The sequence below is a fragment of the Odocoileus virginianus genome, unplaced genomic scaffold (assembly GCF_023699985.2).
Source record: "Odocoileus virginianus isolate 20LAN1187 ecotype Illinois unplaced genomic scaffold, Ovbor_1.2 Unplaced_Scaffold_20, whole genome shotgun sequence".
NCBI lineage: Eukaryota > Metazoa > Chordata > Mammalia > Artiodactyla > Cervidae > Odocoileus > Odocoileus virginianus.
Genome location: NW_027224282.1, coordinates 509788 through 580569, shown reverse-complemented (window position 1 = coordinate 580569; position 70782 = coordinate 509788). Strand labels below are relative to the sequence as shown.

General features: G+C 42.6%; 2 protein-coding genes, 1 long non-coding RNA gene and 2 pseudogenes across 3 annotated transcripts; 4 read left to right on the top strand and 1 right to left on the bottom strand.

The window, feature by feature from the left end:
• The first annotated feature begins 17944 nt into the window (after nt 1-17944).
• On the top strand, nt 17945-21091 carry LOC110133875 (rhox homeobox family member 1-like). The gene is made up of 3 exons (XM_020888106.2): nt 17945-19445; nt 19635-19983; nt 20731-21091. Exons 1-3 carry the CDS (start codon nt 19367-19369, stop codon nt 20810-20812), a joined length of 510 nt encoding a protein of 169 aa, XP_020743765.1. The 5' UTR covers nt 17945-19366; the 3' UTR covers nt 20813-21091.
• Nucleotides 21092-24267: 3176 nt separating this feature from the next.
• Nucleotides 24268-24568, top strand: LOC110133861 (non-histone chromosomal protein HMG-14 pseudogene; annotated as a pseudogene).
• An 11128-nt stretch (nt 24569-35696) lies between these two features.
• LOC139033593 (uncharacterized) lies at nt 35697-51935 on the bottom strand. Its single transcript, XR_011486131.1, has 2 exons — nt 51695-51935; nt 35697-37730 (listed from the first exon to the last, which is right to left on the bottom strand). It is a non-coding gene; the product is annotated as an uncharacterized lncRNA (long non-coding RNA).
• Nucleotides 51936-52087: 152 nt separating this feature from the next.
• On the top strand, nt 52088-69086 carry NKAP (NFKB activating protein). Its single transcript, XM_020888090.2, has 9 exons — nt 52088-52473; nt 55084-55164; nt 57138-57208; nt 57509-57649; nt 59421-59484; nt 60890-60999; nt 61098-61173; nt 62260-62409; nt 68040-69086. The coding sequence occupies exons 1-9, from the start codon at nt 52088-52090 to the stop codon at nt 68212-68214; spliced, it is 1254 nt and encodes a 417-aa protein (XP_020743749.2). The 3' UTR covers nt 68215-69086.
• On the top strand, nt 64359-64825 carry LOC110133860 (large ribosomal subunit protein uL23 pseudogene; annotated as a pseudogene).
• Nucleotides 69087-70782: the final 1696 nt, after the last annotated feature.

Here is a 70782-nt window from a genome sequence, read left to right as displayed (position 1 = left end):
TATTCTTCACACCAGCATATTTTTCACTTTTCCAACTCCGTTCAGTTCAGTCGCTCAGTCGTGTTCAACTCTGCAACCCCATGAACTGCAGCACTCCAGGCCTTCTGTCCATCACCAACTCCCAGAGTCCACCCAAACCCATGTCCATTGAGTCGGTGATGCCATCCAACCATCTCACCCTCTGTCGTCCCCTTCTCCTGCCCTCAATCTTTCCTAGCATCAGGGTCTTTTCAAATGAGTCAGCTCTTCACATCAGGTGGCCAAAGTATTGCAGTTTCAGCTTCAACATGAGTCCTTGAATGTCATCACCCTTGATCATCACCCAGGACTGATCTCCTTTAGGATGGACTGGTTGGATCTCCTCACAGTCCAAGGGACTCTCAAGAGTCTTCTCCAACACCACAGTTCAAAAGCATCAATTCTTCAGCACTCAGCTTTCTTTATAGTCCAACTCTCACATCCATACATGACTACTGGAAAAACCATAGCCTTGACTAGACAGACCTTTGTTGACAAAGTAATGTCTCTGCTTTTTAATATGCTGTCTAGGTTGGTCATAACTTTCCTTCCAAGGAGTAAGTGTCTTAATTTCATGGCTGCAATCACCATCTGCAGTGATTTTGGAGCCCCCAAAAATAAAATCAGCCACTGTTTCCACTGTTTCCTCATCTATTTGCCATGAAGTGATGGGACCGGATGCCATGATCTTAGTTTTCTGAATGTTGAGCTTTAAGCCAACTTTTTTGCTTTCCTCTTTCACTTTAATCAAAAGGCTCTTTAGTTCTTCACTTTCTGGCATAAGGGTGGTGTCATCTACATATCTGAGGTTACTGATATTTCTCCCAGAAATCTTGATTCTAGCTTGTGCTTCCTCCAGCCCAGCGTTTCTCATGATGTATTATCACAACTTCAAATTTATTTTGTCACCTTCAACATCCAATTTCTGCTCTTAACCAGTAAAAGGGAACCTCTTGGTTTAATGGTGCTCCAAGCAAAAATAACCAGATGTTTTTCCAAGCAGTGCTCCAGAATAATCACTCTTTGCAAACAGTCATGCCTTTGCTTTATTCGTATTGTTTCCTATGTGTGAAATGACCAGGGTAAGAAAAAAAGTAAATTTAGGAGAGTGAAAACCAGGCCTACTTTTCAAAAAGCATTTATTTCCTCTCAACTGAACCCTTCTTGTTTAATAATCTTTCATAATGTGAGGCTCCTTAAATGAAGTTTGATATTAAAAGTGATTAAAAATTGCAGTGACTACAGATAAGATGCTGTAGTTACATGAGATTTCTTTTCATGGAAGTTAATCAAAGACCAGTTTTACAGCACTTCTATGCACACACACCAAGGAGACAGTTTTCTCAGGAAACCGTACACTCTTTGCCACAGTGTTCACTAATTTCGGGGGCTTCCCAGGTGGCTCAGTGGTAAAGAATCCACCTGCCAATGCAGGAGATGCAAGAGAGAGGGGTTCGATCCCTGGGTCGGGAAGATCCCCTGGAGAAGGAAATGGCAACCCATTCCAGTATTCTTGCCTGGAGAATCCCGGGGACAGGCTGGTGGGCTCCAGTTCATGACTGAGCTGTAAGGACATGAGCTCTACAGGACATAACTGAGTGACTAAACAAGCACTAAGTTTTATTCTGTCTTACCACTTCTCTTACTTGTGAGTGTCAAATGTCACAAAGTGGTTGTCATGTCAGGCTTCCACAGAGAGAAGGATGTTACTGCTACCCAGAGACACCAGGACTTGTTGGCAGTGGGAGAAATTTGAGAATGTTCCCATGTATGCCCACTGTCATTCTCACCAGATGATTTTGAAAGAAACAATTCTTATTTCCTAGTATGGACCACTATCCTTTTTAAAATTTTTGTTAATATTTATATTTATTTGGCTGCACCAGGTCTTAGTTGCAGCATGCTGGATCTTGGTTCCCTGACCAGGGATCGAACCCCAGCTCCCCGCACTGGGAGTGTGGCGTCTTAGTCACCAGACTGCCAGGGAAGTGCCACCACTGTCCTTTTTGAAACATTAGGTTTCCCAGTACTTTAAGGACCCTCAAACTACAGGGCCTGTACCAGAAAGCTTCAGGACACTGTCAGACCCACTCCTAAGCCCTTCTCCACTCTGGCTACAGTGCAAAGGACCACATTCAGCCTTTCCAACCTGCGACTGAAAGCCAGAGAATACTCAGCACAAATCCTCCAGTCAACCCTCACAGCAAGTCTGGTACACACTAACAAAGAACTTTTTTTTTTTTAATGCTCAGGCTGCCTGGGAGAAACAAACAAAAAAAGGGAATATCTATCCTGTAAGTGCTGGCATCTTCATTATACACTTTTACTAATTTTTTGGGGGGCAGTGGAGCACACAGGATCTTAGTTCCACCACCAGGGATCGAATCCATGACCCCTATAGTTTTTTTTTTTTTTTTTTTTTTTTTTTTTTTTTTTTTTTTTTTTTTTTTTTTTTTTTTTTTTTTTTTTTTTTTTTTTTTTTTTTTTTTTTTTTTTTTTTTTTTTTTTTTTTTTTTTTTTTTTTTTTTTTTTTTTTTTTTTTTTTTTTTTTTTTTTTTTTTTTTTTTTTTTTTTTTTTTTTTTTTTTTTTTTTTTTTTTTTTTTTTTTTTTTTTTTTTTTTTTTTTTTTTTTTTTTTTTTTTTTTTTTTTTTTTTTTTTTTTTTTTTTTTTTTTTTTTTTTTTTTTTTTTTTTTTTTTTTTTTTTTTTTTTTTTTTTTTTTTTTTTTTTTTTTTTTTTTTTTTTTTTTTTTTTTTTTTTTTTTTTTTTTTTTTTTTTTTTTTTTTTTTTTTTTTTGTTTTTTTTTTTTTTTTTTTTTTTTTTTTTTTTTTTTTTTTTTTTTTTTTTTTTTTTTTTTTTTTTTTTTTTTTTTTTTTTTTTTTTTTTTTTTTTTTTTTTTTTTTTTTTTTTTTTTTTTTTTTTTTTTTTTTTTTTTTTAATTGTCCCAAAAAGCCAAACAATTTAAAAAAAGATAAACCCCCCCAAAGAACAACAACCCCCTTTTTTACAAAAGGGGCCCCCCTTGTACGTAAATTCCCCCGGGGAAAGGGCCCTCCCCCTTTTTCGAAAACCCCCCCCATTTTTCATACAAAAGGGTTTTAATTTAAAAAAAATTTTGCAAAAAAAACTTTAGAAAATTTTAAAAAAAAAAAAAATTTTCCCTTTTTAAAAAAATTTTTTCCCAAGAAATTTTAAAAAAAAAAATTTTAAATTTTTTTTTCCCCAGTTTATTTAAAGGACTTTTTCCCCAAACCCTTTTAAACCCCCCCCCCAAATTTTTTCCGGTTTAAAAAAAACCCCCCCCAAACCCCTTTTTTAAAGGCATATTTTTTTTAATTTTTTTAAAAATTGAAGCACCCATTTGGGAATAAACCCCAAAAAGATTTCCCCCTTTTTTCCCAAAAAAATTAAAAAACCCCCCAAAAAACAGAGTTTCCCAAAAAAAGAATTTTTTTTTTTTGGGCCCCCTTTTTTTCCCCAAAAAGTTTCCTGCTAATTTTGGGGAAAATATGGGGGATTTTAAAATTTCTTTTCCCCCCCCGAACCCCCGCCCCGGGGGGGAAAAACCCCCCGGGCCAAAGGGCCCAAAAATTTAAAAAAAATTCCAAACCCAAAAAAAGGGTTTTAAAAAAAAACGGATTAAAAACCCCCCTTTGGGGCCCAAAAAAGGTTCCGAACAAAAAAAAAAAATTTTTTTAAAATTATCTTTTTCAAAAAACCCTAAAAAGAAAATTTTTTAAAAAAATTAAAAAAAAAAGGAAAGAAAAAAAACGGGGTTTTTTAAATTTCCCCTTTATAAAAAAAAAATTCCCTTTTTTTAAAAAAAAAATTTTGGGGGGGGGGGGGGGGGGGGGGGGGGGGGAAAAATTTTAAAAAATTTGGGGGCCCCCCTTAAAATTTAGGGGGTTTCCCGGTTTTTTTAAAAAAAAAACCCCCCCTTTTTTTAGGAAAACATGGTTAATTTTTGGGGCCCCGGGGGGGTCAAAACCCCCCCGGTTCCGGAAGAAAAGGAAGGGGGGGCCCAAAAAAAGGTTTTTAAAACCCCTGCCCCCCCCGGGGGAAAAACCCCCCAAAAATTTTAAAACCCGGGGCCCGGAACCCCCAAAACCCAAGAAAAAACAAGGGGGACCTTTTTTTTCCCCCGGAACCCAAATCCCAACAAAAAAAAAACCCCTTAAAAATTTTTTTTTTTGGGGGAAACCCAGTTTAAGAAATTTCCTAACCGAGGGTAAAACCCCCCCCCCCCTTTTTTAAAAACCCCCCCCCCCCCGGGGGGGCCCGGGGCCCCTGGCCTCCTTAGGGCCCCGCCCCCCGCCCCCCCCCCGGGGCCCCAGGCCCGGGGGGGGGCCCCGGGGGGCCCCGAAAAGGGGGCCCCCCCCTCCCCCGCCCCCCCGGGGGCACGGGCCCCACCGGCCCCCCGGGGGGCGGGGTAACCCCCCCGGGGAAAACCCCCCCGGCTTCCCCCCCGGGCCTCCCCCCCGGGGCCCGGGGGGGGACGGGGGGCCCAAAAGGGGGGGGAAAAAGGGGGGGCCCCGCCCCCCCCCGCACCCCGGGGGGGCAGGGGGGGGGGCGGGGGCAATTTGGGAAAAGGGGGGCCCGGGGTTTTGGGTACATGGGGGAGGGGGGGTTAACGGTTTTGGGGGAAAATTTCCCCAAGGGGGGGTTTTTGGGGCCCGGGGGGTTTTTTTAAAAAAAAGGGGTTTCGGGGCCCCCCCGGGGGGGGGGGCCCCCCCGGGGGGGGGCCCCCCCCCTTTTTTAAAAAAGGAAAAAAACAACCCAATAAGGGGGGGGGCCCAAACAAAAAAAACCATTTTCCTTTGAAACTTTGGGGTTTTGGGGAAAGGGGGGGAAAAAGAGCCCCGAAAAGGGCCCCGGGAAAAACCCGGGCCCCCCAGGGGGGATGGGGGGGGGGGCCCGGGGGTTTTGGGGAAAGAAAAGGGGGGGGAAAGTGAAAGGGGCCCGGTTTGAAAGGGGGGGGAAAAAAAAAAGTTTTTAAAAATTTTTGGGTTTTTAATTTGGAAAAATTTAAAATTTTAAAAACCTAAAATAAAAATTTTAAAAAAAAAAAAAATTCTTCCTTTTATTAAAAATTTAAATTTTTTTAAAAATAAGGGCCCTTTTAAAATTCCCCTAATTTTTAAAATTCTTTTTGAAAGGGAAGCCCCTCAAAAACCCCTTTTTAAAAAAGGGAAAAAAACCGGGAAAAAACCCCCGCATTTAAAAAACCTTTTGGGGCCCCAAAAACCCAGGGGTGAAAAGGAAAAATTTTTTAAAAAATTAAAAATTAAAATTAAAAAATTTTTTATTTAAAAAACCCCAAAATTTAAAAAAAATTTCATTTTTTTTAAAAAAAAAACCCCCAACAAACCGGGGGGGAAAAAAAATTCGTTTTTTTCCCCCAAAAAAAACCTCCCCTTTTTTTTAAATTTTACCCCCCCCCTTACCCCTAAAAATTTCCCCCTTTTCGGGGGTTAAAAAAAGGGCCGGAAAAGGGGGGCCCAAAAAAAAGGGACCCCCCTTTTCCCCAAAAAAATGTAAATTGGGGAAATGGTTAACCCCCCAAAAAAAAATTTACCAACCCCTTTTCCCTTTGTTGGGGTCCAAAGGGAACCCAAAAAAAAAAAAAAACCTAAAATTTCGGTCCCACCCCCCCCCCCCCAAACCCCCCCCCCCCCCCCCCCCCCCCCCCCAAAAAAAAAAACCCCCCCTTTAAAGTTTAAAAAAAAAAAAAAAATTTTTTTTTTACCAAAAATCCCTTTTTAAAAAAAATAAAAAAAAAACCCTTTTTTTTTGGGTTTTGGTTTTCCCCCCCAAAACCCCCCCAAAAAACCCCGGGAAAATTTTTTTCCCTGAAGGGGGGAAAAAGGGGGGGGGGGGGGGCCGGGAAAAAAAAATAAATTTAAAAATTTGGGGCCCAAAACCCCCCCCCCCCCTTTTCTGGGGTGGGGGGGGGCCCCCAAAGGGAAAGGCCCAAAAGTTTTCCCAAAATTTAAAAAATTTTCCCAATAAAAAACCCCTTAAAAAAAATTAAAAACCCCCCTTTCCCCCGAAACCCTTCCTTTTCCCCCCAGGGATCAAAACCTTTTTTTGGAAAAAGGGGCCCCCCCCGACCCGGCCCAAAAGGCCCTGGCATCCAATTTTTTAAAAGGGACCCCCCCCTTTTTTTTCCCAAAAACTTTTTAAAAAACCCCAAAACCCCGGGGGCCCGGAAAGTTTTGGAAAAGGGGTTTCCCCCCCCAACCCAAAAAAAAATTTTGAAAACCCCATTTTTTTCCCTTTTTTAAAAAATTTTTGGGGTTTACCCGGGGCCCTCCCCCTCCCCCCCCCAAAAAGGGCCCGGTTCCCCCGGGGGAACCCCCCGGGGAAACCCCCCCAAAATTTAAAAATTTTTAAAAAAAAAAACCCCCTTTTGGAAAAAAGGCCCCCCCAAAGGGACCCCCCCCCAAACCCGGGCCCAATTTTTTTTTGGTAAAAAAAGGGGAAACCCGGTTTTGGGGGGCGGAAAAGTGAATGCAAAAAAACCAAACCCCCCCCCAAAAAAAAAAAAGGGGGGTTTTTGAAGGTTTTTTTTGGGGAAACCAGGGTAAAGGGGGGTCCCCTGGGTTTTAAAAAAAAAAAAAAAAACCCAAAATTTTTAAAATTTAAAAAAAACCCCCCAAAAAAAAAAAAAAGGGGGCCCCCGGTTATTTCCCCTTTTCCAAAACCAAGGGATTATCCCCGGAAAAAAGTTGGAAAACCTAAAATTTTCCCCAGCCCGGCCAAAATTTCCCATTTTTCCAAAAGGGGAAAAAAAAAAGTTCTAAAAATTTCTTTTTTTAAAAAACCCCCCAAAATGGGGATTGGGGGTTTTTTTTTTCCCCTTTCCAAAAATTAAAGGGTTTCCCTTTGATTTTTTAAAAAAAAAAAAAAAAAAAATTTTTTTTTTTTTGGTTTTTTTTACCCCTTAAAAGGGCCCCTTTTTGGGGTTTTTTTTTTTAAAACCCTCCCATGTTCCCAAAACCCCAAAAAAAGGGTTTGGGTCTGGGGCCCCCCCCAAAAACCCCCTAAAAAAGGGGCCCTCCCCTTTGGGGTTTTTAAAGCAAAATTTTGGTTTTTTTTGAAAAAAAACTTAACAAAAAAAACCCCCTTTTCCTGTTAATTTTTTTCCCACCTTAAAATTTTTAAATAGAAAAAAAATTTAAAAAAAATTTTTTTTTGGTGCCCCTTTTTTTTCCCAGATAGCCAAAAACCAAAATTGGGGGGAAAATTTTTTTAAAAAAAAATTTCCCTGGGTTTCCAAAAATTTAAAACCCAAAATTTACCCCGGGAAAAAAATTTTAAACCCTATTTGGGGGGAAAAAAAAACGGGGGGGGGTTTTTAAAAAGGTAGTTTTTTGGGATAAAAATAAACCAAAAAAATTTTTCCACATTTTTTTTTTAAAAATTCGGGCCAAGGGGTTGGGCCCGGGTTCACAAAAAAATTTACCTCGGAATTTTGGGGGAAAAAAAAAGTTTTGTTTCCTTTTTTTTTTAAAAAATTTTAAAAAAAATTTTTAATTTAAAAAAAATTTTTTTTTAAAAATTTTTAAAAATTTTGGGGTTCAAAAGGGATGGTTCAGAAAAAAAAAAAACCCTTTTTTGGGGGGTTTTTTTTTTTAAAATTTTTTTAAAATTTTTCCCACATTTTTTAAAAAAAATTTTTTTGCTAAGAAAAACCCAAAAACCAGGGGGGAAGCCCGGGGCCCCCAGAAACCCCAAAGGGAAAAAAAATTTTTTTTTTTTTTTTTTCCTTTTTAAAGGGGAAAAAAATCCGTAAAAACCTTTTTTTCCCCAACCCCCCCCAAGGGGGAAAACCACCCCAAAAACCCCCCCCCAAAAACCCCAAGTTTAAAAATCCGGGCCCCAAAAAAAATTTACCAAAAAAATTTTTTTTTTTTTTTTTTTTTTGGACAAAAAAAAATCTTTTCCCGGGGAAAAAAAAAAAAAAACCCCCGGGCCCAAAATTTTGGTCCCCCCTTTTTTTTTTTTTAATTTTTTTAAAAAAAAAAGGGATTAATTTTTAACAGGATCTTAGTTCCGACCAGAGATGGAACCTGAGCCCCCTGCATTGGAAGTGTGAAGTTTGAACCACAGGACCACCAGGGGAGTCCGTGGAAGTCTCATACTTTTATAAAAGCAAGATAAAAATAAAGCACGATGGAGAAGGAAATGGCAACCCACTCCAGTATTTTTGCTGCCTGGAAAATTCCTTGGACAGAGGAGCCTGGTGGGCTCCAGTTCATGACTGAGCTGTAAGGACATGAGCTCTACAGGACATAACTGAGTGACTAAACAAGCACTAAGTTTTATTCTGTCTTACCACTTCTCTTACTTGTGAGTGTCAAATGTCACAAAGTGGTTGTCATGTCAGGCTTCCACAGAGAGAAGGATGTTACTGCTACCCAGAGACACCAGGACTTGTTGGCAGTGGGAGAAATTTGAGAATGTTCCCATGTATGCCCACTGTCATTCTCACCAGATGATTTTGAAAGAAACAATTCTTATTTCCTAGTATGGACCACTATCCTTTTTAAAATTTTTGTTAATATTTATATTTATTTGGCTGCACCAGGTCTTAGTTGCAGCATGCTGGATCTTGGTTCCCTGACCAGGGATCGAACCCCAGCTCCCCGCACTGGGAGTGTGGCGTCTTAGTCACCAGACTGCCAGGGAAGTGCCACCACTGTCCTTTTTGAAACATTAGGTTTCCCAGTACTTTAAGGACCCTCAAACTACAGGGCCTGTACCAGAAAGCTTCAGGACACTGTCAGACCCACTCCTAAGCCCTTCTCCACTCTGGCTACAGTGCAAAGGACCACATTCAGCCTTTCCAACCTGCGACTGAAAGCCAGAGAATACTCAGCACAAATCCTCCAGTCAACCCTCACAGCAAGTCTGGTACACACTAACAAAGAACTTTTTTTTTTTTTTAATGCTCAGGCTGCCTGGGAGAAACAAACAAAAAAAGGGAATATCTATCCTGTAAGTGCTGGCATCTTCATTATACACTTTTACTATTATTTTGGGGGGCAGTGGAACACACAGGATCTTAGTTCCACCACCAGGGATCGAATCCATGACCCCTATAGTGGAAGTGTGGAGTCTTAACCAATGAACAACCAGTGAAGTCTCCATTCTTTTTTAAAACATGTCTCTACTTCTTTCAGATGCCAGACGAACTAAAGCGGAGAGGTGGCATGAGGCATAAGAAATCAACAAAACGGGGACTTCCCTAGTGGTCCACTGGCTAAGATTCTCAGCTCCTGGTGCAGGAGGCCCCAGGTTCGATCCTGGTTGGGGAACTAGATCCCACAAGCCCCAACTGAGAGTTTGCATGCCACCACTAAAGATTCCACATGCCAAAACTAAGACCTGGTACAGCCAAATAAGTAAATATATCTTTAAAAAGAAAAGAAATAAAAAACAAGAAAGAAAGAAAGAAGCAAAACATTGCTGTGGCTAATAATTTACCCTTAGTCTAGGTTTGCCAAGAGACAGGTCTTCTAAAATTAGTCCCCTAATTTAATTAGTGCCCCAAAGAGAATTTCTCTCAAGGTACATTTCAAATATCCCAAAGACATAGATCAGAAATCAATTATTCTGACATAAGAAATAACCTGGATTAATAAAAAAAAAATCTTGAGAACCTGGCTACCAACACCTCCAGAGAACTGAGGTAGGTTGTCTTTGCAGATGTTCATTTTGGCAAAAAGTTGTATATAAGCATCATCTTATAAGGAGTGCAGTAGATTCAGCCTATTACAATAGTAATAGTTTCTAGATGTAGTGTTGCTTTCTAAAATTTTCCACAATGAAGAATACATGCCAGTGAACGTTCAAAATAGTAAGGGTGGTGATCAAATAAAAGTGAGAGTCACTCAGTCGTGTTCAACCTTTTGCAACCCCGTGGACTGTAGCCCACAAGGCTCCCCTGTCCATGGAATTCTCCGGGCCAGAATACTGGAGCGGGTAGCTGTTCCCTTGTTCAGGGGATCTTCCCAACCCAGAGATCGAACCCAGGTCTCCCACATCGCAGGCGGACTCTTATACAGTCTGAGCCATCAAGGAAGCCCAGAAAGAAGGTGCTGTCAACTAAAAAAATGCACAACCTAAAAGTTGAGAATTATGTCTTATTTGGTGGACAAAACTGAGCACTTTAAGCCAGAAAGTCTCTCAGATAGCTCTGAGGGATGGCACCAAACAGGTCAGGGAGGAGCCAAGCTACAGAAAAAACCAGGTAGTTGGGATATCAAAAGATTACTGTTAATTCAAGAAAACCAAACATTTAGCACTTTTCTGTGTATGGGAAGATGCAAGAGTCTGGGCTTATGGAAATCGTCCCTTTGAAAGGCACCTCAGCTATCTGGGCCGGTGTCCAGCTTTTCTCAATCCTGAATCCCCTCAGGGTGCACCGTTGTGGGAGGGCCGCAGTGACTGTCAACTTGATGACTGCAACATCCTTTGTTTACTGAAATGGCAAGCGACATTTCTCATTCACATTAGGAACTATCTGGGGGCTTCCCAGGTGGCTCAGTGGTACAGAATCCACCTGCCAGCGAAGGAGACATGGTTCAATCCCTGGGTCAAGAAGATCCCCTGGAAAAGGGCACAGCAACCCACTCCAGTGTTCTTGCCTGGAGAATCCCATGGACAGAGAAGGCTGGCGGGCTACAGCCCATAGGGTCACAGAGTTGGACACAACTGAAGCGACTTAGCATGGAAACAACATGAACTGTCTGAGGGGAAAAACGGTTTGAGGGGAAAAACCCAGCAATCCCACTCCCGGGCACACACACCGAGGAAACCAGATCTGAAAGAGACACGTGTACCCCAGTGTTCATCGCAGCGCTGCTTATAATTGCCAGGACATGGAAGCAACCTAGATGCCCATCAGCAGACGAATGGATAAGGAAGCCGTGGTACACATACACCATGGAATATTCCTCAGCCGTTAGAAAGAATTCATTTGGCCGGAGAGCGAGCGGTGGGTAGGTTGCGGGCCGGGCGCCGGCGCCCCGCCTCCGCTTGCTTTCTTCTGAGGGCGCGCGCTCGCGGCCTCCGCGGCCCGCCCCGCCCGGCCGAGCGGAGGGTGCCGGGGGCGGCCGGCGCCTCGGGGTCCGGCTCATTGGGGCCACCCGGCCGCCGCCGCCCTCCTTTCGTTCCTCGGCGCGACTCAGGCCCGGCGGAGGGGCGGCCGCGGGACCCGAAGGCCCAGGATCGAGGCAGGGCCGAGCGCGCGGGGCCTGCGACGCCCACCGACGGGGGGCGCCCTGGGCCGAGTTCTCACGGGCTCCCGAGTTTCCTGTCCGACCTCCCGGGCGGCCGCATTGTCGGATCAGAGGCCGCCTTCGGAGACGCCGGCTCTGGCAATGCGGCGCCGCGACGCAGCCCTGTGCCCGCTTCCCGATGCGGGCTCCGAGCTGCGGCCCAGGGCAGGGGGTGGGGGACGCTGCGAGGCCGCGGAGCTGCGGGCGCAGGCGGGGTGGCCCGGAGCTGTGAGTGCAGGCGGAGTGGTGGCCTGGAGTTGTGGGTGTAGACGGAGTGGCCGGAGCTGTGGGTGTAGACGGAGTGGCCCGAAGTTGTGGGTGTAGACGGAGTGGCCCGGAGTTGTGGGTGTAGACGGAGTGGCCGGAGCTGTGGGTGTAGACGGAGTGGCCCGAAGTTGTGGGTGTAGATGGAGTGGCCCAGGGCTGTGGGTGTAGACGAGTGGCCCGGGGAAAAATAAATAAATAAATAAATAAAAAGAAAAAGAATTCATTTGAACCAGTTCTAATGAGATGGATGAAACTGGAGCCCATTATACACAGTGAAGTAAGCCAGAAAGATAAAGACCAATACAGTATACTAATGCATATATATGGAATTTAGAAAGATGGTAACGATGACCCTATATGCAAAACAGAAAAAGAGACACAGGTGTACAGAACAGACTTTTGGACTCTGAGGGAGAAGGCGAGGGTGGGATGTTTTGAGAGAACAGCGTCAGAACATGTATATTACCTATGGTGAAACAGATCACCAGCCCAGGTTGGATGCAGGAGACAAGTGCTCGGGGCCGGTGCTGTTTAAACAGGCTGTTTATTCTAGAGAGGAGCTAGGCAGAAATACACTCCCAGAGAGAAGGTGTGGGCGCGCCCCCAGTGAGGAGGAGTGGCATAAGCCAAAAGCTAGGCAGAAATACACATCCAAAGAGGAGTGCAGGCATCCAGAATGTGGGAGTGCAGTAAAGAGGTGATTTTCAATCACTGATACAAAACAGTTCTTCCGGGTTTTTGTTTACTTTTGGCCAATTATCTCATTTCTTTCTTCATACTTGACTGGCCCTAAGACTCTTCCCAACATGTGTGTGGAAAATTTTTCAAAAATGGATTCCACCATAGAGGCCTGAGTCTATATGTCCATACTTATTATGGGGTGGTGGCCCCTCCCTTTTCAACTCCCCAAGAAACCTTCCTGCACATGTGCAGATAGGGAAGTCTTCCTTAACCTCAGGAGTGGGCACCTTCTGTCTTCAGCAGAGCTCAGCTTTTGCCACTAGCTTTGTCCTTGGAGTGTCTGGGTGAGAACAAAGCTTGAATTTTACTCCACTTGACAAACACCAGCTGTCCAGCCCAGAGGCCCATCTATCTGCCACTTCAACAGGAATACTCTAAGAGTTCCCAAGCAGCTCAGTGCACTTTAGTTCAATAACTCTCCACAGCTCAGCCAGACAGCTGTGGGCCACAAAGGTCTGCCCCTGCTTCCTTTATTTTTTTTTTAATTTTTAATTTTTTTGGTCCAGCCAAGCAGCATGTGGGATCTTAGTTCCTCAGCCAGGGTATTGAACCTGTGCCCCCTGCATTGGAAGTGTGGAGTCTTAACCGTTGGAATGCCAGGGAAGTCCTTGCTCCTGCTTCCTTTAGAAAACAAAGGAAGAGCATACCCCCAAGAGCACATCCTCAGGGATTAAATAGTTGATAAGAGGAGTGGGTATGAGCTGTGGGGGTGGGTGAGTGTGGAGAGATGTCATTGCATAAGCACAGCCAGACCCAAACTGATTAAGCTATTCTCCTTGAGTATCTAAAAATGTGCATCTACATACATGGGATTCCCCCAGTGGCTCAGTGGTAAAGAATTGGCCTGCCAAAGCAGGAGACACAGGAGACGTGGTTTCTATCCCTGGGTTGGGAAGATCCCCTGGAGGAGGAAATGGCAACCCCCTCAGTATTCTTTCCTGGAGCATCCCATAGACATGTGTGTGTGTGTGCTCAGTCACTCAGTCATGTCTGACTCTTTGCGACCCTATGAACTGTAGCCCACCAGGCTTCTCTGTCTATGGGATTCTCCAGGCAAGAACACTGGAGTGGGTTGAGGGGAAAACATAATTATTTCATGTGTTTTGTTTCACACAAAACTACAGGAGAAGAACTCTGAGTTTTGGGGGGTCACAAAATGATCAGGGTGATATGGCACCTTGAAAACCCAAGTATTATTTAATTCTACTCCCCCCCACCCTATCCTCATGTGGAAGTTTCCTGCTGAGGATGGCAAATTACAATCCCATCTATTTGCTATGTTCTCTTAGAGCACAGGGCAGTTGCTGAGAGGGAAAACTAGCACTCAGTTCTCACAGTGACAGTAAACTGCATTTTCCTCTCTGCTTATCAAACACTTTCAGAACAATTATAGGGTCTTCATTTCACTGTAATTATTCATACTTCATTTCATTGAAATCACTGCTGTCTGTTCTCCTTCTTGGCTCTGGGGATCTTCGAGGTGCCATCACACCCTCGAACAGAAAACCTAACCACTTCTGCCATCTCCACTCAGTTTTGCAGTGGCCCTGGCGAACTGCCCAACAGCACAGTAGAACAAATGCCTTTGGGGTATTGGGTGTGGAGTGGAGAGCTGTTAAAGTACTCTCAAAGACAGCATCAAAACCTCCCACATTCAGAGTGAATTCCCTCTTCATTTTGTATAAAGTTATAAAGCACTTCATTTATAAGCTCTCCTCATTGGACCCTTGGGGAACTGAGGCTCAGGGCACTGAAGGGGCTTGCCCAAGGTCACAGAGCCGAAAGGTGGTGGATTCTCCTGATGCAAAAATCCTCACAACATTTTGTCTCCACGTTGTGTGCTCGTGTCCAACTCATTCTGACCTTACAGACTGTAGCCCACCAGGCTCCTCTGTCCTTGGGATTCTCCAGGCAAGAATACTGGAGTGGGTTGCCATTTCCTCCTCCAGGAGGATCTTCCCAACCAGGGATTGAACCTGCATCTCTTACATCTCCTGCATTGGCAGATGAGGTTCTTTACCACTATCTCTGCCTGGGAAGCCCTCTGTCACCACATGTCACATAAAATGGCAGGATAAGAAATTATTTTTTTCTTTGCTGTCTCCATCAGAGGTTCATGACAGGTGAGTGAGTTTGGATACATCCTTGGGAAAATACATGCTTAATGCTTTCAGGAAACAGATAAAGTCCTGGTTTCCAAATAAGCCAAGGGAGAATCTGACATCTGACAATCATTTAAAAAGAACCAGCACTCTCTGAAGTTGGGAGGATGGAGAAATTGCTCCAGGATCCTCCCAAGTAAGTAGGACTCCGAAACCACCATCTGATGTGTTCCTTAATGGAGATTCGGATACTGTTTCCCTTTGTGTTTTTCAGTAGATTTGTTACCAGAGAGAAAAGATGGTCTTTCCCTTGAACATGTGGCTTCATCAGTGCTCTGGCTTGAGTCATAACTCCCCTAACATTCCACCACCATGAAGGCCTAAGTTGGACATATTTCTCCATCATGAAGATCTAAGGCTCTGCCAAAAAGGTACCCATGAACAGAGTTATGTTTTTTGTTTGTTTTTAAAATTTTTTGGCCACGCTATGTGGTATGTGGGATCTTAGTTCCCCAATCAGGGATTGAACCCATATCCCCTGTATTGAAAGTGTGGTGTTTTAACTGCTGGACCACCAGGGAAGTCCCTGGAGTCATGTTTTTGGTGCTCATTTAAAGTCTCTCTTGTATTATCTGAATGTTCTTTCAGTATAAAAACTTGAGTCCAGACACTGGCTCAGTGGTAAAGAATCCAACTGCCAGTGCAGGAGACGTGGGTTCAATCCCTGGATCAGGAAGATCCCCTGGAGAAGGAATGGCTACCCACTCCAGTGTTCTTGCCTGGAGAATTCCAAGGACAGAGGAGCCTGGTGCGCTACAGTCCATGGGGTTGCAGAGAGTTAGACATGACTTAGCAACTAAACAGCAACAGTGAATGTACATATCTTGAAATCTGGACATTAAAATGTGAAAATATTTTCCCACAGGGGCAAAATGTTATCACATCACACACAAGCCAAAACCATCTTTTACAGGATGAAAAATACAAAGGAATTATTTACCTCATTTTTAGTGTTAACCTTTTTATTCCTGAATGCTTTCCTTCCCATGATCCATTGTATTATTAGATCTGACTGGATCAAAATATGACCCAAACCCCAAACTAATGTTCAGTGGAGTGGAAGTGAGAGTGGGGGTGTTGCAGAAACCAGTACTTGAGAAACCAAGCACCACACTCGGAGAGTTGGAGAACTCAGGTTTATTACACCAGCGGGCCCAGAGGAGTTAACACTCCAAGCTCTGAGCCCCGAACAAAGGGGTTACAGAGTTTTTATACACAGACAGGCATGATTAAGCAGGTTTGTGGGTTTGCAGGGGCTGGGGCGATTGCAAAGAGCAGGACAAGGGTGAGTGAGATAAGCTCCAGTTCCTAGTATTGTGAGTCCCCACTTTCTGAGACCTACATGATCCAGACTTTGCAAGGAGGAAGCTTGACTTACAGAGGCAGAAGGAGCAGGAGGTTATGTAAAATTTTAACTTTTCCTCTTCATTCCCCCCTCTTGATGCTTCTATCACTCATTGTAGAAAGCATCATCTCATGTTTTGGTAGGACATTCAGAGCTCTCCCTTGTTTAGGGCATTATATTGAGCTATTACAATTTGTAACTTTATGGATTCAATTCAGAGAGGTTATGAACTGGGTAATAGCATTGAGAATACAAGAGCCAAACAGGAGCATCACAAAGAACATGAAGAGAGGACCAGTTAAAGGGAGAAGCCATGATGCCCAGCTCCAGATATTGTTCCAATTACCCCAGGAATTTGCTAGTTCCTCTCTCCTTTTTATGATTCATTCCCTTAGCTGTTGGGCCATGTCCCTGACTATTCCTGATTGGTTTACATAAAAGCAGCATTCTTCATTCAAGAAGAGGCAGAGTCCTCCCTTTTCAGCTGTCAGTAGGTCTAGCCCTCTCCTATTCTGTAAAACCACCTCAGCCAGGGAGTCTAGTTGGTCCTGTAATGAAGAGCACAGCAATAATACCGATTAGGGATAGAGGCCAGGGTTGACAATGAAAATCCATCTGATATTTTGATAGCCAGATCCTCAAGCTTCCACCGTGTGTTGACCAGCCAGCTGCCGGAGTGTGGCTGGAGCAAGGCTGAAGAATCCTCAAGCTTCTGCCATGCATTGACTAGTCAGCTTCCAGAGTGACTAGAGCAGGGCTCAGCGTCCTTCATGGGTGAGGGCCGTTGTCTTTGGAACTGGACCTTGAGGAGGTTTTGGGGGTCCCAAACTGCTTTCCAAATGTCCTCATCACAGGAAGCTGCTGCCTTCTTGACTCTGGTGTGGTGGATCCAAGGGATGACACCTATAACTTTAACAGCAGTAGGGGTTGCCAGGACGACCGTGTGAGGACCTGTCCAAACTGGCTGAAGTTTTTTTTTTTTTCCTAATCTTTAACCCATACCTCATTTCCTGGCTGATAGGATGAACCCAATTGCCCAAAGGAATGGGTGTCCTTTCTAAGGTTTATTGGGCAATATGGTGGAAGACTTTTCCCAGGGCCTGGAGGTGTTGGGACATCTCCAGGTCAGCTAGTTGTTGGTGGTCTCCCTTGAGCTTTTCTATCACTGGGGGTGGTCTCCTCAAAGGGAGAATAGCCTGAGGACCTTGGGGTGCATTTACGGAGGGAGATGAGAGTCCACAGAATGATAAGGCAGCTTGTTCCAGCATTGTCTGGGTGTTGGCTGGGGGATATTCTTGTCGTACTACTACTTGGAGAAACAAACTTAACAAGAAAGTTAAAGATATATGGCCCAAAGATTAATAGAAGTAGGAAAGCTGTTGTGGGGCTAGCCAGGAGAACCAGGTCCAGACATTGGTTCAGTGACATTACTGATTCTCTAGAATGAGAAGATGCAAGAATTTGGACTCATAAAAATCTTTACCTGAAAACATCTGACTATCTGAAGGCCTGTTTTCTGGGTTTTTCCCAGAGCACAGAGTGCCTTATTTTTTCTCCACCCTGAACTCCTTTCAAGGGGGTGTTGAAGGTCAGCATCTTGTAGTGGTCATGATTTAATCTTTGTAGAGGCAGCTGGCAAGGGCCAACTTCCAGTCAGCAGGGCCCCTTCATAGCCACATATTTGACCATGTTTTGGGGGCATTTCATGGTCATTGTGTCCCACGGTGCTGGGAAGGCTCATTCCCAGGTCTAACAAAGATTCCATTGACAGGCCACTCAATGTGCTGTCACTAGATGAAACCTTGTAAGTAGCAAAAGCCTCTAGACCATATCTGTTTTATTTCCCTCTTGGTCCAGGAAAATATTTTCTCTTGTTGTTTCTTCCCATATCTAGAGCTACAACTTATTGATCTCATATGGAACTGCATATCAGCATTTTATCACAGGCTCAGTCACACATTTGGTAACATAAGAAATAATCTTCTGAAACAAGCTACATAGAAAATAATATAGCTAGCAGTTATTAGTAAGGTCACAAGCAAGAATTTAAGTCAAGAAGCCTGGTATACCCCAGGTCATCTGACTCAGTTAAATGATTATAGCCAAGTGTTAATCTCCTGGTTGTACCTAATGGAGCATCTGACCTTTATCCAAAGATTGGTTACTGAGATAAGCTTTAGAAACAATCTTAGAGTATCCTTTTTAATAACTTAATTAAACTTTTTAGCAATATAACATAACAAGGAACTATCTTAGAAGTGAGTCTTAGTAAGCACAGACCTTAATTAACAAAACTAGAACTTAATATTCAGTGAAACATAATTTTTTCTTTTTGTGGAGAACTCATTGTGAGGGCATTAACACTGTAGCCAAGGACAGAGGAGCCTGGCGGGCTACAGTCCATGGGGTCGCAAAGAGTCAAACACGACTGAGCGACCAAACAACAACAACCTAGTCCACACAGCCCCCAGCATAAGAAACCCGTGCACTTTTGCAGAGGGCCAGCAGCCCCAGATGCGCTAGCGGAGCATAGCAAAGCAGATGCTCTATCCTACACAACCGCATCCAGGGCCAAAGCAAGGGTCACATGCAGTGTTCTATACTTGCCCTCTGACATAGGTTAGTACAAATTTGGATTACTTGTTGCATTTGTAAGGAACAGGCTGGATTTCTTGCAATAGGCATCTGAGTACACTGTGTGCTCTGCAAATACAGCCCCGCGTTCCCGCGCCCCAGTACCCCCCAGGGAACGAGAGGAGGCGGGCTCTGCTTTTGGCGCCTTATTGCAAAACCCCAGCAAGTAGTCTCCCACCTTCCACCTAGTCTTTCCGTCTGAATCACTAGCCCGTTTCATGGACTTTGAGAGCGAATGGAACAGAATCACAGTCCCATCCATTAATTACCGACTTCCCAGAGGGAAGTCGCGCTCAGAGCCCACGCGACAAGAGGGGACGACTGTCGTCTCAGCCGGCTGGGGTTGCTGGGGCCCCACGGTTTCTCCAGTCCCACCTCTGCGTCTCCCGCTCTGGGGGTCAGGGGGTTCAGGGGGTAACTAATAGCAACAAGCCTGAGCCCATCGAGGGCCAGGCGGAGAGACGGTCTCCCAACATTTCCCCCAGGCTCCCGGGACGCCTCATTGAGGTCTCATTCCCTCCCCCCTACCCCGTCCCAAGTTAGCTCGCACAATCGGGAGAAGCCTCTAGTTCAGGACCGACCCAAGGCAGCAGCCGGGAGTATTCAGCTCAGCCACAACTGGGAGCTCGCGCGCCCCCACCCGCTCGCCCCCTGCCAGGACTCTCCCCACGCGCATCTCTCTACTCTATGGCCACGCCCAGTCAACGTGCACTGCCCAACGGCCACGCCCACCGCACGCGCCGTTACTGAGGAGTTCGCGTAGCCGACGTGGAATAGCTAGCACGTGGGCGTCGACGTGAACGGCTGCAGACCGGCTATAAAAACTCCCAACGCCGCGGACCAGACGTTGGGATCGCCGCCATCAATAGCGCAGAGTCGACTGAGGCGCACAGCTGCTTGGACAGCGCTAGCGACATGGACCGTGAGCCCGGACGCCAACACGAAGACTCCGGTTACCTCAGTCCGGGAGTCGACGAGCTCCAGGAAGAACCTGGTCAGTGCCTAGAGCGGGATAGGTACTCTGGTGAACTCGAGGGAAAGGCCCTTTCCCTGGGAGAGGCGAGTGGATGGGACGCGGCTGTGGTGCGGTCGCCGTCGCCTCTCAGGTCGCGGGCCTGCGCTTCCCGCCGCCCCGCACCCTCGGCGCTCCGACGCCCAGACTTCTTGTCTTTTTCTTTTCCAGGTACGAAGCCCCCCGAGGTCTCGGGCACCGCAACAAGTGCCTCCGTCGAGGAGAAGTCGGGATCAGAACCTGAGCCGGGAGCGGCGGCGGCGGCAGCAGCAGCAGAAGAACAGGGCCAGGCTGGGGCGGGAGCTCCCGACCCCATGGTCGACGAGATCCAGAAGGGCGGCAGCGGCGGCGGCGACGGTGACGAGGAGGAGTTCCCACAGGAGCCGATGCAGGCGGACGCCGAGAATCCGCAGCCCTCGGACAGGGGGCCTCGTCGCCGCCGCTGCTCGTTCAGGCGGCTGAAACTGACGGAGCTGAAGAGCGTTTTCCAGCGCAGCCAGTACCCCAATGTGTTCGCTCGGTAAGTGGCTTGCTCTGGAGGCGCCCAAAATTTTCTGGGACGTTAGGGCTCTTCTCCCGACACCTTTGGCGCTGTCCCTTCCCTCAGAGCCCAAACTCGGTGGGGGGCTCGAGGCCCTTGAAGGCTGCCCGCCCTTGGGCTCCCGGGTTGGGGCGGTGCGGTGAGTGAGTGAATTAACTCCGGAAACGTAGGTTTCGGTGAATAACGTTTCATTGGATCGGGGTTTAGGTCAGTGGGAGGCGAGTGAGACCCCGTTGTGCAAGTATAGGATTGAATTTTGCTTTTATTTAAAATTTTAGATAATTTGGTGGTCGTGCAATTTTTTTTTTGCGCGTTTAGTCTTTAAATATTTATTCGGTTTCACCTGGTCTTGGTGGCGGCATGCACCATCTTTAGTTGCGGCCTGTGGGATCTAGCTCCCTGACCAGGGATTGAACCGGGCCCCCTGCCTGGGGAGCGAGAAGTCAGCCACTGAACCACCAGGGAAGTCTCTGTGCATTTAATCTTTATTCTTAAATAGTGCATTAAAAACGTTTAATATTGAATACTGAGTTTTTCAGCTCTCCCATAAATTTTGCGCACAAAGGAAGATTCTCCCTAAAGAGAACCTGGAACTGGATATTACAAAACTATGTTCCCTGGGCATTTGGGAGAATATGAATGTTAAAACAAGCATAAAATATACTTCGTATATCTCATTTGGTCCACAACTCCAAATATTGAATATTTTCCATTTTCTCTCCTTAGGAAGGAGCTTGCAATTCCAATCGATGAGAGCAAAACCAAAGTGCAGGAAAGTAAGCCTGAAGAAGACGACGACGATTTGTGAGGGCAGCCATTATAAAACCTGCCTCAAGTCTTTGGACACTTCAGTCCTAGACATTCTCAAGTTTGTTTTTTCTTTTTTTGATGCCTTTTCTATGTTTAGCAAATGAGTTTTGAGCTTTGGGGGCTTTGGCAAGTGGAAATGGGATAAGTAAACACCAGTTTATGGAAATTGCCAATTATCAGAAGTAATGTGATTTCCTAAAAGAGCAAGAAAAGGAAATCACTGTTCCTATTTCCTGTGAAAAATTAAACATAATAAAGTTCAGTTTCCTTTATTGAACTGTTCTCCTTTTATTATTTATCGTTTTATTCCTGGTATCCTTTATTGAGCCCTTTGTGGAGTCATGTTGGGGCTGGGTCTGATCTGGGAAGTGCACTTTAATGCATTAAGGATCTAGGTTATGAGAGGGTTCAACTCTTAAAATATCAAAAAGTTTTTAGCTAAATGAGTGAATTTATAAATATTCAGGGACTGGAGTTAGGGGATAATTCACATACACTATATGAGTAAGTGTCTTTTAGTTAGGCTAAGACTGATATGGGGAGACAGCTTAAAAGTCCAAGTGCAGGGGACTCCTGCCATTGTTTTTAGTCTTCAGTAAAGCAGTGTAGAAAGCGACAGCCCTACATCTTTTTAAAAAATATTTATTTGGTTGTACCAGATCTTAGTTGGGGGTATGTGTGATCTAGTTCCCTAACCAGGGATTGAACCCAGGTCCCAGCATTGGGAGTGGGGAGCCTTAGCCACTGGGCCACCAGGGAAGTTCTAGCCCTACCACTTAATGTTTGGTATGTTATGATGTGTCAGCCTGAAATCATTGCTAAAATAGTGACATTATGGTGGAGGGTAGGAGCAAGGTGTACAAACTGGAAATTTGTCTAAAAATTGAAAGAAACAATTTTGAATAAAGTGGCACTGAGCTAAGAGTGAACAGTTTAAGAGAATTGCATTCAGTCAAACCATACACCTGGTGGATGGGGCTCAAATTGAACTTTATGAGTGAATATCCTCTTGAGGACTTTTTAACATCAAAAGATATATTTTTTGAGGTATTATTTTAAAGAGGTGGGTTTTGTGGAGTCTGGTGGGTGGTGGGGGTGGGAGGGGGGAAGTGTTCAGGCCAGGTTTTTTACCTGTGTTTACTTGAAATACTTTTTTGTTTGCTCAGGCAGCGATGACTGATTTGTAGGTCACGAGATTACCATTTGAGACTGTAGAAAAACCCTAGACTGTATTAAGAGAGTATTTATCCAAAAATCCCAGATGAGTTTATTAGCTTTGCTTCACAGTCCTTATGTGAGTGCAGTGATGTATACAGGCTGCCGGACTGGTGGTGGTGAGTTGTAGTGAACTTGGACCCAGGTGAGCTAAATTTTCCTCACCTCTGTAGGCTGAAATACCAAGGCAGTGTCCAGGGTGTCAGCAATTCTTATGTCCCAGTAAGATAAGCCACAAGCCCCCTGAGCCCTCCATAACCAGGCCTGCCTTGTCTATTTAACTTGAGGGAAACCTGTTTAAAAATCCAACTTGCACATACTGAATATCTCCTTCAGACGGAAGGAACTTCTATTTTAATTTTTTTTCCTTTAAAAAAATAATTTTAATTGGAGGCTAATTACTTTACAATATTGTAGTGGTTTTTGCCGTACATCAACATGAATCAGTCACGGACACACATGTGTTCCCCATCCAGGACCCCCCTCCCACCTCCCTCCCCATCCCATCCCCCAGGGTCATCCCAGTGCACCAGCCCTGAGCACCCTGTCTCATGCATCAAACCTGGACCAGCGATCCACTTCACATATGATAATATACACGTTTCAATGCTACCCTCTCAAATCATCCCACCCTCTCCTCCCACGGAGTCCAAAAGACTGTTCTTTACATCTGTGTCTCTTTTGCTGTCTCGCATATAGGGTCATCGTTACCATCTTTCTAAATTCCATATATATGTGTTAGTATACTGTATTGGTGTTTTTCTTTCTGACTTACTTCACTCTGTATAATAGGCTCCAGTTTCATCCACCTCATTAAAACTGATTCAAATGCATTCTTTTTAATGGCTGAGTAATATTCCATTGTGTATATGTACCACAACTTTCTTATCCATTCATCTGCTGATGGACATCTAGGTTGCTTCCATGTCCTAGCTATTGTAAACAGTGCTGCGATGAACATTGGGGTACACATGTCTCTTTCAATTCTGGTTTCCTCAGTGTGTATGCCCAGCAGTGGGATTGTATATGGCAGTTCTATTTCCAGTTTTTTTAAGGAATCTCCACCCTGTTCTCCATAGTGGTTGTACTAGTTTGCATTCCCACCAACAGTGTAGGAGTGTTCCTTTTTCTCCACACCCTCTCCAGCATTTATTGCTTTGTAGACTTTTGGATAGCAGCCATTCTGACTGGCATGAGATGGTACCTCATTGTGGTTTTTGATGTGTGTGGTTTTTATCTGATAATGACTGATGTTGAGCATCTTCTCATGTGTTTGTTAGCCATCTGTATGTCTTCTCTGGAGAAATTTCTGTTTAGTTCTTTGGCCCATTTTTTGATTGGGTCATTTATTTTTCTGGAATTGAGCTGCAGGAGCTGCTTGTATATTTTTGAGATTAATTGTCAGTTGCTTCGTTTGCTATTATTTTCTCCCATTCTGAGGGCTGTCTTGTCACCTTGCTTACAGTTTCCTTTGTTGTGCAAAAGGTTTTAAGTTTATTTAGGTCCCATTTGTTTATTTTTGCTTTTATTTCCATTACTCTGGAAGGTGGGTCATAGAGGATCCTGCTGTGATTTATGTCAGAGAGTGTTTTGCCTATGTTCTCCTCTAGGAGTTTTATAGTTTCTGGTCTTACGTTTAGATCTTTAATCCATTTTGAGTTTATTTTTGTGTATGGTGTTAGAAAGTGTTCTAGTTTCATTCTTTTACAAGTGAAAGGAACTTTTAGTATGCTCAGCTTCCCCCACACTCAGGGTGACGCTATCCCTGGAAGGTAGAGGGTAGAGACAGTTGGACCACTGAGGATCCACTGTCAAGATACAGACATTTCTCCATCCTGTACCAGACATAGCATTAACAGAAGGGTCTGGGTGCGATCCATCAGCTGGACTAGCATCTAAGAGCTGGAAAAACCACTAACCAGTATTCAGAGTGGGAGGAAAGAGACAAAACAAGAGATCTGGTTATCGGGAAGCTTGGCACTTAGGGCTCACTAAGGGTAAACTGAAGGGAATGGGGCTGTGGTGGAAACTTTCCTAAGATATTTTATCAATAAAGAAACAACTTCTCCCAGTGGGATTTATAAGAGCCATAGCATAAATAGTGGCATGTTGGCCGCGGGTCCCAGCAGCTCGGGCAGCGGGAAGAGCGGCAGCGGTCAGGCTACTCAGCCTCGCGGAGGCTCTATGCGCGCCGCGGCCCTCAGGCTCCCAGCTCTAGCCTGCCCAGACACCGCCGCGATGCCCAAGAGGTAGGTCAGCTCCACAGAGAGGGCGGCGAAGGAAGAGCCCAAGAGGAGATGGGCGAGGTTGTCAGCTAAACCGGCTCCTGCAAAAGTGGAAGCCAAAAAAGGCGTTGGGAAAGGATAAATCTTAAGACAAAAAAATGCAAACAAAAGGGAAAAGAGGAGCAAAGGGAAAACAGGCGGAAGTGGCCAACCAAGAGACTAAAGAAGACTTACCTGCAGAAAACGGAGAGACTAAAATCGAGGAGAACCCAACCTCTGATGAAGCAGAAGAAAAAGAAGCCAAGTCTGATTAATACCGCACACCCAGTCCGGTCAGTGGTCCCTGTTTCCCTTCTTGTACAATCCAGGGGAATATTTTTATCAAGTATTTTGTAAGTGCAAGTTTTTTAGTAGCTCTGAGACATTTTTAAAAAGGAGGAAATCCCACCTCATCCCATTTTTAAGTGTAAATGCTTTTTTTAAAGAGGTGAAATCATTTGCTAGTTTTTTTTTTGTTTTTTTTTTTTTTGGTACAACCAGAAAATAGTGGGATATTGGATATGGAAGGCTTTGATTGTCTTGGGTGTCAGCTTAACATTCCATAGATGGGGGAGCTTTTATATCCTATAATACAAAAGCATACTAAATGGCAATTTGGAGTCAGTTGTGCGTTTAATGTCTTGAACACTTTAAATTACTTCTCTTTCCATATTGTTTTGGTAGAATTATTTCCTACAGCAAGCCACTCACTCCTTGATCTTGGCTCTCCTGGTCAGAGTTTTGCGTACTCTATATCTTTGGTCGTGGTAGTTAAGTTTTCCTATAACTTGGTTAATGTGCTGTGAATGATTGACAGTTTGAGTATGTAGTGTATATGATATTAAATTGTGAATCAGTGGGACTTATGATGTAACAGAATATCAATATTTGAAGATATTGGTACTTGATATCCTGTTAAGGAAAATTTGCTCCAAATTTTAAGCTGTAAAGTCACTGGAATAACTGTTAAGAATCACAATTACATGATTTTTTCAATTTCTGGTATGTATGTGAAGAATTCTGTACAAACTGAAATGTCTGTTTAGTGATCCTCAAAACAACCAATAAAAACTCAATTATAAAAGAAGAAAACAACAGTGACATGTTGTGTGTAGGGGAGTGGTTACTATGACATAAATTGCTCAATATAGTAAACCAATCCCTTTTTTCCTCTAATTGATGGTTCGGTTTAAGAATATGAGGGTCAAGGGGAGAAGACATCAGAGAGCATTAATGTTTGGAAATATGCCCCCCCAGGCCACCCTGTGGGCATAATCTCGGATGGGCCCTGTAATCCATCCTTGTTCTGGAGCCCGATTGGAGAAGGGTTCTTCTGGAGCCACTGTCATGCAGGTGGCCTGTGCCATCCATGCCTCCTCTGCCCTTGCGTCCCTCTGGCCAGGCTGAAGTTGGCCCAGAATCATCCCCTGTCACCTGCGACCATGCTGTAGTCCCTCATGAGTAAGATGTGGTCTCTATGACAGTTTTTCTGAAGTATTTTTCTGCCAGGTTCCTATTATGCACAACACAGTACCAAGAGCACTCCATCAAATGCCTGTTAAATGAGTTGAATAAATGCAAAAAGTCAGTGCCCCCCTTTTAAAGTAGGGCACATTTTTGTATTTTTCAATAAAGAGGGGAATTCTCAGCATCTTTGTTTTCGTGTGTCAAATGGGGTTAAGTGTGAACAGATGGGAATTTCTAAGAGAATGTCATTCACACAGAATGGCAAGGAGGCCTCCTATTAGGAGGTGCCATCCCCCGGTCATTGGCAGTGGGCCTGTGTGCATAATAGAAGTTTTCCAAGTACCCAAGGTATGTTTATACTGACTCATACTTTTTTTTCCTCCACCTCCCATTATCCCATCCTCACCCTCACCCTTTGGTATTGCATGCACATGCAAGATAGGGTGGGATGAGTCCCCTGTGAGAGAACAGTTTATTTCCAGGCAGGGTAGAGTCCCACCATGGTAATTTAAACATTCAGCCCAATGCTGGAAACATGGGACGCTTCCTAAGAGGCTACATTACAGGGATTCATGGGAAGGTGGCAGCTGAGCATTCATCCCACATGCTCCAAATTCTGTTCACTGTTCCCTCTGGGGATAAGATGGGGGAATGGGAGTCCTGGCACACAGGTTCTGCTGCTTCAAAGGCAACACAGAGGAGACCCCATAAGGCCAGTGAGGTGTATTGCACCTTCCTCAAAAGCAATCACACCTTCAAATGTATTATCTTCCTTGAGATAACCTTGATTCCTGCTAATTCAACACCAAAATGGATTATTTTGGTTTAGTGCTGTGCAAAGCAAGAAGAGCAGCTTCCCAAGCAGCATCCTCAGACCCACTTTTTAAAAAGCATTAAGTTCTCAGTACAGCCTTGGCTCGGAGCAGTGCAAGTCTTCTGTAATGTTCAGTTCAGTTCAGTCACTCAGTCATGTCTGACTCTGTGACCCCATGGACTGCAGCACGCCAGGGCTTCCCTGTCCATCACCAACTCTCCAGAGCTTGCTCAAACTCATGTCCATCAAGTCAGTGATGCCATCCAACCATCTCATCCTCAGGACTGATTTCCTTTAGGATTGACTAATTTGATCTTGCAGTCCAAGGGACTCTCAAGAGTCTTCTCCAACACCACAGTTCAAAAGCATCAATTCTTTAAGGTGGTATCTGCTTTATTGACTATGCCAAAGCCTTTGACTGTGTGGTTTCTGTTAAATGTGTTTAATTGTGAACACTGAGGTCCTACTGTGAAGTGATTGCTGAGATAAAGTGCCTTGATTACATTGGAATTTCCTCTCACAAGGGTTCATCCCAGACCAGTTTCACAGCTTAGATGTTCCCAGTGGAGAGGCTCTGTTTTTGGGGAAAAAGCATGTGCTTTAGGCTGTGCTTCCACTACTTTCACTCCTCTCTTCTCTCCCTTTGCACTTGTAGCTGTGTGTCAGACATCAGCACTGTGGCTGTGTGTGATGTGGGCCTTCTGCACAGAGAGGAGGGGAGTGCACCCTGAGGGCCAGCCTCTGTTGGGAGAGAGGAACAACTGGGCCCCAGGGTGCGTATGTTGCCATCCTCACCAGATGCTTTTGAAAATAGAATTTCTTATTTCTGAGTATTGACCCCTGACGTTTTTAAACATCAGATTCCTCAAACTTCAAAAATACAACTACAGCATCTTGTACAAACAAGAGCCACTGGACACTATCAGACCCAATTCTGAACCCTGCTAGTCTTTGCTGACAGTTGAGCAGGTGGCTTTGCCATACAGAGACTGGAAGTCAGACAGTATTCAGCACAGATCCTGAAGTTAACACACACACCTAGTGTGGCACACTTGCAAAGACTCAGACTACCTGGAAGAATAGCCGATACCCTTCCCCATGACTGACGGATTTTAAAGAGACAAATATACTATTTTTAATGCATCTCTACTTCTTCTTGGTTCCAGAAGAATTAAGGCAGGATGGCAAGATGAGGCAGAGGAAATATTCGAAACATTGCTATGGAGAGTAATTTCCCCTCAGTCTAAGGTCTAAAAGGGACAAGTCTTTTAAAATGAGTCCCACACAGAAATATAGATCAATGGAACAGAATAGAAAGCCCAGAGATAAATCCACGAACCTATGGTCACCTTATCTTCGACAAAGGAGGCAAGGATATTCAATGGAAAAAAAGACAACCTCTTTAACAAGCGGTGCTGGGAAAACTGGTCAACCACCTGTAAGAGAATGAAACTACAACACTTTCTAACACCATACACAGAAATAAACTCAAAATGGATTAAAGATCTAAATGTAAGACCAGAAACTATACAACTCCTAGAGGAGAACATAGGCAAAACACTCTCCGACATAAATCACAGCAGGATCCTCTATGACCCACATCCCAGAATTTTAGAAACAAAAGCAAAAATAAACAAATGGGACCTAATGAAACTTAAAAGCTTTTGCATAACAAAGGAAACTATAAGCAAGGTGAAAAGACAGCCCTCAGATTGGGAGAAAATAATAGCAAACGAAGCAACAGACAAAGGATTAATCTCAAAAATATACAAGCAACTCCTCCAGCTCAACTCCAGAAAGATAAATGACCCAATCAAAAAATGGGCCAAAGAACTAAACAGACATTTCTCCAAGGAAGACATACAGATGGCAAAAAAACACATGAAAAGATGCTCAACATCACTCATTATCAGAGAAAGGCAAATCAAAACCACAATGAGGTACCATTACACGCCAGTCAGGATGGCTGCTATCCAAAAGTCTACAAGCAATAAATGCTGGAGAGGGTGTGGTGAAAAGGGAACCCTCTTACACTGTTGGTGGGAATGCAAATTAGTACAGCCACTATGGAAAACAGTGTGGAGATTTCTTAAAAAGCTGGAAATAGAACCGCCATATGACCCAGCAATCCCACTTCTGGGCATACACACTGAGGAAACCAGATCTGAAAGAGACACGTGCACCCCAATGTTCATTCGCAGCACTGTTTATAATAGCCAGGACGTGGAAGCAACCTAGATGCCCATCAGCAGACGAATGGATGAGGAAGCTGTGGTACATATACACCATGGAATATTACTCAGCCATTAAAAAGAATTCATTTGAATCAGTTCTAATGAGATGGATGAAACTGGAGCCCATTATACACAGTGAAGTAAGCCAGAAAGATAAAGACCATTACAGTACACTAACACATATATATGGAATTTAGAAAGATGGTAACGATAACCCTATATGCAAAACAGAAAAAGAGATTCAGATGTATTGAACAGACTTGTGGACTCTGTGGGAGAAGGCGAGGGTGGGATATTTCAAGAGAACAGCATCGAAACATGTATATCTAGGGTGAAACAGATCACCAGCCCAGGTTGGACGCATGAGACAAGTGCTCAGGCCTGGTGCACTGGGAAGACCCAGAGGGATGGGGTGGAGAGGGAGGTGGGAGGGGGGACTGGGATGGGGAATACATGTAAATCCATGGCTAATTCATTTCAATGTATGAAAAAAACCACTGCAATGTTGTAAAGTAATTAGCCTCCAACTAATAAAAATAAATGGAAAAAAAAAAAAGAGAGAGAAGGCGAGGGTGGGATGTTTCAAGAGAACAGCATCGAAACATGTATATTATCTAGGGTGAAACAGATCACCAGCCCAGGTTGGATGCATGAGACAAGTGCTCGGGCCTGGTGCACTGGGAAGACCCAGAGGGATCAGGTGGAGAGGGAGGTGGGAGGGGGGACCGGGATGGGGAATACATGTAAATCCATGGCTAATTCATTTCAATGTATGACAAAAACCACTGCAATGTTGTAAAGTAATTAGCCTCCAACTAATAAAAATAAATGGAAAAAAAATGAGTCCTACAAAAAAGCATTTCTCTTAATGTGCACTTCAAATACCACAAAGGTAAAGAAATTAATTCTTTTAATATAAGGAAATTAACACTGATTTGTAAAAACAGTCTTTAACACTGGCTACCATCAAATAGGTTTACTCAAGATCGGTGGTCTTTCTTGAGGTTACTTTTGGCTGAAAAGCTATAAACACAATCTCAGAAAGACAGGAGTAGTTTCAGCATCTTACAATAATCTAAAAATTACTTTAAAAATCTTTATATCTTGCTTTCTAAAGTTTTTAAAGTGTTTCACATCCAATAATACATCTCCTTTGAGACAGCTGTGAAAAGTGAATTTTTAAATAAAGAGTTACCTTAAATGTATACAAAGAAGGGGAATGGAGTTTGTTCTGAGGTGTTATTTCTTTTTTAAGAATAGAAGTATACTTACCTGAGTTCTGATCATGGGGTGTTTGGCTTATAATTGGGCAGCTCTGAACACATAAACTGTTCTAAACCAAACTGAGTGACACACCAGCAAAGAAAAGATTAAGGGTAGTATCATCCCCTAGCATCCTGGCTTCCCAGGTGGCTCAGTGGTAAAGAATCCACCTGCCAATCCAGGAGATGCGGGTTCAATCTCTCTGGGTCAGGAAGATCCCCTGGAGAAGGAAATGGCAACCCATTCCAGTATTCTGGCCTGGAGAATCCCATGGACAGAGGAGCCTGGCGGGGTACAGTCCATGGGGTCACAAAGAGTCAGATGCTACTGAACAACAACTGAGCACATACACGGAAGTACTGTTTTACCAGGCAGTCATTTGATGCTGACGTGATCCCTCTAGGAAATGTTGGAATCCTAGAAGTGGAGCTAAAATAGAGTTCTTCACTGGATTTCCTGACTGGTAAGCCCAGTTGGTCTCGTTTGACTTCGTGTAGCCCACGACATGGACTGGGGTTTCGAAAACCTTGAATGGACACCTCAGGAGTCAGTTACTATGACAACATAACCCTCTGGGACAGGGGATCGGGATGGGGAATACATGTAAATCCATGGCTGATTCATGTCAATGTATGGCAAAAACCACTATAATACTGTAAAGTAATTAGCCTCTAACTAATAAAAATAAATGGGGAAAAAAAAAACATAACCCTCATCACATAACCTTCATCCTAAGAATGCTGCCTGACATTACTTTTACTTTGGGATTCATTTGAGACTTTCCTTATACTTCTTTCTGTTAAACCAAAGCACTAGGGTGTCCCAGTGAGAGGGAATCCTTGCCTCAACCAGGTTGTTTTCTTTTTCTTTTTTAATATTTATTTATTTTTAATTGATTGATGATTGTTTTACAGTATTGGTTTGATTTCTGTCATACATCAACATGAATTAAAGCCAGGTTGTTTTTCAGAGAAATTTCTTAATAATTTTATTTATTTGGCTCTGCTGGGTCTTCACTGCTATGTGGGCTTTTCTCTAGTTGTGTCAAGTGGGGGCTACTCTCTAATTGTGTGCAGGCTTCTCATTGTGGTGGCTTCTCTTGTTGGGGAGCACAGGCTCTAGGGCTCATGGGCTTCAGTAGTTGTGGCTCGTGGGCTCAGTAGTTGTGGCTCCCAGGTTCTAGAGCACAGACTCAGTAGTTGTGGTACACAGGCTTAGTTGCCCTGTATCAGCCAGGTCATTTTTCTCAGCGGCATATTCTCATTTTCCTTTGTGTAACCCTCACGCGAGATTTCTTCATTTCAGGTATAACTGAATCATTTTGCTGTACCCCTGAAACTATCACAACATTGTTAATCAACTATACTCCAATATAAAATAAAAAATTTAAAACAAAAAGATACCTTCATTTGACAAATGAGACAAATATTCCCAGAGCCCTGCAGTAATAATCAATCACAGAGAAGCAGTCCCATTGGATCCTGTGGCTCTTCCAAGCAAAGTGCCTTTGTCTTCTGTACCCAGCTTAAAGGAAGAAACCCTGGTGGTCTCCACACTGCAAGGGTCATCAGTTCACACCATTCATTTTACAGATTTGGGACACAGGCCCAGAGCAGTGGAGTGGCCAGCCCAAGAAAGCACAGAGTTCATCCCAGAGAAGGCCAGCCTCTCGGTGGCCATGCTGTCTGCTGGGCCTTGTATCATCCAGTATGGCCAGTGCCCATTCAGACTCAAAGCTCCCACCAAAGCCTGATCACTGAGTCATTTTACCTCTAGGAAAAGTAATCAACCTCCCCTGCAGAGGTATTCGGCCTCCTGGGGTCCACAGTTTCAGGTCCTGAGAAGGATGCAATTTGTACCCTCCTCACAAAAGCCCGAGTGTGCTTCCACTACAACAGCCCTCATTTCTCGCAATCTCCTTGTAAAGCCAAGTCTGCCAACCAGCAGCACGATGCATGAGCAAGAGCCAGCCCTGAGCTTACGCTGAGTTAGCTTTTTTAGGAAAGTAATATTAATATAACAGCATGGAGACTGTCATTGTTGTTGTTTAGTCACTAAGTTGTGTCCGGCTCTTTTGCGACCCCATGGGACTGTAGCTTCCAGGCTCCTTCCTCTGTCCATGGTTTCCCAGACAGGAATACTGGAGTGGGTTGCCATTTCCCTTCTCCAGGGGATCTTCCCAACCCAGGGGTTGAACCTGAGTCTCCTGCCTTGGCAGGTGGATTCTTCACCGCTGAGCCAGTGCCCCAAAACTGTCACTAGGCAATTAAGATTCATTTTGAAATTGATAATTTATGGTTTGCCTTGATCAATGTCACACTTGCTCCTTCTCAGACATCAGCATGAATCTATGGGGCAGGGACATTTGGTGCAATGGTGTAAATATAATTTTCAACTGCAATGAGCTGTATCCACATACCCACCCCCCACCATCACCACACAAAGGGTAGGTCTGCAGGTAAATGTCTGAATTCCTAATATTTACATGCCAATCTTTAATTATCTTATTTTTTCTTTTATTATTTTAAAAACTAATTTATAAATTTATTTTTGGCTGTGCTGGGTCTTCATTGCCACGCAGGGCTTTCTCTAGTTGCGAGGAGTGGGGGCTACTGTCTAGTCGCAGTGCATGGACTTCTCTGTGGTGCCTTCTCTTGTTGCGGAGCACAGACTCTAAGGCCTGAGGCTCTTGGGCTCTAGAGCACAGGCTCAAAAGTTGTGGCACGTGGCATGTGGGATCTTCATGTCCCCTACATTGACAGGCAGATTCTTTACCACTGAGCCACCAGGGAAGCCCCAACATACCAATATTTTAGACTCTAGATGTACAAAACACACCTCTTACATATACTCTCACTTTCAAAATCAAGGGACACCAGACCCTGACATGGTGGTATTCAGACATGGATACATAACTGATATGCCTAGACTGTTGGAAGCACAGGCCCCAGACAAAATTAGAGCTGTTATGAGAACTGCAGGTTCTTTAGCATAACCTCCTCCTATTTCAGGCCCAAGAATCTTGATCTGGGGCGGGGGGGAATGAGATAGGTAGGATCCAAAGAAAAGTAAGTCTCTGTCCATCTCTCCCTTGAACAAAAGACACAAAGGATGTTTCTTCATAGTAAGTGGAAAAGGAGGCTCCAGAGGAAAAAGAAATCTATGTCAACAGCTGGGCCCAGAGCTACTGATCTGGATTAGGGAGCTGGGTATTGAGGCAGGCTGGCAGCTCAGCACTGCCTCTGGATAGCAGTCAGAAGGGTATAAGGAGATGGCTCTGGTCAGCAGGGCTTTATAAGAGAAAAGAGAAACAGGACTCAGATTCATGTGCAAGTGAGTTCCTTAAATCTCCTTCCACAGCCCTCATCACAAGGTCAAGCAACAGAGCTCTTTTTATTTTATTTATTTGGCTGCCCCAGGTCTTAGTTGTGGCATGCAGGATCTTTGATCTTAGTTGCAGCATGAGGGAATCTTTAGTTGTGGCGTGTGGACTCTTAATTCTTCAACCAGGGGTTGAACCTCGGGCCCCCTGCATTGGGAGTGAGGAATCTTAACCACTGAACCACCAGGGAAGTCCCAGAGCTCTTTTTTCTTTTTTTCTCCCTTGCCTCAGTTCAGTTCAGTCACTCAGTCATGTCTGACTTTTGCAACCCCATGGACTGCAGCACACCAGGCTTCCTGTCCATCACCAACTCCCAGAGCATTGCTCAAACTCATGTCCATCGAGTCGGTGATGCCATCCAACCATCTCATCTTCTGTCATCCCCTTCTCCTCCTGCCTTCAATCTTTCCCAGCATCAGGGTCTTTTCCAGTGAGTCAGTTCTTCCCATCAGGTGGCCAAAGTACTGGAGCTTCAGCTTCAGCATCAGTCCTTCCAATGAATATTCAGGACTGATTTCCTTTAGGATTGACTGGTTTGATCTCCTTGCAGTCCAAGGGACTCTCAAGAGTCTTCTCCAGCACCACAATTCGAAAGCATCAATTCTTCAGTGCTCAGCCTTCTTTATGGTCCAACTCTCACATCTGTACATGACTACTGGAAAAACCATAGCTTTGACTATACAGACCTTTGTTGGCAAAGTGATGTCTTTGCTTTTTAATATGCTGTCTAGGTTTGTCATAGCTTTCCTTTCAAGGAAAACTTTCATGGCTGCAGTGACCATCTGCAGTGATTTTGGAGCCAAGAAAATAAAGTCTGTCACTGCTTCCATTGTTTCCCCATCTATTTGCCATGAAGTGATGGGACCAGATGCCATGATCTTAGATTTTTGAATGTTATGTTTTTTTTTTACTCATAAATGTTCATTTTAATTTTTTAAAATATAGCAATCACAAATTCATTTTTATTTTTATTTTTTTTATATGGAAAGCCTTTCTTTTTTTATTATTTTTTTCATTTATTTTTATTAGTTGGAGGCTAATTACTTTACATCATTGCAGTGGTTTTTGTCATACATTGAAATGAATTAGCCATGGATTTACATGTATTCCCCATCCCGGTCCCCCCTCCCACCTCCCTCTCCACCCGATCCCTCTGGGTCTTCCCAGTGCACCAGGCCCGAGCACTTGTCTCATGCACCCAACCTGGGCTGGTGATCTGTTTCACCCTAGATAACATACATGTTTTGATGCTGTTCTCTTGAAACATCCCACCCTCGCCTTCTCCCAGAGTCCACAAGTCTGTTCTATACATCTGAGTCTCTTTTTCTGTTTTGCATATAGGGTTATCGTTACCATCTTTCTAAATTCCATACAAATTCATTTTAAAAAATCCCTTCCACAATAGCAACAGAAATTGTAAAATACGCAAGAATCAATTTAAAGTGAAACAATACATACATGCATAATACAAATGAAATTTTTCTGAAGAAATAGAAAATTTAAATAAATTAAGGCTACACAACTGAATGTATCTCAATATTGTAAATATCCCAGGTATTTGTAAATTAATATGTATATCCAATGCAATCTCAGAGAAAATATCAACACATTTTTTGAAATGGATCTGACAACCTTATTCTAAAATTTTTCTAAAAGAGAAATTATGCTAGAATTCCCAAGATAAGTTCTTAAAAGAGGAACAATGAGGGTGTACTTGTGTGGATCTGCACAGAGGTTCTTGTGCAACCAGATTGTATAATACACAATTAAAAATCTGCAGTAGTTAGAGTATTAGCAGAAGAATAGACAAATAGATAAAGAAAATAGAACAGAGAGTTTTAAAATGGACCAGAGTACAAATCAGAATTTGGTACCTGAAAAGAGGTTTTTTAATGTAATGGGTAAAAGATTGTAATGAATTCTGTTGTCAAAGTGTCCATTCGTTTAGGTAAAAATGTTAGATTCTGCTTCATACCAACCTCAAAAGTTGATTCCAGAAGGATTTAAAAAGTAAACAGTGAAATCAAAACTTTAAAAAATAGCCAAAGGAAATATAAGAGAATGTATATTCAACTGATTGGTAAGAAAGCCTTCTTGAACAAGATACATATGCACAGGTTGTAAGTGAGAAAAAAATTGATAATTTTGACCTCATCAGAATTTAAAACCTCTGCTAAAAAGGACACCATAAACAGTTAAAATGCTAATAGCAGATTGAAAAATGTATATGTTTACAACATATACATTAATCAAATAATATTAATTATTTATTATAATATTCAGTTCAGTTCAGTCACTCAGTCATGTCCAACTATTTGCGACCCCATGAACTGCAGCATGCCACATCCTCCCTGTCCATCACTAACTCCCGGAGTCTACCCAAACCCATGTCCATTGAGTCAGTGATGCCATCCCATCTCATCCTCTGTCGTCCCCTTCTCCTCCCACCTTCAATCTTTCCCAGCATCAGGGTCTTTTCAAATGAGTCAGTTCTTTGCATTAGGTGGCCAAAGTATTGGAGTTTCAGCTTCAACATCAGTCCTTCCAATGAACACCCAGGACTGATCTCCTTTAGGATGGACTGGTTGGATCTCCTTGCAGTCCAAGGGACTCTCAAGAGTCTTCTCCAACACCACAGTTCAAAAGCATCAATTCTTCAGTACTCAGCTTTCTTTATAGTCCAACTCTCACATCCACACATGACCACTGGAAAAACCATAGCCTTGACTAGACAGACCTTTGTTGGCAAAGTAATGTCTCTGCTTTTTAATATGCTATCTAGGTTGGTCATAGCTTTCCTTCCAAGGAGTAAGTGTCTGATTTCATTTCATGGCTGCAATCACCATCTGCAGTGATTTTGGAGCCCCCAAAAATAAAGTCAGCCACTGTTTCCACTGTTTCCCCATCTATTTGCCATGAAGTGATGGGACCAGATGCCATGATCTTAGTTTTTTGAATATTGAGTTTCAAGCCAGCTTTTTCACTCTCCTCTTTCACCCTCATCAAGAGGCTCTTTAGTTCCTCTTCACTTTCTGCCATTAGAGTGGTGTCATCTGCATATCTGTGCGTAGTCCCTCAGTCATGTCCAACTCTTTGCGACCACAAGGACTGTAGCCCACCAGGCTCCTCTGTCCATGGAGATTCTCCAGGCAAGAATACTGGAGTGGGTTGCCATGCCTTCCTCCAGGGAATCTTCCCAAACCAGGGATCAAACCCAGGTCTCCCACATTGCAGGCAAATTCTTTACTGTCTGAGCCACCAGGGAAGCCCCTGCATATCTGAGGTTGTTGATATTTCTCCCAGCAATCTTGATTCCAGTTTGTGATTCATCCAGCTCAGCATTTCACATGATGTACTCTGCATATAAGTTAAATAAGCAGGGTGACAATATACAGCCTTGACATACTCCTTTCCCAATTTTGAACCAGTCTGTTGTTCCATGTTCAGTTCTAACTGTTGCTTCTTGACCTGCATACAGGTTTCTCAGGAGACAAGTAAGGTGGTCTGGTATTCCCATCTCTTTAAGAATTTTCCACAGTTTGTTGTGATCCACACAGTCAAAAGCTTTAGTGTAATCACCGAAGCAGTGAAAGTGAAGTCACTCAGTCGTGTCCAACTCTTTGGGACCCCATGGGCTGTAGACTGCCAGGCTCCTCCATCCATGGGATTTTCCAGGCAAAAATACTGGAGTGGTTTGCCATTTCCTTCTCCAGGGGATCTTCCCGACCCAGGAATTGAACCCGGGTCTCCACACTGCAGGCAGACTCTTTACCATCTGAGCCACCAGGGAAGCAGAAGTAGATGTTTTTCTGGAATCTCCTTGCTGTTTCTATGATCCAGTGAATGTTGGCAGCTTGATCTCTCATTTTTCTGCCTTTTCTAAATTCAGCTTGTACATCTGGAATTTCTCAGTTCATACACTGCTGAAGCCTAGCTTGTAGGATTTTGAGCTGAAAGATTGAGTGCAGCACTTTAATAGCATCGACTTTTAGGATTCGAAATAGCTCAGCTGGAATTCCATCACCTAGCTCTGTTTGTAGTAATGCTTCCTAAAGCATACTTGACTTCACATTCCAGGATGTCTGACTCTATGTGAATGACCACACCATTGTGGTTTATCTAGGTCATTAACATCTTTTTTGCATGGTTCTTCACATTTTTGCCACCTCTTCTTAATCTCTTCTGCTTCTGTTAGGTCCTTGGGTTTTGCTAAAGCTGATCTGACCAGGAGGCAGAGAAATACCCAATTCAAGCTCCTTCTAGCCTTCTTGTCTCTGCTAAAGGGAAGGGTGGGAAAGTTGAGAGGCACTTGTAAAGGTCACAGTTCAGGGAGACAGGCTCACTAAAAGACTGAGATCCAATCATAGGACTACAGACTGCTTCCCCTGTCCCCAAGCTTACCACCACATCAACAGTGCTCCTGTATAATAAAAGTGGATTACAGCTGAAAGAACTGCAAGCTCTGACTCTGTTTAAGAAAAAGCCTCTAGGGACTTCCCCAGTGGTCCAGTGGTTAAGAATCCACCTTGCAATGCAGGGGATGCAGGTTTGATCCCTGGTCAGGGAACTAAGATCCCCCATGTCTCAAGGCAGCTAAGCCTGAGTGCCACAACTATTGAGCCCAGGTACCACAATAAAAAGATCCCCCATGATCCATCAAAGATCCCACCACAGCCAAATAGTAAATAAATAATTTTTTTAAAAAAAGTAGAAGCCTCTAAGGAAATGCAAAAATGACAAAGGAGACGAACAAGGATACTAGTAGAAATTTTAACCTCTGACACCCACCACTAACAGTAAACACAGCCTGATTCCTAGCCAGATAAACACAAAAGCAGCTAAAAAAAAAAAAAAACAAACTCTAAGAAAGAATCAAAGGGAAAAGCTGGAAATCAAAACCTGACAGAAATGAAAAATGTCTTTGATGGGTTTATCAAAAGACTGGATGAGGCAGGTAAAAATCAGTGAGGTAAAAGATAAAACAATAGAAACATCCCAATATGACAATGGAAATATTTTTAAAAGCTTAACCCTACAAACAAAACCCCACACACCATTTATATTAGCACCTCAAAACTAAGATACTTGTGTATGAACCTAAGAAAATATATGCAGTGTCTCAATATCTATATGCAGAAAACTATAAAACTCTGATGTAAGAAGTCAAAAATAGATCTGAATAAATGAAGAGATATTCTACATTTATGGATAGGAAGACTTGATAATGTTAAGAAGTAAGTTCTTCCCAACTTGATCTATAGATTGAACACAATCCCAATCAAAATTCCAGCAAGTTACCTTGGAGAAATTGACAAACTGATCCTAAAATTTATATGGAAAGGCAGAAGACCCAGAATGGCCAAACTAACACTGAAGAAGAACAAAGCCTGAAGACTGACACTATCCAACTTCAAGACTCACTATAAATCTACTATAATCAAAATAGTGTGGTACTTCCAAATTCAGTTCAGTTCAGTTGCTCAGTCATGTCTGACTCTTTGCGACCCCATGGACTGCAGCATGCCAGGCTTCCCTGTCCATCACCAACTCCCAGAGCTTGCTCAAACTCATGTCCATCGAGTCGGTGATGCCATCCAACCATCTCATCCTCTGTCATCCCCTTCTCCTCCTGCCCTCAATCTTTCCTAGCAACAGGGTCTTTTCAAATGAGTCAGCTCTTCGCATCAGGTGGCCAAAGTATTGGAGTTTCAGCTTCAGCATCAGTCCTTCCAATGAATATTCATGACTGATTTCCTTTAGGATTGACTGGTTTGATCTCCTTGCAGTCCAAGGGACTCTCAAGAGTCTTCTCCAACACCACAGTTCAAAAGCATCAATTCTTCATATTAAAAGCAACGCCTTTGATATGAAACATGTTACTTCATTGGACTGGCCAGGGTTGGGTTTGAGGTATTGAGTAAATGATGGGTTAGATTTAGGGTTATGAATAGGCAGACAAGGTTTTGGAGAAGGAAATGGCAACCCACTCTAGTATTCTTGCCTAGAGAATCCTGTGGACAGAGGAGCCTGGTGGGCTGCTATCCATAGGGTCGCATAGAGTCGGACACGACTGAAGCAACTTAGCATGCATGCATGCGTTGGAGAAGGAGATGGAAACCCACTCCAGTATTCTTGCCTGGAGAATCCCAGGGATGGAGGAGCCTGGTGGGCTGCCGTCTATGGGGTTGCAGAGTCAGATATGACTGAAGCAACTTAGCATCAGCAGCAGGCAAGGTTTGGGGCAGGGTGAGTTATAGGCAGGGTATTAATGTGAAGTTTGGACTGTAAAAGAAGAGGGAGTAAGAGTAAAATCATGATGTGATGTCTCATGTCTAAGGGGAGAAAATGATAAAAATAAGAATCCAGGTGTAGAAATCAATTTGGGTTGGTGTGAACTCTATGAAATCTCCCTGGAGCCAAAGATCAGTTATAAAGTCAAGGAGTAAAGGGAGATCAGTAACAGTGGTGTTTCCAGGAAAGGTAAGGGCTTGTGTTACTATGTGAAGGAAAGTGGATAATGAATTCATCTAGGCTGATCACAGTAAGAGGAGGGCCACACCCCAAAAAACAAGAACTATGGAGAAGTAGGTAAAACAGAGGGAAAGCTTTTGAATGATAGTCCACTCAGGGGAGACACAGAGTAAAGTCCTATTGTGAATAGGGTAAGTAGGGGAAATCCCAGTCCAATTAGTAACAAATACATCTATTTTTGTTTTCCTTATTGATATTTGTTTTTCTGCCACAGGGACAGCAGACCTGGGTATGGCATAAGCCCTCTTGGAGGAGGTCACCATTAACCCCACCATAGAGCTGCCAGAACTTACACAGGACTGGGAAATAGACTCTTGGAGGGCACAAACAGAACCTTGTGCACCAGGACCCAGGAGAAAGGAGCAGTGACCCCACAAGAGACTGACCCAGACTTGCCTGTGAGTGTCCAGGAGTCTCCAGTGGAGGCATGGGTCAGTGGTGGCCTGCTGCAGGGTTGGGGGTACTGAACGTAGCAGTACATGCACAGGATCTTTTGAAGAAGATCACCATTATCTGAATGACTCATGGTTTTGCCCACTTTCTTCAATTTAAATCTGAATTTGGCAATAAGGAGTTCATGATCTGAGCCACAGTCAGCTCCTGGTCTTGTTTTTGCTGACTGTATTTCTCCATCTTTGGCTGTAAAGAATATAATCAATCTGATTTCAGTGTTGACCATCTGGTGATGTCCATGTGTAGAGTCTTCTCTTGTGTTGTTGGAAGAGGGTGTTTGCTATGACCAGCCCGTTCTCTTGGCAAAACTCTGTTAGCCTTTGCCCTGCTTCATTTTGTACTCCAAGGTCAAATTTGCCTGTTACTCCAGGTATCTCTTGACTTCCTACTTTTGCATTCCAGTCCCATATAATGAAAAGGACATCTTTTTGGGGTGTTAGTTCTAAAAGGTCTTATTGGTCTTCATAGAACATTCAACTTCAGCTTCTTCAGCATTACTGGTTGGAACATAGGCTTGGATTACCGTGATATTGAATGGTTTGCCTTGGAAATGAACAGAGATCATTCTGTTGTTTTTGAGATTGCATCCAAGTACTGCATTTCGGACTCTTGTTGACCATGATGGCTACTCCATTTCTTCTAAGGGATTCCTGCCCACAGTAGTAGATATAATGGTCATCTGAGTTAAATTCACCCATTCCAGTCCATTTTAGTTCACTGATTCCTAAAATATCGATGTTCACTCTTGCCATCTCCTGTTTGACCACTTCCAATTTGCCTTGATTCATGGACCTAATATTCCAGGTTCCTATGTAATACTGCTCATTACACCATCGGAACTTGCTTCTATGACCAGTCACATCCACAACTGGCTGTTGTTTTTGCTTTGGCTCCATCCCTTCATTCTTTCTGGAGTTATTTCTCCACTGATCTCCAGTAGCATATTGGGCACCTACCAACCTGGGGAGTTCATCTTTCAGTGTTCTATCTTTTTGCCTTTTCATACTGCTCATGGGGTTCTCAAGGCAGAATACTAAGATGGTTTGCCATTCCTTTCTCCAGTGGACCATATTCTGCCAGACCTCTCCACCATGACCCATCCGTCTTGGGTGGCCCCACACGGCATGGCTTAGTTTCATTGAGTTAGACAAGCTGTGGTCCATGTGATCAGATTGGCTAGTTGTCTGTGATTGTGGTTTCAGTCTGTCTGCCCTCTGATGCCCTCTCTCAGTGCCTACCGTCTTACTTGGGTTTCTCTTACTGATAGACAGAGTGCCTGATGAACTATGGACGGAGGTTTGTGACATTGTACAGGAGACAGGGATCAAGACCATCCCCCCAAGAAAAAGAAATGCAAAAAGCAAAATGGCTGTCTGAGGAGGCCTTACAAATAGCTGTGAAAAGAAGAGAAGTGAAAAGCAAAGGAGAAAAGGAAAGATATACCCATTTGAATGCAGAGTTCCAAAGAATAGCAAGGAGAGATAAGAAAGCCTTCCTTGGTGATCAATGCAAAGAAATAGAGGAAAACAATAGAATGGGAAAGAATAGAGATCTCCAAGAAAATTAGAGATACCAAGGGAGCTTTTCATGAAAAGATGGGCTCAGTAAAGGACAGAAATGGTATAGACCTAACAGAAGGAGAAGATATTAAGAAGAGGCAGCAAAAATACACAGAAGAACTGTACAAAAAAGATCTTCACAACCCAGATAATCACGATGGTGTGATCACTCACCTAGAGCCAGACATCCTGGAATGTGAAGTCAAGTGGGCCTTAGGAAGCATCACTATGAACAAAGCTAGTGGAGGTGATGGAATTCCAGTTGAGCTATTTCAAATCCTGACAAAAATGATGCTGTGAAAGTGCTGCACTCAATATGCCAGCAAATTTGGAAAACTCAGCAGTGGTCACAGGACTGGAAAAGGTCAGTTTTCATTCCAATTCCAAAGAAAGGCAATGCCAAAGAATGCTCAAACTACTGCACAATTGCACTCATCTCACACGCTAGTAAAGTAATGCTCAAAATTCTCCAAGCCAGGCTTCAGCAATACATGAACCGTGAACTTCCAGATGTTCAAGCTGGTTTTAGAAAAGGCAGAGGAACCAGAGATCAAGTTGCCAACATTCACTGGATCATCAAAAAAGCAAGAGAGTTCCAGAAAAACATCTATTTCTGCTTTATTGACTATGCCAAATCTTTGACTGTGTGGATCACAATAAACTGTGGAAAATTCTGAAAGAGATGGGAATACCAGACCACCTGACCTGCCTCTTGAGAAATCTGTATGCAGTCAGGAAGCAACAGTTAGAACTGGACATGGAACAACAGACTGGTTCCAAATCATAGGAAAGGAGTACATCAAGGCTGTATATTGTCACCCTGCTTATTTAACTTATATGCAGAGTACATCATGAGAAATGCTGGGCTGGATGAAGCACAAGCTGGAATCAAGATTGCTGGGAGAAATATCAGTAACCTCAGATATGCAGATGACACCACCCTTATGGCAGAAAGCGAAGAAGAACTAAAGAGCCTCTTGGTGAAAGTGAAAGAGGAGAGTGCAAAATCTGGTTTAAAATTCAATATCCAGAAAACTAAGATCATGGCATCTGGTTCCATCACTTCATGGAAAATAGATGGGGAAACAGTGGAAACAGTGAGACTTTATTTTCTTGGGCTCCAAAATCACTGCAGATGGTGACTGCAGCCATGAAATTAAAAGATGCTTGCTCCTTGGAAGAAAAGTTATGACCAACCTAGACAGCATATTGAAAAGCAGAGACATTACTTTGCCAACAAAGGTCTGTCTAGTCAAGGCTATGGTTTTTCCAGTAGTCATGTATGGATGTGAGAGTTGGACTATAAAGAAAGCTGAGCACCGAAGAATTTATGCTTTTGAACTGTGGTGTTGGAAAAGACTCTTGAGAGTCCCTTGGACTACAAGGAGATACAACCAGTCCATCCTAAAGGAGCTCAGTCCTGGGTGTTCACTGGAAGGACTGATACTGAAGCTGAAACTCCAATACTTTGGCCACCTGATGTGAAGAAGTGACTCATTTGAAAAGACCTTGATGCTGGGAAAGATTGAAGGCAGAAGGAGTAGGGGACGACAGAGGATGAGATGGTTGGATGGCATCACCAACTCAATGAACATGAGTTTGAGTAAACTCTTGGAGTTGGTGATGGATAGGGAGGCCTGCCATGCTGCAGTCCATGGGGTCGCAAAGAGTCAGACACAGCTGCGTGACTGAACTGAGTGACTGACTGAGGTCCCTGTGTATAAGCGTTAAGTCAGCTGAATTCATTTGATGAGGCTTTGGGAGACAGCAATCTGCATGTTCTCTCATGAGGTGTCTAATAAGGTTAAGGATGGGAAGATAATCTCCCAGCAAGGGGCTGGCAGTAGAGAACTGACCTAAGAGAAAAGGGAGTCCATGCGGTGTAGCCCTAATGTGAGCCAAAGCCATGGGAAGGAGTTCAGTCCATGGCCTTTGTAGTTCTAGAGAGAGTTTGGTTAGGTGCGTTTTGAGAATAGAATTTGCCTTTTCTACTTTTCCCAAGGATTGGGGTCTGTAAGGAATATGTAATTTCCAGGTTATGCCAAGGGATTGGGCTACCTGTTGAGTGATTTGGGAGATAAAAGCTGGCCCATTATCAGGTTGGAGAGTGGGAGGCCAAAGCGAGGGATGATTTCTCGTATGAGAAACTGTGTTACCTCTGAGGCAGTTTTTGACCTCGTAGGAAAAGCCTTAATGTACTCTAAAAAAGTGTCTACTAGAGTGAGCATGAGTTTTATTTTTCGTGTTGGAGGCATGTGAATGAAGTCAATTTGCCAGTCGTCTCCTGGGATATGACCTCGAGCCTCATTTGTTGGGAATGAGGGAAATAGGCTTTAGGGCTCCCTGTGGTGAGACTGGAGCAGATAATGCAAGAGTGAGTGATTTGTTGTAGGAGTGAAAGAAGGTTAGGATAGGTGATAAGAGGTCTTAAGAGATGATAAAGAAGTTTAGTGCCTACGTGTAGGGCCTGATGAAGACTCTGTGTGGCCTGAGATTGGGGAAGGACATGGTGTCCCTGTTTTTATAACCAGTCTCCTTGTGGTTGTGCTCCCTGTTGTAATAATCTTGTAATAATTGTTTTTTCTTCCAGGAGGTAAAGGGGCTTTATGTTGGAGATTACTATAAGTTCTTGAGCTGGTGATCAGAGTGAGGCTTGTTTTGCTTCTCTGTCTGCGGCATCGTTGCCCCATGAAATGGGGCCTGAGGCCACCTGGTGACCTCAGCAATGTATGATGCCTACTTCAGTTGGCATGTTAGCTGCTTTTAAAAGTTGGAGTATAAGTGGGGTGTTAGTTATGGGAGAGCCTTTAGTAGATAGGAGCCCTCGTTCCTTCCAAATGGCAGCATGTGAGTGTCTGATATGGAAAGTGTATTTAGAGTCAATGTATATATTGCTCTCTTGTTAACTGCAAGGGTAAGAGGTCTAGTTAGTGCAATAAGTTCTGCCTTTTGGGGAGGGGTTCCCCAGGGGAGAGGTTGGGATTCAATAATTTTGGTGTCAGAGACAATTGCATATCCAGCTACTTTTTTTCCTTCTGATGTCATAGAGGAGCTGCCATCAATATACCAACTAAAGTCAGGGTTATTTAAAGGGGTTGAGAAAATGTGGGAAAAATGGGTCATCAGGTCTTCTAATGCCTCTTTGCAAGTATGAATAGGGGGCTCAGAAGAATTAGGGATAAGTGTGGCAGGGTTTAGAGCAGGACAGTGTTCAAAGGAAAACTCAGGAGATTCGAAAAGAGTGACATGCATCAAGACAGTGTGGTACTGGCACAAAGACAGAAATATAGATCAATGGAACAGAATAGAAAGCCCAGAGATAAATCCACGAACCTATGGTCACCTTATCTTCGACAAAGGAGGCAAGGATATACAATGGAAAAAAGACAACCTCTTTAACAAGTGGTGCTGGGAAAACTGGTCAACCACCTGTAAAAGAATGAAACTAGAACACTTTCTAACACCATACACAAAAATAAACTCAAAATGGATTAAAGATCTAAATGTAAGACCAGAAACTAAACAACTCCTAGAGGAGAACATAGGCAAAACACTCTCCGACATAAATCACAGCAGGATCCTCTATGACCCACATCCCAGAATTTTAGAAACAAAAGCAAAAATAAACAAATGGGACCTAATGAAACTTAAAAGCTTTTGCATAACAAAGGAAACTATAAGCAAGGTGAAAAGACAGCCCTCAGATTGGGAGAAAATAATAGCAAACGAAGCAACAGACAAAGGATTAATCTCAAAAATATACAAGCAACTCCTCCAGCTCAACTCCAGAAAGATAAATGACCCAATCAAAAAATGGGCCAAAGAACTAAACAGACATTTCTCCAAGGAAGACATACAGATGGCAAAAAAACACATGAAAAGATGCTCAACATCACTCATTATCAGAGAAATGCAAATCAAAACCACAATGAGGTACCATTACACGCCAGTCAGGATGGCTGCTATCCAAAAGTCTACAAGCAATAAATGCTGGAGAGGGTGTGGAGAAAAGGGAACCCTCTTACACTGTTGGTGGGAATGCAAATTAGTACAGCCACTATGGAAAACAGTGTGGAGATTTCTTAAAAAGCTGGAAATAGAACCGCCATATGACCCAGCAATCCCACTTCTGGGCATACACACTGAGGAAACCAGATCTGAAAGAGACACGTGCACCCCAATGTTCATCGCAGCACTGTTTATAATAGCCAGGACATGGAAGCAACCTAGATGTCCATCAGCAGACGAATGGATGAGGAAGCTGTGGTACATATACACCATGGAATATTACTCAGCCATTAAAAAGAATTCATTTGAATCAGTTCTAATGAGATGGATGAAACTGGAGCCCATTATACACAGTGAAGTAAGCCAGAAAGATAAAGACCATTACAGTATACTAACACATATATATGGAATTTAGAAAGATGGTAACTATAACCCTATATGCAAAACAGAAAAAGAGACTCAGATGTATAGAACAGACTTGTGGACTCTGTGGGAGAAGGTGAGGGTGGGATGTTTTGAGAGAACAGCATCGAAACATGTATATTATCTAGGGTGAAACAGATCACCAGCCCAGGTTGGATGCATGAGACAAGTGCTTGGGCCTGGTGCACTGGGAAGACCCAGAGGGATCGGGTGGAGAGGGAGGTGGGAGGGGGGACCGGGATGGGGAATACATGTAAATCCATGGCTAATTCATTTCAATGTATGACAAAAACCACTGCAATGTTGTAAGGTAATTAGCCTCCAACTAATAAAAATAAATGGAAAAAAATAAAAATAATAATAAATAAAATAAATAAATAACATTAAAAACTGAAATAAATAAATAAATAAATTGTTTCTTTCCTTGTTTAAAAAAAAAAAAGAAAAGAGTGACATGAATTAGTTGAATGCATGAAGGAGATAGAAGGGTCATGGATTTGTGAGAAAGTAAGTCCTTAAAGTCATGTGGTGAACGAATGACAGTGGGTGCTCCAAAAGTAAGTTTTTTACTTTCCTGAGCGAGGAGTGCAGCTGCTGCCAGAGCATGTAGGCAGGCTGGCCATCCTTGAATTGTGGTATCTAATTGCTTTGATAGATAAGCAACAGGGGTGAAGGAGGGGCCCTGATTTTGTCCCAAAACTCCTAGGGCAATTTTGTGTCTCTCAGTAGTGTAGAGTATAAAGGGGTGAGAAAGGTCAGGAAGTGTTAGAGCTGGGGCTGAGAGAATGGCTTGCTTAAGGTTGTTAAAGGCTGAACGGATATTTGATTTTAGCTCTAGGGGTTCTGAAAGATCTCCTCAGCTTGATATAAGGGTTGTGCCAAGAGGACCAAATTAGGAATCTAGCTAACCCCAAGAAGGACTGGATCTCTGTTTCTGATGTAGGGAGTGGTAGGGTGGATATAAGGGACTTTCTATTGGTAGTAATATATCTTTTAGTTGGTGTTAAAAGGACTCCGAGATAGGTGACTCTAGAAAGAGAGAACTGAACCTTGATGGGAGATACTCGATAGCCTCGATCAGCTAGAAAATTAAGGAATTGTAGTGTGTTGTTGAGAGTGTGTAAGCGAAGGACTACAAAGGAGGAGATCATCCACATATTGGAGGACAGTACTTGGAGTAAGGTCAAGAGAGGTTAGGTCTGATGCTCGAGCTTGGCCAAAGAAATGAGGGCTATCACGAAAGCCTTGTGAGGACTGTCCATGTCAGCTGTTGGGAGCAATGATTGTCTGGATCAGTCCAGGTAAAGGCAAAGAGGTCTTGAGAGTCTGGGTGTAAAGGAATAGTAAAGAAGGCATCTTTGAGGTCTAGAACAGTGAAGTGGGTAGTGGAAGAGGGAATGAGAGAGAGAAGAGTATAGGGATTTGGAACTACTGGGTGTATGGGGATAACAGCCACATTGATAAGTCTCAGGTCCTGGACCAGGCAATAGGAGCCATTTGGCTTTTTGACAGGTAGGATAGGGGTGTTATAGGGAGAGTGAGTTGGGCACAAGAGGCCCTGATGTAGGAGTTTAGTGATGATAGGCTTTAACCCTTGTTGATGTTTTTGGGAGATGGGGTATTGTGGTTGATTGGGGAATTTAGAGGGGTCTTTGAGATGGATGTGAACTGGAGCATGGTGAGAGGCAACAGATGAGTTGTCTGTATCCCAAACTATGGGGTTTATGGACGAGGAAGGCAATGGGGTGGGGGAAGAGGAGGTGGGGTTGAGGAGCAGTAGCCAGGCTAGATCAGAGGGTGGGCTTGGGATAGTAATAGAGGCTTTGAATTTTGAGAGAAGGTCTCTCCCAAGAATAGGAGTGGGGCATTTTGGGAGTATGAGAAAAGAATGGGAAAATGGGGTATCTTGAAGTGTGCAAGGTAGAGGCTCAGTTATTCGTGGTGTAGATATTAAACCATCAACCCCCATAACAGAGACCTGAGAGACCTTGGTTTTTCCAGAGTAGGCAGGCACAGCAGAGTAAGTGGCCCCTGTGTCAGTGAGAAAGGAGATCGGCTTACCTGCCACTGTGAGAGTTACCCTGGGCTCCGTAGAGGTGATGAGAGTCGGGGCCTGGGGCCCTGGGCACCTTCAGTCTTCAGTGGCGAGTCCGAGGAGGCTGGGCAGAGCTGGGTTGGAGGACTCCTGCTCGGGACCAGGAGGGGATGGATGTCCAGATCCCTGGAGGGGGATTTGGGCAGTCAACCTTCCAATGTCCCTTTATGCCACAGCTGGGACATGGACCTGGAGGGGGCCTTGGCTTTAGGCATGAGCGGGCCCAGTGGCCTTCTTTGCCACATTTGAAGCAGGGCCCAGGTGGCTTCCTTTCTTTGTTGGTTGATGGAGGCTTGGAGCCATGTAGGGCAGTGGCTAAAAGGTGGTATTTGGCCTGATCTCATTGGGCCTTCTCTAGCTTTGCCTGTTCTTCCTGGTTATTGAAAATCTTAAAGGCTAAATTTAAAAGGTCTCGTTGAGGGGTTTGAGGGCCTTCTTCTGCCTTTTTTAGTTTCTTTCGGATATCTGGGGATGACTGGGAGATAAAATGGGTGTTAAGGACAATGGTGCCCTCTGCTGAAGTGGGGTCTAATTTTGTATATTTTTGTAGCACTTCCGTTAACCTGGCTAGAAATTGTGCTGGGTTTTCATCTAGTCTTTGAGTTATTTCCTGAGCTTATCAAAGTTGATGGCTTTATGCCCTGCCTTTTGAAGGCCCACAATGAGGCAAGCAACCATATGATTACGGGCTGCTCACCCAGGTCTCCCTGCCTGATAATCCCAGTTGGGATCATCTCGGGGGACAGCCGTTGCCCCTACAGGCTTAGTGTCCTCTGTCCTGTGTATCTCATCAGCATGCACCTGAGAGGCTTGCCATACTCATTCCTTCTCTTCTGGGAGAAGAGTGGAGGAAAGTATGATGTAAATATCATGCCAGGTTAAGTCATAAGACTGGGTAAGATACTTGAATTCTTTTAGATAATTATCAGGGTCTGAGGAGAAGGAGCCAAGATGCTTTTCAATCTGAGATAGATCGGTGAGGGAGAATGGGACATGAACCCGAACAATGCCTTCTGCTCCAGCTACTTCCCCTAAAGGGAGGAGTGGGGCAGGGGAAGGAGCGGGGTCCTGCGGTGAAGTTTCCTGTTTTAAAGTTGTCTGGGACTGGTGCGGGAGGATCTAGGGAGTTTAGGGTAAAGCCTTGGGACACTCAGGGTAAAGGTTGGGGCTCAGGTCTCAGAGCTTATCTCAGTCACAAGCTGGGGAGGGGGATTGGGAGCTGCTGTGGTGGAGGCCTGCACTTGAGAAGGAGGGAGGGAGGAGGGGACGTAAGGTGGAGGTTGTGGAACTGGATCTGGAGTGGCTGCAAGGGGATTGGGAGCGATAGGGGGTGGGCTGTGGTCAGAAGGGTCGAAGGAAGAAGAAGAAAAGTCTGAACAGGGATCAGGAGACATTGTATTAGGAGGATGTGGCCCAGAGTGGGCTAAGAGTATTTGAGAAGTAGAACAGGATTCACAGAGAGAGGATCGAGAGTGGAGAGCAAGAAAACCTGAACATAAGGGATTTCTAACCACTTGCCATTGCAGCGGCAGAAGTTATCGAGGTCCCGTAGAGTATTATAATCAAGAGTTCCATTTTCTGGCCATTGGGACCTGTTATCAAGTCTGTATTGTGGCCAGACAGTGTTAGAATAGTAAATAAGTCTTTTTGGTCTTATCTCCCCTTGGAAGCCCAAAGCTTTTAGGTTTTGGAGAAGGCATCCTAGAGGAGTAGATTTTGAGGGCTGGGATTGAGAATTTCCCATTGCGGCTGAATAGGGAGGTTAGACAAGGGCAAGAGAAAATGCGAGGAGAAAGGTCCGAGAGAAAAGGCATCCCCGTTCTCAGGACTTTCTCAGAGAGTAATAATAGTCTGCTTTGAAATGGGCATCCCCTATTTCAAAGTCAGATGGGGCACAAGGCCAAGGGCCCAAGGGCCCTGGGGATCCTCCCGCCTAGTGCTAGGACTTGGAAATGAGGCGAGAGAGAGAGGATCCAAGAGAATGGGATTTCACTCACCCTTGTAACTAATGAAATGTGGGCCAGTGTGTGGATGTCAGTCCAGCAAGGCAAGTGGAAAGTGCCATTCCCGAACTTGCCTCAGTTTCTTGGCAAGGTCCAAGGGAGGGGACCACCAGAGGTGGGCTTGTGAGAGGAGCCCACCCAGTTGTGGTGGATCTTCCCTCCCGGGTTTCGGCACCAGAATGTAAGGCAAGTGCAGAGAAAAAGAGAGCGAGCTGGGCAGTCAGGCAAGAAAAGGGAAATTTATTAGAGGGAAAAGAGAGGGTGACTGGCCCTTAAGGAGAACCAGCGTCCTCCCTTTCTGACGGAGTCCTTCTTATACCCCACCAATGAAAAATTCTCTGAAGGGATGGTCACATAGCCAGAGGTCTGGAATCTGGTGGTCTCACAGCTTTGAGAAGATAGGCACCAGTGAGATAACAGGATGCCATTTGGGCAATTTGGTCAGTCTCACAGATCACTGTGATTTATTCTTTGTTTGCGAGGTCAACATAACGAGCCATCTTATCAATGAGACCCCCGTGTGGACTCTATCACCTTGATTCATGGACCTAACATTCCAGGTTCCTATGCAATATTGTTCTTTACAGCATCAGACTTTACTTCCATCACCAGTCACATCCACAACTGGGTGTTGTTTTTGCTTTGGCTCTGTCTCTTCATTCTTTCTGGAGTTATTTCTCCACTGATCTCCAGTAGCATATTGGGCACCTACCAACCTGGGGAGTTCATCTTTCAGTGTCCTATCTTTTTGCCTTTTCATACTGTTCATGGGGTTCTCAAGGCAAGAAATACTGAAGTGGTTTGCCATTCCCTTTTCCAGTGGACCACGTTTTGTCAATTTAGATAAATCCCCTTTAATTTACTCGGAACTGGAAACAAAAAAACGGTGTGTGTGTGTGTGTGTGCCTTCTAAGTCACTTCAGTCGTTTCCGACTCTTTGTGACACTATGGACTGTAGCCCGCCAGGTTCCTCTGTCCGTGGCATTCTCCAGGCAAGAATACTGGGGTGGGTTGCCATGCCCTCCTCCAGGGGATGTTCCTGACCCAGGAATGGACCCCCGTCTCTTATGGCTCCTGCACTGGCAGGTGGATTCTTTACCGCTAGCGCCATCTGGGAACTCATACTTACATGCATACATACATAGACATACAATTGCTTATTTACTTACTTAGTTACACAGTACTCATTGTTCATACAGCTGTTCAGTGACACGTGTCCTGTGGCCTGTCGTCCTCCCCTTTAGGTCTTTCAACTCAAAGATGAAAAAGGAAGTCTCTTGTAGAGCTTAGAATTGAGCAGCCACATTCGGAACCCGAAGGATGAGGGAACCTTGTTGCCCCACCGGCTTCTTTACACGGCTACACACATCCCGTCCCTGAGTCAGTAGGACCGCCTAGGTCCGGGGAAGGAATTTGTCGACGTACCCGGAACTGTTTCCAAGGTTTCCTCAGGTTCCGGTGGTGGTACGGCTGCCGGTCCTGGGAGCCAAGGCAACGGAGAATTTTCCGGAGCTCGCGCGAGCGCCCCCTTCACCCACGGATTCAGGGACCCAGCAATAGCGATGGCTCCGGTGTCTGGCTCCCGCAGCCCGGAGTGGGAGGCCTCGAGCTCCGGGGGGAAGCGTCGCAGTTCTTCGAAGAGCCCTAAGCCTAGCAAATCCTCTCGCTCCCCGCGCGGCCGCCGCTCTCGCTCGCGCTCTTGCTCTCGGTCCGGAGACCGGAATGGCCTCAGCCATCAGCTGAGTGGCTCCAGCCAAGGCTCCCGAAACCAGTCCTACCGTTCGCGCTCGCGCTCACGCTCTCGAGAGCGGCCCTCCGCACCTCGCGGCGCCCCTTTCGCTTCTGCCTCCTCGTCCGCCTATTATGGCGGCTACTCACGCCCCTACGGGAGCGACAAGCCGTGGCCTAGCCTCCTGGACAAGGAGAGGGAGGAGAGCTTGCGGCAGAAGTGAGTGAGACGAACGCACTTTCTTTCGCAAGCCCACCAGCCTTTAGAGTCCGATTTATCGTTCATTCCGTACCCGACTATTCGCATTTCGCTCTCTCTCCCTGACTTGCGCGCGTTTTCATCCCTTCCTTCAGTCCACCCACGATAACGCCTTATTCATCCCTTTCCATCGTTAGGTTTTTCGCTCATCCTCCGACCCCTTCATCTAATGCCCTGGTCTCCCTCCCGCTACCCCTTCCAGCCTCCTGGCTTGTTGCGGGCATGGTCAAGAGCCTCGGACCTGCCGGAATTACAGCATCTACTTGGTTGTGTCGTTGTCATTAGTGATCACGTTTTCATTCCCCAGTAGACTGAGCCCTTGGAAGAGCCCAGTTTATTGATCACAAAATTTACAGTGCGGAGCACTTTGTAGGTGCGCAACCATTGTTTGTTGAATGATCAAACAGGTTTGAGACAATAGGATAAGTGAGTGGAGTTGTTTTGCAGCGACTTGGGAAAGGTTGAGATTTAAGGTTTAAATTGGAGGGGAGGAGAACCTCTGAAACAAGATGTTTGACTAAATGTAGGAAAAAATGATCTGCTAAACTGTAAGGTTGGATTACATTGAGAAAGATCTTAAGCGGCCTCAATCTTGACCATGAAAAATGAGGTCAGATTGAGATCAGATCTCCTTTAGTGACAGTGAGTATTGGAGAAGAAAATGAATAAGGAAAAAGGAAAATTATAAATTACTGTTTTGTAAGCTTTAATTTTTTTTACTTAAATCGAAGTATAGTATACAGTGTTTTTAAGTTACCTGTGTACAATAATATAGTGATTCACTTTTTTAAATTGATTCACTGTTTTTAAAGGTTATACTTCATTTATAGCAATTATGTGCTTTGTAAGTCTTAATATCTAATGCTTATTGAGTGTTAAATTGTGTGTCAGGCACTGTACTGATCATACTGTATGTATTTTTAAATACAAGAAATTAAAAAGTGTTAACAGGCATTGAAGGTCAGGTTAAGGTTTCAACAGTAGGGAGATAGCTTTAGTGCCTCCTCCAAAAGTAGGAGGCACTAAAGCCTAGTGATTAAAAGGACAGGCTCCAGAATCAGACTGCCTGAGTCTGAAGCCTTCCTTTGTTACTTAATACTTGTGTGACTTTGGACAAGTTACTTAACCTCTCTGAGTTCCATTTTTTCCCTGTGTAAAAGGGAAAAATTAGCACAAAAGCTTTTTAGAGATGTAATGATTTAGTGCCTGGAACACAATAAATTGCCCTTAAGTGTTAGCTGTTAGTGTTTTGTGCATGGGAACAGAAACAGTAAAAACAGTCCTGAGTTAGGTTGGAGACGGACTTCTCCAAATTACGATTTCCAGAGAGTTACCCCCAGGCCATGTCCATCAAAAAGCATCCAGTTTCCATACTAGACATTCCTCACCAAAAGATGTCAGAATTCCTTGGATGAAATGTGCATTTGTACATTTAGAAGATAAATAATTTTAAAGTATCCGTGAAGTCGGGTGGCAGGAGGGATAAGAACTTTACTGCTTGGTCTTTTTAGCCTGTCAAGCATTCTTCATCCCGTATGTATGTATCCAAAGTTTAGCTATAAGTGTGTCCTCTGTTAGATTTTATGTTACTTCAAGTAGGAAACCTGAGTCTGACTCTGCACGATTATACCTTTTCCCCTGAATAAGGAAGAAAAAAATAATTTGTTTTAAAAAATCAAAAGGATTTTATTTCTTTAGTAAGGTTCTTTTTTTAAACAAGTGGAGTCACAGCAGCTGAAGTTTGAAGAAGTAAACCTTAGTTTTTGCTGTGTATTGTTTGTGTGTTTATAAGGAATATCAAAAATTAAGAGAAGAAATCACAAACATAAAATAATTTTGTCTTCCAAGGGTAGATAGAGAATTTACTACTTTTTGAAAAAAGAATTGGGGGAAAAACAGAAAACAAATGCTCTATCTCACTGAGTAAAGTTTTGTCAAATAAAACTTTTCTTTTACTTTCAGAGCTCCCTTTATTTTCTACTTCTAATGCTTCATTTTTATTTTCTTCACTAATTCCTGACTTTTTGAAAACGAAGGTTTGACCTTGTCCAAAGTAGAGAATTCTCTTTACTTTCATAAGCATACATAAACAAATGAAGTTATTTCCAAATGTAAGACCATTTTTGTCACATATTGCAGAAGATGAAATGAGCAGTTGGGAGCTGTGTGATGCATGTACTGGAATGACACTGGACAGCCTCCCAGGCTGAATCTCTGTCCAGGCCTATCGGGCTGTCTGTAGTTTGTACTATTTGATAGAACATCAGATACATCAGAACATTAGATCCTAATGTTGAGTTAGATACTAATGTTGAGTTTTCTTTTTTTAAAAAAAATTTTGGCCACCTCTTGTGGCATGCGGGATCTTAGTACCTGAACCAGGGATCAAAACTGTATCACCTGCAGTGGTAGCACAGTGTCTTAAACACTGGACTGGCAGGGAAGTTCCTGAGTTTAAACCAAGTTTTATTAGTTTAAAGTTTAAAATGTAGAGGGAAAACAGGACTTAACTGGACTCCTTTGAATCTTATAATACATTTAGGAAATGGTTTACCTGCCTATCTCTTCTAGGAGACTAAGTGAGAGAGAGAGGATTGGAGAATTGGGAGCTCCTGAAGTGTGGGGACTTTCTCCAAAGAATCCAGAACCAGAGTAAGTGATTAAAAAATACATCTTTTATATGGCAGAAACCAACACAATATTGTAAAGCAATTATCCTTCGATTAATAAAAATAAATTTTAAATATATATACATATATAGTTTAAATGCAACTTTTGTTTAAATCCAGAGTCTATGGTCAAAATTTTTGTTAAGTGAAGAACTTGAACTACAGCTCTTTTTTTCCCTCTTTCTTGTGATTTATGCTATTCTCTGCCTTGAGTTTTAAAAACATTAAACATACCTTAGGATTAAAACATGCTCCTAGTGGATTTTAGCATTTTAATTGTTCTCTTTAAATTATAATTCATGGGATGCTAATTTCCTATTCATAGAAGGGTTCAGTGTTGAAACAAATACATTAATATTATTTTGAATCATTTTTTCTCAATCCAGTAACTGATTAAATGTCAGACATTAGCATTACAAAGTTTTTAAAAATGAATATACTGAGTCTGTTTAGTTTCCTGTATTCAGTATTATTAAAGGCCTAATGCTTTTTCCTTTTCCGTATTTTTTTTTCCTCTGTGTTGTCGTTGTTCAGTCATGTCCAACTCTTTGCAACCCTATGGACTGCAGCTTTTCTCTCTTTGGTGCCATTCAGAAGCTGCATCTACCCTCTGCTCTATTTCTGTGTTTTCTTGAGACAAGGTGCTTGACCGGTAAACCTGTAATTTGCGACAGGGTGATAAAGCATTATTATCTGAAAGTTCTTTTTTCTTCTTAAAAAATTGTTATTTTTTCCCCATCCCCTATTATTTTTTGAGATATATTTGACATACAATATTAGTTTCAGGCATGTTATAACATGATGATTCAATATTTGTATATATTGCAAAATGATCACCATAGTAAGTCTAGTTAACATCCGTCACCATATATAGTTATAAAAATTTTTTTCTTGTGATGAGAACTTTTAAGATTTACTTTCTTATCAACTGTCAGATATGCAATACAGCATTATTAACTGCAGTCGCCATGCTGTACATTACATCCCCATGACTTACTTATTTTATAACTGGAAGTTTGTACTTCTCGATCCCCATCATGTGTTTTACCCATGCCCTGCCCCCACCTTCTGTGCTCTGGCAACCATCAGTCTGTTCTCTGTATCTGTGGTGTGGTGGTTTTTTGTTTTTCTAGATTTCACATATAAGTGAGATCATGTGTTACCATTCTCTGTTTGACATTTCATTTAGCAAATGCCCTCACAGGCTGTCCATGTTGTTGAAAATGGCAAGCTTCATTCTTTTTTAAAGATAAATAATATTCTGTTGTGGGGTATGCGTGTGTGTTTCTCATAGTTCCTTTATCCATTCATACATTCATGGATATTTGGTTGTTTTAACATTCTGGCTATTGTAAATAATGCTGCAATGAGCATGAGTCCAGATATCTCTTTGAGATATTGATTTCAGTTCTATCAGATATATATCCAGAAATGAGATTGTTAGGTGATATGGAAGTTCAATTTTTAATTTCTTAAATAACCTCCATTCTGGATTCTATAATAGCTGTACCATTTTATATTCTCACTGAGTGTAAGTGTTCCCTCTTTTCCATAGTCTCACCAACAGTTGTTATCTTTTGTCTTTTTGATAACATTCATCCAAACAGGTGTGAAGTGATATCTCATTGTGGTTTTCATTTGCATTTCCCCAATGATTAGTGATGTTGAACATCTTTTCATTACCTACTGGCCATCTGGGTGTCTTCTTTGAAAAAAATGTCTATTCAGATCCTCTGCCTATTTGTAAAATTACATCATTTTTTGGTTTTTGGGTTTTTTTTTTTAATACTAATCCCTTCTTGGATATGATTTGCAAATGGTCTCTCTCATTCAGTCCATGCTGCAGTCCGCAGGGTTGCCAAAGAGTCAGACACAACTGAGCGACTGAACAACAACATTCAGTAGGTTGCCTTTAACACTCTTCTGATTCTTAACTACCATTTTCTTTAAATTCAGCTCTGATGAACATACACCAGTAGAGGATGAAGAGCCAAAGAAAAGCACCAGTTCAGCTTCTACTTCAGAAGGTATTTTTTTAATTGAGAGCTTTTTTTTATTGAGAAATTTTAAAAAATACATTTATAAATAGTTGAACATTAGACTTTACTTTTACTCAAATTGCCTGTCATCATTTCTTTTCAGTATTTCAAATACAATAAAATTGATACTCAGAAATACTTCTGATACTTGTATATGTATGGCTGAGTCCCTTTGCTGTTCACCTGAAACTATCACAGCATTGTCAATTGGCTATACCCCAGTACAAAATAAGTTTCTTTAAAAAAATTTTAAAATTTAGAAGTAGTTTTTATTTGTATTTTATGTAGAAGAAAAGAAGAAGAAGAAGAAGTCTAGTCATTCAAAAGAAAGATCCAAGAAAAGGAGGAAGAAAAAATCATCTAAAAGAAAACACAAGAAGTATTCTGATGATAGTGACAGCGACTCTGATTCTGACACAGACTCCGGTGGTAAGAAAGCCAATACCATTCTGCCCGCCTTACTTCAAAACTAGTTTTACTTCTTAAAGTTTATTTTACTTTTATTTATTTTTGGCTGTGCTGGATCTTCGTTCCTACGTGGGGGCTTTCTCTAGTTGTGGCAAGTGGAGGCTGATTCACTTCGTTGCAGGTACACAGGCTTCTCATTGCAGTGGCTTCTCTTGTTGTGGAGCTCAGGCTCTAGAGCATGCAGGCTCAGTAGTTGTGGCGCATGGACTTAGTTGCCCCTGGCATGTGGGATTTTCCTGGACCAGGGATTGAACCCATGTCCCCTGCATTGGCAGGCAGATTCTTAACCACTGGACCACCAAGGAAGTCCAAAGCTTATGCTAGAAAAAGATTCTTTAAAATAGTAACCAAGAGTTTTGAACATGCACTGACTTTGTGTCGGGCACCCTGCTAAGTGCCTGATAGGCATTATTGCTGTTTAATCCACACAGTCACTGTTGGACACATCTTAGAGTTGGGGAGACAGAGGACCTGAGCAGGTTATAAGTACCGCTCATACCCAAGGTCACACAGTTGGGATTCAGAGCTAAGTGGTGTGACTCCAGAGTGGTTGTGTGTAGCTGCACGAGGCATGTGGCACCGAACCAGGTTGGGATCAGTCTGTGAGACGTGTGGTGCCAAACCAGGCCATAGGGGGCTGCATCAGCCCAGTGGAGCATCTCTTTTGTGAGATTCTCACACTCAGCGGTCAGCTTTGTGCAATTTTCAAAGAGGCACAACATAGGAGACCCTTCAGGCCAGCAGTTGATTTCTAGAAGACACTTCCTGTGGGGTTGCATCACAACAAAGCCGTCTTTTGGTGCCCTCCCATGGCTGGTGATTGACAGAGGGTGCCTCCTCTGAGGTCACATTTCTGTGGATTTCTCATCACAGGTACCCTGTCACTCTCCTGCAGCGTCCTGTGTGTCCTGAGAGTGACTTTCATCTCATGTTGCACATCCTTTCTCCTGACTCTGCCATGTGGTACAGAATCCAGCTGCCTACAGTGCCAGTCTCTCCTTGCGTGTGGCTTGGCCTACTCACTGCATGGATGGATGTGCATTACTTTTGTAATAAAACTGACTTAGGAAGAACTAGCTTAAGAGTCACTTTTTCACAGTCAACCATTCCTCACCCACCCTCTCCAAACCAGCCTGATGGTGATACTCCTCTGTGCGCCCAGAACACTGCCCCCTACTTCCCTGTCACTCGGATTCTACTGACCCCCTTCCCTCTGTCTCCTCCACTAGACTGAGGTCCTGGAAAGCATCCCCCCAAACACACACATCATGAAGATACTCAAACATCCAGAAAAGTGCAGGGAGTGGTGTCATTAATGCCATATACAGTGCTTGTCACTCAGGTGTACCATCTGTTAGCATTTTGACATGTTTGCTTCAGATATGGATTTTTGTTGTTGTTGTTGAGATATTTGAGGTAAATTACAAATATCACACTGCCACCCTAAATATCTTTGTGTCCATCTTTAAACAGTAAGGACATTTTCCTATCTAATCACAATACTAGTATCTCATGCAATCAAGTTAGTAATAATACCCTATAGAACCAAATGCTTAGTGCAACTTTAATTTCTGTGTCCCTCATTCCTTGTACATTTCCTAACAATAGATGTTTGAATGAATTAAATTCTCTGTAACAACAAATAGAAGAGTTATAAGGTATTTATCTACTCAAAAGTATTAAGGTTTTAGAGTTAAAATTTTTTAAAATTATAATATGCTTTAATTTGCAGATGAAGATACAAAAAGGAGAGCAAAGAAAGCCAAGAAAAAGGAAAAGAAGAAGAAACGCAGATCGTTGGTTTTTTTCTTTAATTTTTATTATGGAAAATTTCAAAAATATATACAATTATATAAAATACTATAATGGACTTCTATGTAACCATCACTCAGCTTGAACAATGATCAGCTTATTGACAGTCTCTGCTGTCCACCCCCACTGTTATTTTGAAACCGGTCCCAGATATCATTTCATCCATAAAGCTGCAAGTTTCTCTAAAAGATAGGCATTCTTTAAAAAAAAAGCACAATACTATTAATCCACATAAAATATTTAATAATAATTCTTCATTCAGATCTCAGCAGTTTTTTGAATAGTTTCCTCAAATTAGAATCTAAACAATGTACATGAATTGTGATTGGTTGATAGATCTTTTTCATCTCTTTAAATAGATAGTTTTCCCTTCCCTTTTTGTTCCTGCAGTTTAGTTCTAGAGGAAAAAATATCATTTGCCCTGGAGAGTTTCCTGCAGTGTGGATTTTGCTGGTTGTATTCTTACGGTGTCCTTTTAGCATGCTTTCGGTCCTTTATATTTCCTGTAGCTTGATAGTTAGGTCTAGACACTTGATAAGGTTCAGATTTGAGTTTTTGGTAGGAGTACTTCATAAGTAGTACTGTGTACTTCCAGCAGGAGGCAGATAATGTCTGGTCATCTCATTTTGACATATTAACCTGCATCAATAGTCTTTGTTTAGGTCCCTTACTTCATTAGGGACTGCAAAATGATTCTTCATTTATTAGGTAAAATAATTCTATATGAGAAGCCTACCATCATTAACTGTTTGGTTACCCTGGAGTATAGTTGTTATAGGAAGGGTAGAATAATTGCTTATTTGTTTTATGAGTTTTCAAAATAATGAGTTGAGGTTTTTTGATGTTTTTTATCATCATGAGCCCAGGGATTCAAACATATTTGATGTATTTTAATCCATTATACTGAAAATTACTGATGTTCAAATTGGTAAGCGCTGTTTTCTTAAACTGCTTTATTTCTGCTATCTTTCTACAACATGAGAACTATATTTTATTGTTCCCTTGAAAGTGAAAGTATTAGTCGTTCAGTCTTATCTGACTCTTTGCGACCCCACGGACTGTAGCCCGCCAGGCTCCTCTGTCCATGGAATTCTCCAGGCAAGAATACTGGAGTGGGTTGCCATTCCCTTCTCCAGGGGATCTTCCCAACCCAGGATTGAACCTGGGTCTCCTGCATTGCAGGCAGATTCTTTACTGTCTGAGCCAGCTTATAGTGAAACATGATTTGGTTAAATAAGTTAAAATTTTTAATACAAATTCTTCTCTAACACATTTGAATAAGCTGAGCATCCAAATCATTTCAATCAGTCTTTCATTTCCTTGAAAAAGTAAGATGCCCTTTAGCCTGGGAATATTAAATTAATTTATATCAAATTATAATCAATGCAGGAAGAAATATAAGAAAAAGAAGTCTAAGAAGAGCAGAAAAGATTCCAGTGACTCAAGTTCTAAAGAGTCCCAAGAAGAGTTTCTGGAGAATCCCTGGAAGGATCGATCAAGTAGGTTCTTCTGATAGACTTTGACTTCAGAACAAATAAAACACTGAATTAACTGATTAGTCGAAATGTGAATATGTTTCTGAATATCTTTCCTGTAGAACCTGAAGAACCCTCAGATTTGATTGGCCCAGAGGCTCCCAAAACACTTGCCTCTCAAGATGATAAACCTCTGAAGTAAGTAAGAGCATGTTTATAATCTCTAAAGTGCCTTCCCAAAAGTATGGTCCTAACTTACTCTTCCAAGTATATCTTTCACTACTCCCTTATTTAGACCCAAAGTTTCTGTGTACTTTCACCTTACTTCTTCCTCCAACATGCCTTCCCTTCTTTTCCCAGTCCTGGTTTCTTCAGTGACCCCAATTCCTTCTGTTAAAATCCTTAACATTTCTCAAAGCCCCTCAAAGGAGGGGCATGTGCTGATTCCCAATACCTTCCCTCCACAGGTAGGTGTGATTCCTACCCCTCTTTAATTCTTTAGTACTCACAGCATTTTATTTTGTGCATTGTAATATATATTCTACATTGTATTAGTGTTATATCCTTATTAATACATAAATTCCACAAGAACATAGATTCTTTTTACTGTATATTACAAGCTTTGAGTTTAATAGATACTCACGAAGAATTTAGTGAATTGAATGAAGGGGTGTGGTAGTTTTTGTTTTTTGTTTTTAAAATTTTTTCTTCAAGTGTATTAGGTCTTAGTTGTAGCATGTGGGATCTAGTTCCCTGAGCAGGGATCAAACCCAGGCCCCCTGCACTGGGAACGTGGAGTCTTAGCCATTGGACCACCAGGGAAGTCCCAGGATGGTAGTTTTCAAAGCCCCCTTGAATGAAAGTTAATAGAGAACTGTTACTGTATAGCATTATTATTGGCTATAAGTCTTAAAAAATGTGTTAATTTGAGGTATATTATTTCTCTACTTTGTATTTAAAGGAAAAAGGAATTCACTGGAGGCAGAAGCAATAACTACAACAGCTGTAGGGAAAATTGATCCATAATTGTAAACCATGAATATATGCTCACTAACATCAGTCCTTTTATTCTTCCAAAGTATCTCTGCATTTCTGGGTTAGTAATATAGGTCACAGTGCAGTGTTCCCTAATTAAATTAAGATAATTTACATAAGGCTTCCCAGCATGCTGCCCAGCAACTGTTATTCCTACTGTTTTCTGAGAGAAATGTTTTTTGTGCTTTCTTTTATAATGAACCTTTTCTTTTATAATGAACCTTTTCTTAATTCTATATTTCATTGTAGCTATGGCCATGCTCTGTTACCCGGTGAAGGTGCAGCTATGGCTGAATATGTAAAAGCTGGAAAACGTATCCCACGAAGAGGTGAAATTGGCTTGACAAGTGAAGAAATTGCATCATTTGAATGTTCAGGCTATGTAATGAGTGGCAGCAGGTATGTTCTTGGCAATGAGGTCAGTTTCCTTTATAACTACCAAAATTATATTTTGGTGATAGATTTTCATTAAGTGCCCATTTCTAATGAAAAGTAGAGTATAAATGTTGGTTTGTTATTGGTTTTATTGGTATAAATATAGTTGTCTAAAATTCCAAGTAGGTATGCAACTCAGTTGTATCTCCAGCTTCAAAGAATTAGGCTTTCCAGTGTCCTTTTCTAGTTCATAGTTTGATACAGATGGTTTATCTTCTGGAGGAGATAGTTAAATTCAGTTACTTATCAGTGCTCCATGAGCAGTGTGGCATTCTGGTAGTTAAGAAAGCATTTTCATAAGACAGTAAAAGTTTCTGAGTGTGCCTCTAGTTCTCTGTGGAGAACGTGAACTCTCTAGTCCTCTGGACACTGAGAATGAAGAGTGAAAAAGGATATGACAGAGGTCAGTTTCAGCATGAGAAAAGGAATATAAAATGGGGAAGAAAAAGCAAAATACCAGGAAGAACAAGGAGAGTGAACTAATAGTGTTTCAATACCAAGATCAAGCTGAATTTTAAAACTTCATAAACTTTTAAAAGTGGGCAAATATTTGCAGGACCCCTGAAGCATCTTCAGAATCTTGGAATTCTGAGGACTGACATTTGAAAACATTATATCTAAGAACCAATAAGACAAGAAAAAGAAATGAGAGGCACAAGAATTGGAACAAAGGATGTAACGCTGTCCCTTTTTGTGAATGATAGAAAATCCTGGACTTCCCTGGTGGTCCAGGGGTTTAAGAATCCGCCCTGCAATGCAGGGAACATGGGTTCAATCCCTCATCTGGGAAGATTCCACATGACTTGGGGCAACTAAGCCTATGCACCCAGGTACGGAGCCCGAGCTCTAGAACCCGGGAGCTGCAACTACTGAAGCCCGAGAGCCTAGAGCCTGTGCTTCACAACGAGAGAGGCCACCACAATGAGAAGGCTAAGCACCAGAGAAAGCCCACGTGCAGCAATGAAGACCCAGCACAGCCAAAAATAAAATAATTCTTAAAAAAAAAAGAAAATCCTAAGGAATCCTCAGCTGAATTATAAATAACAGGAATGTTTAACAAATGGTTAGATATAAAGCTAATATACAAAAATCGACTGCATTTCTGTGTACCAGCAACAAACAACTAGAAAATATAATTAAATGAAAGGAAAACATTTATAACAGTATCATCAGAGAATATGAAGGACTTAGGAGTAAATCTTAACAAAAGAAGTCTTAAGATCTTTACAGGCAAAACTATAACACCAAGACATTTAGTAAGACCTAAATAAATGGAGAGATACCATGTTCATGAATAGGAAGGCAATACTGTAGAGTTATCAGTTCTCGCAAAATTAAAATGTTAGACTAGAGGGCCAAGAGCAGCCATCTCATTTCTGAAGAAGAGCAGGAAGGTGATTTTTCCTACTGATAGGAGGGCTTATTATGAAGCTTGCAGCACTTCACTTCAGAAAGAGTGGGGAAACAAATGAACTGTTCAGTGGAATAAAATACAGAGCCTGGTAGAGTTATGCATGTATGGAACTTCATTACATGAAAGAGCTGCTTTCTCCAATCAGTGGGGAAAGAAGGAACTAGGCAGTAAATGGAGCAGGAAGAAAATAGTCACCTGTATGGAGAAAATGTAAGTAGAACCCTTTATCAATATATTTACAGCCTGAGCTACCAGGGAAGTCTAGAACCCTTTATCACTATATTTAAAAGTCAGTGCAGCTAGGTTATGGACTTAAATGTCAAAAACAACTTCATTACGCTTAGTATAGAATATGAACAGTTATCTATTAGATCTTGGGGTGGGGAACTATTTCTTAAAGAAGACCAAAAAATGCACCAACCACACAATAATATATTAATAACTTTACCTGAGGTAAAAGCAAGAAATTTTGTTCATCAGAACATCTTAAAATAAGTGAAAAGACAAACCCTTTTCATGAAGATGGCGCCGAAGGCGAAGAAGGAAGCCCCTGCCCCTCCTAAAGCTGAAGCCAAAGCAAAGGCTTTGAAGGCCAAGAAAGCAGTGTTGAAAGGTGTCCACAGCCACAAGAAAAAGAAGATCCGGACGTCACCCACCTTCCGGCGGCCCAAAACACTGCGGCTCAGGAGGCAGCCCAAATATCCTCGGAAGAGCGCCCCTAGGAGAAACAAACTTGACCACTATGCCATCATCAAATTCCCCCTCACCACCGAGTCAGCCATGAAGAAAATAGAAGACAACAACACACTGGTATTCATTGTGGATGTCAAGGCCAACAAGCACCAAATTAAACAGGCTGTGAAGAAGCTCTATGACATTGACGTGGCTAAGGTCAATACTCTGATCAGGCCTGATGGAGAGAAGAAGGCATATGTTCGACTGGCTCCTGACTATATTCAGATTTAAATTGAAGAAAGTGGGGAAAACCACTAGACCATTCAGGTATGACCTAAATCAAATCCCTTATGACTATACAGTGGAAGTGAGAAATAGATTTAAGGGACTAGATCTGATAGAGTGCCTGATGAACTATGGACAGAGGTTTGTGACATTGTACAGGAGACAGGGATCAAGACCATCCCCATGGAAAAGAAATGCAAAAAAAGCAAAATGGCTGTCTGAGGAGGCCTTACAAATAGCTGTGAAAAGAAGAGAAGTGAAAAGCAAAGGAGAAAAGGAAAGATATACCCATTTGAATGCAGAGTTCCAAAGAATAGCCAGGAGAGAAGAAAGCCTTCCTCAGCGATCAATGCAAAGAAATAGAGGAAAACAATAGAATGGGAAAGACTAGGGATCTCTTCAAGAAAAGTAGAGATACCAAGGGAACATTTCATGCAAAGATGGGCTCAATAAAGGACAGAAATGGTATGGACCTAACAGAAGCAGAAGATATTAAGAATCAGTGCAAGAAAACACAGAAGAACTGTACAAAAAAGATGTTCACAACCCAGATTATCACGATGGTCTGATCACTCATTCACCTAGAGCCAGACATCCTGGAATGTGAAATCAAGTGGGCCTTAGGAAGCATCACTATGAACAAAGCTAGTGGAGGTGATGGAATTCCAGTTGAGCTATTTCAAATCCTAAAAGATGATGCTTGTGAAAGTGCTGCACTCAATATGCCAGAAAATTTGGAAAACTCAGCAGTGGCCACAGGACTGGAAAAGGTCAGTTTTCATTCCAATCCCTAAGAAAGGCAATGCCAAAGAATGCTCAAACTACCGCACAATTGCTCTCATCTCACACACTAGTAAAGTAATGCTCAAAATTCTCCAAGCCAGGCTTCAGCAATACATGAACTATGAACTTCCAGATGTTCAAGCTGGATTTAGAAAAGGCAGAGGAACCAGAGATCAAATTGCCAACATCCTCTGGATCATCGAAAAAGCAAGAGAGTTCCAGAAAAAACATCTATTTCTGCTTTATTGACTATGCCAAAGCCTTTGGCTGTGTGGATCACAATAAACTGTGGAAAATTCTGAAGGAGATGGGAATACCAGACCACCTGACTTGCCTCCTGAGAAACCTGTATGCAGGTCAGGAAGCAACAGTTAGAACTGGACATGGAACAACAGACTGGTTCCAAATCAGGAAAGGAGTACATCAAGGCTGTATATTGTCACCCTGCTTATTTAACTTATATGCAGAGTACATCATGAGAAATGCTGGGTTGGATGAAGCACAAGCTGGAATCAAGATTGCTGGGAGAAATATCAGTAACCTCAGATATGCAGATGACACCACCCTTATGGCAGAAAGTGAAGAAGAACTAAAGAGCCTCTTGATGAAAGTGAAAGAGGAGAGTGAAAAAGTTGGCTTAAAGCTCAACATTCAGAAAACTAAGATCATGGCATCTGGTCCCATCACTTCATGGCAAATAGATGGGGAAACAGTGGCTGACTTTATTTTTCTGGGCTCCAGAATCACTGCAGATGGTGATTGCAGCCATGAAATTAAAAGACGCTTACTCCTTGGAAGGAAAGTTATGACCAACCTAGACAGCATATTAAAAAGCAGAGACATTACTTTGTCAACAAAGGTCCGTCTGGTCAAGGCTATGGTTTTTCCAGTGGTCATGTATGGATGTGAGAGTTGGACTACCTAAAGAAAGCTGAGCAGAAGAATTGATGCTTTTGAACTGTGGTGTTGGAGAAGACTCTTGAGAGTCCTTTGGACTGCAAGGAGATCAAACCAGTCCATCCTAAAGGAGATCAGTCCTGGGTGTTCATTGGAAGGACTGATGTTGAAGCTGAAACTCCAATACTTTGGCCACCTGATGCGAAGAGCTGACTCATTTGAAAAACCCTGATGCTGGGAAAGATTGAGGGCAGAGGAGAAGGGGATGACAGAGGATGAGATGGTTGGATGGCATCACTGACTCAATGGACATGGGTTTGGGTAGACTCCGGCAGTTGGTGATGGATAGGAGGCCTGGCGTGCTGCAGTCCATGGGGTCGCAAAGAGTCGGACACAACTGAGTGAACTGAACTGAACTGAAAAAGATGTTCATTATCATTGGAAATGGAAATCAACTTATGGACATATGGTTTTACACCCATTCGATAGAAGTTCAAAGTTTTAATTACTGCAAGCATTTGATAAGATGGATGTCTATATGATCTCTTAAGTATTGCTAGTGGTGGTATACATTAGAAAACAGTCTGATGTCTTGGAAAGTTGAGCAGTCACATATTTTATGACCAAGCAATTCCATACCTGTGTACCCAAGAGGATCTTTCCCATGTACTGGGAGATGTGTATATGGATGTTTACCACAGCATCATTCATCTAGCACTTTCTGTTCCAGATCAATTCCTCTACTCACTGTACCCTGAGCAATCTAAGTACATGGCCATCTCCTTGACTCCTTGACCTGCCACTCCCCCACCTTCACACTAACCTGAAATGAGTCTCCCCTCTTCACCTTACTCAGTCTGCTCTGTTTTTCTAGGCATAGTTCAAGCTTCATCTATAATTGATTGTGTAGGTTTGCGTACATACACATAAAAGTATCAGGTTTTCGTGAAGTTTTTCTAAATAAGCAGACCTTTTGAAGACGATCTAAGAGTTTCCCTCTGCCTCAGAGCCTATACTTCCTGATTTGGCCCTTGGGCTAAAATCCCTTCTTTCTTTTCTGTGAGCTGCTACTGGATTCTAAGGAAGTTAAATACACCCACAAGACATCCAAAATTCAGTTGTAGATTTAAACCTAGTTCTTTTGGTTATAGGATAAATTAGAACTGTGAAGAAGTTCCACCAGCTAGATGACAACTTAAATCTTATCTGTCCTACTATCAAGTCTGCATACTACTTAGGAAGTTTAATAATTTGCCTGTTTGCTTGTCTTACTGGAAACAACAGAACTAGACTTATGCACTTAGAATTTGAAATTAATAACTTCACTCTATTGACAGAACCTCAAGAGATCATTATTTACATACTAGAAATTAATCAAAGGACATGTCAGTGGATAAAATGAATGATCCTTGGAAAATCTAGAGAAAGTTTCTATTTGTCAGCATTTTAAATTGACCACTCTGTATTAGGAAAGGATTAGTGAGGAAACACTATGAGAATAATTACTGAGAAATTAAGCCAAAAATACAATTATTTCCAGGCATCGCCGAATGGAAGCTGTGCGTCTGCGTAAAGAGAATCAGATCTATAGTGCTGATGAGAAGAGAGCCCTTGCATCCTTTAACCAAGAAGAGAGACGGAAGAGAGAAAACAAGATCTTGGCCAGTTTTCGAGAGATGGTATACAGGAAAACTAAAGGGAAAGAGGACAAATGAGGATTTTCTGATTGTTGATCAGACGTTTTTAACAACAAAAAAGAAAGTTTGGGTTCCATATATACACACACAAAAAGATTATGATCTGAAAAAGCTTTACAGTGCTACTGTGCCTTCTATTTAATTCTTTCAATCCTATTAAAAAAGCTGCGTATTGATATAACTTTAGCAAGCTCTTTGGGTTATTTTGGATTAACCAAAACAACTTTCTGGTTTAAAAATCCAAATTATGAGTGAAATTCTACTGTGTTGGGGGAGGAGACATTGAGAGAAAATTCTGGTGAAATGAGGAACTGAACTCTTACATCATGGGACAGTGCTGCCACGAGTTCTACTTGATGCCCACCCCAACTGAACTTGTGGGAAGTTATCATTCCTCTGTGTTGAATGTCATAAAGGGACTTGATAGAAGCATACAGGAGGCCACTTTTGTTAACAGAAAGAAGGCATGGCTGAAAAAAAGAAAATCTAGAATTTGAAGATTGACTTGTATATTACAATATGTTGTCTGCTCTGGAAATAATGTATGTTGATTTTAGTCCCTACCTCCACCCCCAAACCAACCAACAAACCAAACAGCAAACTAACCCACAGACTTACTGAATTGAAAATATGAACATTAGGTTTAAAATTCTTAACAGGTTACTTAAGAATGGCTCTTTCAAATATAAAATATTGGGAAGTCTGTTCTGTAAATGGAAGTACATTATTTCCATCTGAACTGTGTTTAGATCATCATTTGAACACTGTAAATGAATAGGAATCAATAATAATCAGGAGTTTAATAAGGAAAAATACAGTGAATTATTGCTTTAACTTCGTGTGTCATAAGGATGAAGATAATTGTGATATTAAAATTTTTTTTAACTCTATACTTCATGTAACATGCAGATTTCATTTTATTTTCATTTATTTTTATTAGTTGGAGGCTAATTACTTTAATATTATAGTGGTTTTTGCCATACATTGACATGAATCAGCCATGAATTTACATGTGTTCCCCATCCTGAACCCCCCTCCCACCTCCCTCCCCATCCCATCCCTCTGGGTCATCCCAGTGCACCAGCCCCAAGCACTTGTCTCATGCATCCAACCTGGACTGGTGATCTGTTTCACACTTGATAATATACATGTTTCGATGCTGTTCTCTCAGATCATCCCACCCTCGCCTTCTCCCATAGAGTCCAAAAGTCTGTTCTATACATCTGTGTCTCTTTTTCTGTCTTGCATATAGGGTTATTGTTACCATCTTTCTAAATTCCATATATATGTGTTAGTATACTGTAATGGTCTTTATCTTTCTGACTCTCTTCACTCTGTATAATGGGCTCCAGTTTTATCCATCTGATTAGAACTGAGTCAAATGAATTCTTTTTAATGGCTGAGTAATATTCCATGGTGTATATGTACCACAGCTTCCTTATCCATTCGTCTGCTGATGGGCATCTAGGTTGCTTCCATGTCCTGGCTATTATAAACAGTGCTGTGATGAACATTGGGGTGCACGTGTCTCTTTCAGATCTGGTTTCCTCGGTGTGTATGCCCAGGAGTGGGATTGCTGGGTCATGTGGCAGTTCTATTTCCAGTTTTTTAAGGAATCTCCACACTCTTCTCCATAGTGGCTGTACTAGTTTGCATTCCCACCAACAGTGTAAGAGAGTTCCCTTTTCTCCACACCCTCTCCAGCATTTATTGCTTGTAGACTTTTGGATAGCAGCCATTCTGACTGGCGTGAAATGGTACCTCATTGTGGTTTTGATTTGCATTTCTCTGATAATGAGTGATGTTGAGCATCTTGAGGTTTTCTATGTAGAGGATCATGTCACCTGCACACAGAGTTTTACTTCTTCTTTTCCTATCTGGATTCCTTTTATTTCTTTTTCTGCTCTGATTGCTGTGGCCAAAACTTACAAAACTATGTTGACTAGTAGTGGTGAGAGTGGCCTCCCTTGTCTTGTTTCTGACTTTAGGGGAAATGCTTTCAATTTTTCACCATTGAGGATAATGTTTGCTGTGGGTTTGTCATATATAGCTTTTACTATGTTGAGGTATGTTCCTTCTATTCCTGCTTTCTGGAGAGTTTTTATCATAAATGGATGTTGAATTTTGTCAAAGGCTTTCTCTGCATCTGTTGAGATAATCATATGGTTTTTGTCTTTCAATTTGTTAATGTAGTGTATTACATTGATTGATTTGTAGATATTGAAGAATCCTTGCATTCCTGGGATAAAGCCCACTTGGTCATGATGTATGATCTTTTTAATATGTTGTTGGATTCTGTTTGCTAGAATTTTGTTAAGGATTTTTTTTGCATCTATGTTCATCAGTGATATTGGCCTGTAGTTTTCTTTTTTTGTGGCATCTTTGTCAGGTTTTGGTATTAGGGTGATGGTGGCCTCATAGAATGAGTTTGGAAGTTTGCCTTCTGCAATTTTCTGGAAGAGTTTGAGTAAGATAGGTGTTAGCTCTTCTCTAAATTTTTGGTAGATTTCAGCTGTGAAGCCATCTGGTCCTGGGCTTTTGTTTGCTGGAAGATTTCTGATTACAGTTTCAATTTCCGTGCTTGTG

Coding starts and splice junctions, on each gene's coding strand:
- NKAP (XM_020888090.2), top strand. CDS start 52,088: ATGGCTCCGGTGTCTGGCTCCCGCAGCCCGGAGTGGGAGGCCTCGAGC. Junction 52,474..55,083: donor GAGGAGAGCTTGCGGCAGAA/GTGAGTGAGACG, acceptor TATCTCTTCTAG/GAGACTAAGTGAGAGAGAGA. Junction 62,410..68,039: donor TATGTAATGAGTGGCAGCAG/GTATGTTCTTGG, acceptor AATTATTTCCAG/GCATCGCCGAATGGAAGCTG.
- LOC110133875 (XM_020888106.2), top strand. CDS start 19,367: ATGGACCGTGAGCCCGGACGCCAACACGAAGACTCCGGTTACCTCAGT. Junction 19,446..19,634: donor CGAGCTCCAGGAAGAACCTG/GTCAGTGCCTAG, acceptor TTTCTTTTCCAG/GTACGAAGCCCCCCGAGGTC. Junction 19,984..20,730: donor TACCCCAATGTGTTCGCTCG/GTAAGTGGCTTG, acceptor TTCTCTCCTTAG/GAAGGAGCTTGCAATTCCAA.